Source organism: Betta splendens, chromosome 19 (genome assembly GCF_900634795.4).
Source record: "Betta splendens chromosome 19, fBetSpl5.4, whole genome shotgun sequence".
NCBI lineage: Eukaryota > Metazoa > Chordata > Actinopteri > Anabantiformes > Osphronemidae > Betta > Betta splendens.
This window is the reverse complement of record NC_040898.2, coordinates 268,068-338,856: the sequence shown is the minus strand read 5'-3', so window position 1 is coordinate 338,856 and position 70,789 is coordinate 268,068. Positions and strand designations below refer to the sequence as shown.

The 70,789-nt window shown below is 42.8% G+C and overlaps 4 protein-coding genes across 14 annotated transcripts in view; 2 read left to right on the top strand and 2 right to left on the bottom strand.

Annotated features, from left to right (window-relative positions):
- The window catches only part of tm2d2 (TM2 domain containing 2), a 3,187-nt gene extending 875 nt beyond the window's left edge, over positions 1–2,312 (top strand). The window contains exon 4 of the mRNA XM_029134889.3: positions 871–2,312. Coding sequence (XP_028990722.1) covers positions 871–1,084 — 214 coding nt within the window. The 3' untranslated portion in view covers positions 1,085–2,312. The remainder of the gene's footprint in view (positions 1–870) is intronic.
- A 16,595-nt stretch (positions 2,313–18,907) lies between these two features.
- Positions 18,908–31,599, top strand: LOC114845428 (3-hydroxy-3-methylglutaryl-coenzyme A reductase-like). 3 transcript variants are annotated; one of them, XM_055504387.1, is made up of 20 exons: positions 18,908–19,222; positions 19,627–20,554; positions 20,932–21,108; positions 21,269–21,380; positions 23,022–23,109; positions 23,190–23,274; positions 23,357–23,462; positions 24,152–24,258; positions 24,344–24,463; positions 24,544–24,704; positions 25,088–25,323; positions 25,414–25,574; positions 26,023–26,217; positions 26,294–26,452; positions 26,726–26,883; positions 28,910–29,015; positions 29,098–29,268; positions 29,517–29,657; positions 29,740–29,898; positions 31,188–31,346. In XM_055504387.1, the coding sequence occupies exons 3-20, from the start codon at positions 20,944–20,946 to the stop codon at positions 31,344–31,346; spliced, it is 2,589 nt and encodes an 862-aa protein (XP_055360362.1). In that variant the 5' UTR covers positions 18,908–19,222; positions 19,627–20,554; positions 20,932–20,943. The 3 variants fall into 3 exon arrangements, with proteins under 3 accessions (XP_055360362.1, XP_040924318.1, XP_055360363.1); XM_041068384.2 differs by lacking the exon at positions 18,908–19,222 and adding an exon at positions 31,463–31,599 and having other exon boundaries at positions 20,259–20,554; positions 31,188–31,342; XM_055504388.1 differs by lacking the exons at positions 18,908–19,222; positions 19,627–20,554; positions 21,269–21,380 and adding an exon at positions 31,463–31,599 and having other exon boundaries at positions 20,977–21,108; positions 31,188–31,342.
- Positions 25,684–44,334, bottom strand: noxa1 (NADPH oxidase activator 1). Of its 8 annotated transcripts, none has more exons than XM_055504390.1 (18): positions 42,587–42,971; positions 42,064–42,317; positions 39,896–39,978; positions 39,596–39,704; positions 38,797–38,919; positions 38,370–38,477; positions 38,027–38,086; positions 37,746–37,783; positions 37,515–37,653; positions 36,841–36,909; positions 36,566–36,653; positions 36,283–36,383; positions 35,682–35,857; positions 35,462–35,570; positions 34,465–34,588; positions 31,129–34,188; positions 26,714–26,823; positions 25,684–26,450 (listed from the first exon to the last, which is right to left on the bottom strand). In XM_055504390.1, the coding sequence occupies exons 2-16, from the start codon at positions 42,235–42,237 to the stop codon at positions 34,097–34,099; spliced, it is 1,593 nt and encodes a 530-aa protein (XP_055360365.1). In that variant the 5' UTR covers positions 42,238–42,317; positions 42,587–42,971; the 3' UTR covers positions 25,684–26,450; positions 26,714–26,823; positions 31,129–34,096. The 8 variants fall into 8 exon arrangements, with proteins under 8 accessions (XP_055360365.1, XP_055360364.1, XP_055360366.1 ...); XM_055504389.1 differs by having other exon boundaries at positions 26,714–31,313; positions 31,421–34,188; XM_055504391.1 differs by having other exon boundaries at positions 31,878–34,188.
- On the bottom strand, positions 43,642–56,902 carry dpp7 (dipeptidyl-peptidase 7). 2 transcript variants are annotated; one of them, XM_029133419.3, is made up of 14 exons: positions 56,771–56,894; positions 56,631–56,687; positions 50,963–51,068; positions 50,741–50,880; positions 50,226–50,389; positions 48,880–49,015; positions 48,673–48,754; positions 48,362–48,528; positions 46,117–46,177; positions 45,886–46,004; positions 45,360–45,516; positions 44,492–44,556; positions 44,343–44,413; positions 43,642–44,262 (listed from the first exon to the last, which is right to left on the bottom strand). In XM_029133419.3, exons 1-14 carry the CDS (start codon positions 56,822–56,824, stop codon positions 44,151–44,153), a joined length of 1,491 nt encoding a protein of 496 aa, XP_028989252.1. In that variant the 5' UTR covers positions 56,825–56,894; the 3' UTR covers positions 43,642–44,150. The 2 variants fall into 2 exon arrangements, with proteins under 2 accessions (XP_028989252.1, XP_028989253.1); XM_029133420.3 differs by lacking the exon at positions 56,631–56,687 and having other exon boundaries at positions 56,741–56,902.
- Between the last annotated feature and the right edge of the window lie 13,887 nt (positions 56,903–70,789).

Here is a 70,789-nt window from a genome sequence, read left to right as displayed (position 1 = left end):
ACGTCATCTCAGATCTTTGACAAAACACTGACTTCTCAATTTGATTTACCTGAAAACATTAATAACGCAACAAATAATCATGGCCTGGACTGTCAGCATCCATACATTTTTTTAAGCTGTATTTTTACAGCTGTTTGTAATCAAGGCCTGTAGTTTGCATTACATCTGCTTCCGCAATAAACATGGACCGGAAAAGCCAAAGTTTTAATTACTGTCTTAGGTGAATTGGACACTTCGTTCAGCTGCTGAAGCTGCAGCATTAATGACTATCAGCACACGTTTTCTACAAACCTTCTAACTAATGTTTCCTACATGACGGAGATGTGACAGCTGAGGGGGAATGCAGCCTTTTTACCATCCCTGCTGTTCCAGCTTAGTGACAGCTTTGCAGCAACTGTCTCTGGTTTGACCGGAGGCGTCTGTGAGCTTCTCCTAGTGCTGGCGAATGACTGTGCGACATTAAACACTAACAAAAACAAAGTGACTGTTATACATGGTTGTACAGTATGTAGACACACACTTGCAACGCTACGCTTTATCTGAGTCAGTGCAAACATGAGAGAATATCAGTGTAAATAACTTTTAGATCATGACACATGTTTTCATGACACAGCATGTTTAGTAAAAAATGTTCAGAAATGTACCACTGATCCAGATCATCCAGGTGACTTCTGTGCTGTGCTATTCCACCACTAGATGGCGATGTTCTATACAAGTGTATGTGTACAGAGCTGGATGCAGTAAGAGCACACTATCCGTATGTTTGGTGGTGTGTTTCATGCTATCCACACTCATCAGAACTGCAAGTGTGTATGTTTAAATTGAGTATACAGGCTTTATAAATGTTATCCCTGTTTTGGTTTTGCACAGATATACCGGACACTACTTCATCACCACGCTGCTGTACTCCTTTTTCCTGGGCTGCTTTGGGGTCGACCGATTCTGCCTGGGCCACACCGGCACTGCTGTGGGGAAGTTGCTCACACTGGGAGGCCTCGGGATCTGGTGGTTCGTGGACCTGATTCTCCTCATCACTGGAGGCCTGATGCCCAGTGATTACAGCAACTGGTGCACCTACTACTGACACCATAGTGACTGTACGATAAGGCTTCACAACAGGCACCAGTTTATCACAAATAGATCAAGTATAAGCGTAAGCCACGAGAACTGACAGGTAATTGGATGTGTATCCTGCACAGTCAGCACTAAGTGGACTCACATGGCAAAGTCGCTATGTTTCACTCCTCATCCTCTACAACAGGAAAGAAAGCCAGTGTGCTCGTTACCATAGTAACTAAATGATGAATGGAATAGTAACTGATAAATTTATAAGAACACATTATTGTTACTATGAAATATGAAACCACAAATTAACTCCACCAATTTGCTTGGAGGCCACCACTGTACATCCCCTGGTAATATTGCAGCATGTCTGACTTTACTTGCTGACCAAGAAACTTGGAGCACTCGCTTTTAAAAAAAAAACTGCCTCTAGCTGACCCTGCTGCTCTCTGTGTTTTAGATGTGAACCTGCTGTGGTGATGATTTACTCCTTTTTACTCAGCTTCTGCTTTTCTTCCTAAAGCCCCATATTTAAAAAGTCACATTTACTTTGTTGTGTTGTTCAGGCTGAGCAAGATTCATTAGCTGACGGTCCATTAACCCACCTGTCAATCAGCTACAGCAGTACTTTCAGCAGTCTATGCCTTTTTAGGTGGCAAGACATTTTTCTATTTAATTCCTACTATGACAGTGTCAGTGATAGACACCAGAGTGTTTATTCTTCTTAAGTTTAATGTAATTTTTTTCTTTCAAATCTGTTTTTTAATAATTTCTTCTCATTATAATAAATCAGGGGTCTCAAATCGATTCTGTTGAGGGCCACTATCCCTGCTGGTTTTCCAGCTCTCTTTGCTGATTACTTTAAACAGGTGTGTCAGTTGTCCTTTCCAGCTTGTCATTGACTGAACACACCTGGTCAAGGTAATCAGTAGGCGCCGGGGTAGGGAAAGTTGGAAACAGCGGCCCACGACGGAATTGGTTTGAGACCCTTGGTGTAAATTATTCTCCGTCTTTCAGAACTTTAATGTTTGCGAGTCTCTTGTACATAGCTTAATATTCAACTGCTTGGTTATGGTGAAATCCATTAAACTATTTATTTTTGTGTTGAATTTAAGGGAGTCCTGTACTACTGGATGTGACATCTCAGCTGATGCCGTTCTTTATCCTGATTGTCCTGCTGTGTCTTTTTGAAGGTTTTCTATCTTGTATTTAGCACATCTGACAGTCCGTAATAAAAATGTTTTTCTTTATTCCTTCTACGTAAACTGAGCTGAATGTTAGACAGGAAACAAGGTGTCAGTGTTTGTCTGTCTTCTTTAACCATTTTTATTATGCTTTTATCTTGTTTACATCCCAAAATGCTATAAAGGAATTATATATTCCTCTTTGCCAAACTCTATAAATTTATGGTCATTAAACCAATTTCATCACATGCCTTTCAGCAATTTGCGCAATCTTTTTTTAAAAATCCATTTCTACTATGAATTACTGCTTTTACCCTACATTAAACAAAGCCCACACAGCTGCTGTTAGTCATCTATTGGTGACCTTGTAAAGACATTCTGTGTAACAACTCCATCTTCTCCATCTTTCCTGGACCAAACCCTTCCACCTCAGGAGCATTCATGTGTATTTTGCTAAGGCCTCTGAGACCAGATAATGATGGAGGGTGGAGTAAATTGATATTAAAGAGAAGAAATTTTTGTCCTTAGTCTGTCTCTTCAGGAATGATGTTTAGTGTGACATCCCTGTCCTCCTGTCGCACCACCACTGACAGCTCTGCGCCGCTCTGGACAGCTTCGCTCACTTGCTGTGTGGAGCTAATGGGCCTCCCATTGATGCCAGTGATAACGTTGTGACTCATCATGCCAGCTCTGCAGAGAAAGGACAAACGTCTTAGTCCCCCACTAACAGAAGGCTAATAGTTCCAGAGAAGGAGCATCCATAATGCTCAATACTGATTTATCACTTAATGTTACACACCCGCTGCTCAGAGATTCTGTCAGAGCTTTTCTGTCTAATGAGCCACTGGACCACAGTTCAATTTGTACCTGTGGCGTTTACATGCCAACTGATTTCTCACACTGAGGTCTTGGCTCATAGCAAAGTCCAAAATTTATGCTTACTTTACACTGTATGTGAATATCTATACAACACATATCTAAACAGTATTATTACGGTTATTATTCTTCATGGCCAATGCAACGGTTCAGTGTTCAGGCATGAAAGGCCTCCCTAGATTATCACCGTCCCACCCCCATGCTCCACTGTTGGTGTCATACACACATCAGTCATACAGTATAGTCATAAGCACTGAACTGTATGCTCATCCTCCCAGGTTGAGCATGATAACAGAACTCTCATGTTAATGGTTCCAGATGGTTAAGATGCTAACAATGCAACAACTTTTCTGCGCAACATTTGTGCAAACCGGTGCAAGATTTATATTTACACACTGTGCAATAACCCTTCCAATGACCTCATACTCACTGTTATGGGAAAAATTGTGTCTTCCTTACTTCTATGCAGTTATTATATGATTTATGACTTATGTTCTGCAATTAATATCTTATGTTTTGTCTTACTGTATGCATTTGACATTTCACATAGATTGTTCAATGGTTGTCTCTGCCTGATGGACTCTCAACTCTAGCTCCCAAACCCAAGGTCGGGGAGTTGTGTCTCTGTCTGTTGAGACTTGGTGCTCCTTTCTCACAGATAGTTGGACGTCAGCAATGCAGGTGTGAGAATGTAAATATCTTCACACACACTGCGACAGGGAGGAGATGGTGCATGTAATTTGATTGGGTTAGAAAGACATTCCACCCTAGTCGGACAGAGAAGCTAAAAGGCAGAAGCAACTTTAGGATCGTGGGTTCTTTGCATCACACCTTCGTAGTGTGTGCACTGATCTCCCCAGCTGGTTTTTGGTTTGTTGATGTGCACGATCAACATCCATGCTTTTGATTTGCTTTCCCCATTATTTTTATTTTCTTTATTATTTCAATAAATCGCACAAAAGGACAACTCTCTCATCTGCTTCTTTATGGAAAATTTCCACCACACTCACTCTACCGCTGTACTGTACTGCGTTGCACTGTGCCAACACAAACTGCCTTCTATTCTGTTGCTGTATGCTCTGTACTTTGCTGTTGTGTGAAGCAAAGTTTTTTCTTATCTCATCTTATCTTATCTAAACTTAAAAGCAGCAGCAACAGTGTTTGGACAGAACCACTAAACCAGTTGTGGTTTTGATACTGTATGCGACTACCAAGCAGGTTTTCAGATCCTCTAATACATTTTAACACACAGCCTCACAGCACTGCTACCACGGACGCCTTCCTAAAATTCACACCTAGACAGTGAACACTTACGGTGGTAGGAGCTGCAGCATCCGGACACCTGACTTTCTTTTTTTGTTTAGTATTTCCTATAAACAAATCAATGATTAATAGATTACTTATTATTAAATAATAATGAATAATAATCAAATTACGGTAGTAGCAGCAGCAAAATAATCTGACCATTGATATGTCTGTTGAAGGATTCGGCAAGAAACTGGCTTATCCTGTCCACAGGAATGGCAAACTAAATTCCTGCAGCCGCTTTAACAGTGTTTATACCTATGACATCTCCATCCTGTTAAACACAAAATGGGAGAATATGCAGTATAAATAAATATGGCTGAGATGCTTCATGTCAACAGTACGACACCATAAAAAGGCATTAGAACAAATGTCAGGGAGAGCTTATACGGTGGTACAGTATACATGTAGTAATGTATGTGTTTAGTAGGGGATGATACTGTAAGATAAAACAATGCTACTGTAAAATAAAACAGTTTTAGTGTCAAATAAAACAATGCCACTGAAAAATAAAACAATGCTATGATATAATAAACAATGCTATGGCATGACAATACCGGCGACTCTGACTAATGAATGGTGCCACAGCAACATCTCTGGTCCTGTTGTATTAATCTTTCAGCAGACTGCAGACTTTGGGTCATCGTACAAAGAACAAATGTCTACATGTCTTGGTACATTGTTCTATATATAATATTGTGAATCCTCTTACCAAATTGACAAGTGGTCCACCAGTGTTGCCGTACTGTTTATCACAGGGACAACAGCTTCAGTCATTTATCGATGAGTTTGTCGCTTTTTTAAGACCTTTTTTACTCACATTGAAGATGGCATCAGTTTGGATGTAATCTATGCTGGAGTCCTTGAAGCCCAGCTCCAGGCTGCTGCGCTTTGCAGTGCTGATGATGCCAACAGTGACGGTGTTCTGCAGAGAAAAGGGGCTTCCCACGGCCAACACAAACTCCCCAGTACGCTGGTCTGAAGACTGGCCGAGGTGCAGCACAGGCAGGGGGGTCTGCAGCAATACACAGCCAAGAGGGCCAATTCTGAGAAAAGGAGAGATCTTTGGTTGTGTTATCTTAACACTGGGACATGATCCAGTGGTGGTGGTGGAGGTGATTAACACAGATCACACCAGGTTTATGGCTTCTTGGGTTTAGGCATCAGGTGTTGTGGGATTAGGGTTTTTGAAAAGAGGCATTTGAAAAGAGGCATTTGACTGAATGATTTTGGTCTTTTATTCATCTTTCACATCTAAGGTTTTATAACAGAAAGGCTGGTTGATGCAATTCAAAGAAAATGTTTGCGTTTTACAACTGAAGCGTTCAGGTTTTAGAAACATTCCAGCATAGGCAGATCTTGTCTTTATCTAACAGTGGGGTTTCTCATATGTGTGCAACTGATGAATACGTTCCTTTGATGGTGGTGTATAGAGAAGCTTAAAGACTCCACAGCTATGATTGACTTTCCTTTAGTGTCTATCTGTCCTTTTACTATCATAATCATAGTTTCGTAGCAGAAAACCTGGTATTAGGCTCAGTCTGGACTCCAGCGGACAACAGTAGGTCATCATCATAGAGGACTTGAAGGATCCCCCCCCATGGGTGGATGCTCTACTCCGACAGAGACTACTATGCAGACCTGATTCAGAATAATTAAACGGCTAAAGGGAAGAAGCAGCTAACCCAGGTATTTTAGCAGTCTTTCATTCTTTGACAAAAGCATTGCAGTGTCCACAGCCAGAGATAGAAATATTGTAACAATGAAGGAGAGTCAAACCACTGTAGTCAGTCAACAAAGCATTATTTGAATTGAACATTTATATACTTGGATATTAATTCAGATCTCAAAATAACCACAGCATTAAAAAGAGGTAGTATAGTATTTAGTATTTCACTGGTTTGTTAAATAACAAATACTAAGTTGTGAAAAAGAGCAAACTGATTGCACTTAGAACAACAAGGGGACAATATGGGGATGCATATGCAGACTTATTAAGCAGAACTACGTCACCGGCTAATGTCTGCATCACGGAAACTAATACGCTGTTTGAAAATACAGCTAAACGAGGAAACAGATGATTGGCAGTGGATCCTACCTGTACATTCCATAGACCCTAAGGTTTCCCTCCGAGCTCAATTGCACAGTAAACAAAGAAAGGCTCACGACAACGTGACTTGGACAGACAATTCATTAACCTGACTGAACTGACTGGACAAGTTAACACTGACCATTAGGTGATCATGGGGAGGGACAAACAAGCTGCTGTAGTTGCTGCTCTGTCATGAGTCATGGCGTGATGTGAACTTACTGACATTTTGGGGAATTATAAGCTGATCTATATGGTGTTTTTGTTCATGCATAAACAATGATATTATCGCTTATCTGGGCAGAAAATCTGCTTGAAATCCTAATATCACCAAACTGCCCCTCTACCAGTCAACCCACATAGGGAATGGATGGAGTTGCTTTATTAAAGCGGTTGGTTCAAGTCTACTTGGAAACACAATTGAACAGATGCAGCTCTAACATGAATTATTGTTGAACATGAAGCGCTCATCTTTGAACACTTACATCTGCATTGATTTTGATGAGTGGGCGGCACGGTGGTGCGGTGGGTAGCACTGTCGCCTCACAGCAAGAAGGTTCTGGGTTCGATTCCCGGAGGCGGCCCTGGTGCCTTTCTGTGTGGAGTTTGCACGTTCTCCCCGTGTCTGCGTGGGTTCTCTCCGGGTTCTCCGGCTTCCTCCCACAGTCCAAAGACGTGCATTTGGTTGATTGGCTTCTCTCCATTGCCCGTAGGTGTGAATGGTTGTCTGTCTATGTGTTGCCCTGTGATGGACTGGCGACCCACTAGGGAGTAAGCGGTTAAGAAGATGGATGGATGGATGGATTTTGATGAGAGCAATATCTATCATCTCATCTGTGTCCTTTTTTGTAGCGTCATACTGCAAATTGCTTCTCAGCGCCACTTTGATCCGGTGCTTGTTGATGAGTAAATGTGCATTACTGATAATCCTACCATCTTCTGACACTACAAACCCAGAGCCACTCGAAACAGAGACCTTATGTTGGAAAATGACACTCTACAACAGGAAATAACAGAAGATGACTGTGTAGCAGTATTGTTAGTGTTGATCTTTTCCACTACGTCAGCAATAAAATTAAACTTGAAGCGCATACTTTCTGGACAGAGTTTTCCTTAAAAGATACAAGACACTAAAATTAGAAAAAAAAACACACTTCCAAAAGATGGAAATCAGACATACTATCAAAAGTATATTGACAACCCTCCAAATGTTTAATCCAAGTGTTCAAATGCCTCCATGCCATCGGGCATCCAGGCTTGCAATCTGCTTCTACAAACATTTGGGGCAGACCATGTTGCCTGGTGTCACTGGAGGAGATTTCAGTTGGCATTTGGAGCGGAGCACATTTAAGGACGGAAGAGCACAGAATCCCAGACCAAGGGCACAGACCCAATCTGTGATTTTGTGCAAATCTCCTTCCTCCTGAGTTAACCCATCCATCCATCATCTACCGCTTGTTCCCATGAGGGGTGGTTAAACCTATCCCAGCTGTCTTTGGGCGAGAGGCAGGATACACCCTGGACAGGTCGCCAGTCTATTGCAGGGCAACACATAGACAGACAACCCTTCACGCACGCACGCACGCACGCACGCACGCACGCACACACACACACACACACACACACACGGGTAATTTAGAGTGACCAATTAACCAAATGCATGTCTTTGGAACGAGAGACGGTGGGGTTTTCCACTTTGCCTTCCAGCAGCCAGGTGGCACTTTTTCGTCCAGTCTTTTGCCCTGTTGCTGATTTCCATGTTTGTTTCTTATTCTTTAGTTTGGTGGTAGAACAATTCCGGGTTCAAACCCCCACCAGAGCTTCCACTGCTCCTTCAGGGGAGTTTACGGAAGGTTACTTACCTGAGTTATCTGTGGATGAAGCGCTTGGTTTATATTACATAACCCTAACCCTCTAACAGGTAGGTAGGTTTAACTTGTGTTTTGTGTTGTGCTTTTTGTGAACAATCAGCGTCTTGTCCACTACTGACTAGAGGGTTGCCTGCCGGCAGGCGCTATCTTAGGTAAACTGTGGGAGAAGCAAAGCGCTGTTAGACCGGTGCAGGTCTGCAGCAACACTGGGCGTCTGTCTCCTTGTAGACTGGTGTTGTTCAGTGGGAAGCACCGTGATTCTGCTCTGAAATCCAAGCCTGTCTTACAACTGCATTACACATCAGGCTGTTTAAAAGCATTGTTAAAGTAGTTAAAGTAAACCTGTTCACCTAAAGCTAACGTGTTTATTGTGGTGACAGAGTCACAACGGTAGCATTACTGAAACATATCCACCTGAACTATAGCTGCATTATAACATAGCATGGCATTGCTAATAGCCTGTTGGCTAACATGCTACATTACCGCATGATAGAAACACCAGTTTAATGTTCGCACAACTGCATCAACTTCGCATATCACGAGAGTAACGTCAAACTTCATACACATGAACATGAGATCAATATAATTAAAAGTCATCAGTCACTGGATTAGCTTGTTGCTGCATACTGCTGGTGGAGCTTTCAGGATACGCTGTGCCATGTTAAAGGACTGCGGTAACTTCCTTGTTCATTAGCCAATCAGAGCGTGGAGGCAAATTATGGTCACGTTATTTTACTTGTACATTTAGCCACAATTTGTGCGGAATTTTAACGCCCCAAATTATAAATGTGAGCATAATATAGCCCCACTAAGTCAACAAGTACAAATCTGGTTACGCATGCACAGATCGGTTTACGCACGCACAAATCTAATCTGACCCTAATTTGACTCCATACAGAAGACCAATTTCGTTGTTACATTGTATGTTATAATGACCAATGAAGGCTTTCTTCTTTTTCTTTCTTATTGTCAGTTTCAATGTCAATTTTATTTATTTACTTGTTCAATTTTCAATAACAGTTGACCGAAATGACCTTTGGTAATATTTAAGAATGAAGAGCTCAAAAACTAAAACTACTGTAGTGCTTCCTGGTTTCCTCTGTTCCTGCCCCAGCAACGGTCAGACTTAGAGAGGGTGGAGCCAGGCTGAGAGGGGGCGGGGTAAGTCTGCTGGAACGCAACTGCTCAGTCTGCCATTGTTTTTCATGCATACGCCTACAGCACTAATATTCAATGGCTGGACAACCTGCTTTGGAATATTTAGAAGACAGTGAGTTCTATAGTGTTATAACAGTCTGGTATTCAGGGTTACTTGTATGATTCAGAGTGCAGCCCAGACGAGTTACTCAGAGTAGACAAAGCTGTCCCAGCCAAAAAGGAGCAATGAGTTGACAGCGAAGCACCCGACAGCAGGGAAAGCTGACCAAGTGGCAGCGTACAGAAGCTATGTGCAGTTGCTAGCTGGTGGTCTGCACAACATGCCGATGTGAACAACTGAATATCCCTGTGCTGAACTTCACCGCTGCTAATTTTTGCGGATTCTACTACTGATGACACACCATCTGTTTTGGGCTAAGCTGGAAACTAGAAGAAACTGGAAAAGCAGCCGGGACAGAGCGGTTAAATGAGCACAGAGTTAGTAATATATTCAACCGTTTATTGCTTTAGCTTGCACTGTGAATTTTGAGTAAAGTTGTCAGCTGCTGCTTGTTTTAGACTGTCAAGAGTAATGTTAGCTTATGTTGTTAATGCTAGCTTGTGTATTAGCTCTGAGTGTCTGAACTTTTCTCTTTAACTCGTCACTACAGCCACAGTTTTCACAGACGGACAGGCATTTCTAAATTGCGAATGTAGCCACAATTTTCACTCCTCAAGCATAAAATTCATACCAGTTGCTCATTTAAGCCTTGGCATTCATAAAGTGAAGTTATTTTTGTCATAATCCTTATGGTTTTGCTGTAACAACCCATTTAAGCTGGGATGGAAATCAGCTTCACTACAGCTCATGGAGCTAATCTGTGGAAGTTCATGCTTTTGGAGCATGACAACGGCGCAGCTGCAATAGATCAGTGATTGAGCTCAGCAACAGTTTGACTGACAGGTCAAACTCTTAATGGTTGGCCCAGGTTTCTTTTCAGCACTGTAGCCAGGCTGACGAAGAGTCATAGCTGTGTTAAGTCTACTATCCCCTTAAATCTCAGCAGCAATGACTTTATGAACTACTTTACTAATAAAATTATCATCATTAGAAAAAACATTCAGCAGCGACTTCTTCCAAACGACAGAAATCACTGTCTAGATCCATCAACGTTAAATATACCAAATCATCTGTTTTACCTAGACAGCTTCTTCCCCATAACTCATAACTATGGAGTTAACCTCAATAATCATCTCTTCCAAGTCGTCCACTTGTCTTTTAGACCCAATCCCAGACAGATTACTCAAAGAGGTTCTACCTTTAATCAGCTCGTCCATATTAAATCAAATCAACCAATCTTTACAACTAGGCTATGTACCACAGGCTTTTAAGGTGGCTGTGGTCAAACCTCTATTAAAAAAACCAACCCTGGACCCTGGACAACTAGCCAACTATTGGCCCATTTCAAATTTACCCTTTATTTCCAAGATTCTGGAAAAAATCGTGGCTAAACAATTATCTGACCGCCTGAGTGGGAATAACCTGTACGAAGATTTTCAGTCAGGATTTAGAAAACATCATAGCACAGAAACAGCTCTGGTTAGAGTCACTAATGATCTTCTATTAGCTTCGAACAATGGTCTAGTTTCTGTCCTTGTCCTGTTAGATATTAGTGCTGCATTTGATACAATTGATCATAACATGCTATTACAGACACTAGAAACTAGAATTGGGATTAAAGGAACAACATTGGGATGGTTTAAATCCTATTTGTTGAACAGATTCCAGTTTGTTCACGTTAATGAGGAATTCTCCACATACACAAGGATTAGCTATGGAGTACCACAGGGTTCTGTGCTTGGTCCAATTCTGTTTAGTCTATACATGTCTCCTCTAGGTGAGATTATTAGGAAGCATTCTATTAATTTTCATTGTTGTGCAGATGATACTCAGCTATATATGTCCTTGGAACCAAATGAAACAGATCAACTAGTCAAAATTCAGGGTTGTTTAAAAGACATCAAATCCTGGATGTCCCAAAACTTCCTTCAACTAAATTCAGATAAAACTGAAATTCTTATTGTTGGGCCTAAAATTCTGAGAGAGACACTATTGAGTCAGATAGCCACCCTGGATGGCATAACATTAGCTTCAGATTCTACTGTGAGGAACCTTGGTGTCATCGTTGACCAGGATCTCTCTTTTACATCATACATTAAACAAATCTCCAGAACCGCCTACTTCCATCTTAGAAATATAGCTAAAATCAGAAGCATCCTCTCTCAGAGTGATGCAGAGAAACTGATCGATGCATTTGTTACCTCTAGAGAGGACTACAGTAACTGCTTGCTCATAGGATGTCCTAACAGCTCTTTAAAAAGCCTACAGCTTATTCAAAATTCTGCAGCCAGAGTCCTGACAGGACTTAGAAAGAGAGATCACATTTCTCCTACATTAGCTTCTCTGCACTGGCTGCCTGTAAAATGTAGGATAGAATTTAAAATTCTCCTACTCACCTACAAAGTACTCAATGATAAAGCTCCTTCTTATCTTAAAGACCTCATAGTTCCTTATGCTCCCAGCAGAACACTTCGTTCTCGGAGCGCTGGGCTACTTGTGGTTCTTAGAGTCTTTTAGCTACCAAGCTCCTCTCCTCTGGAACCAGCTCCCTCTTCAGGTTCGAGAAGCTGACACACTCTCCACCTTTAAGATTAGGCTTAAAACCTTCCTTTTTGATAAAGCTTATAGTTAGAGATGGTTCAGGTCACTGGCAATGACTGTTGGTCACAGGAGCTGTGCTCTGTTGTTGCTTTATGTTGTTGCTGTGCTTTTCTCTCTCTCTATTCCCTCACCCCAACCGGTCGAGGCAGAAGGCCGCCCACATCCAGTCTGGTTCTGCTGGAGGTTTCTTCATCGTTAGAGAGGGAGTTTTTTCTCTCCTCTGTTGTTGTCAAATTAAATGCTTGCTGTATGTGGGATTTGTTGGGTTTAGTTGGGTGAGGTTTTAAACCTTACTTTGTAAAGTGCCTTGAGATAACTTTGTTGTCATTTGGCGCTATATAAATAAAATTGAATTGAATTGAATTGAATTAACGCTCAGCGTTCACAGCAGCTCTATGCATGTTACTGATGAGTTCATTACATCACATTCCCCATAAGAGCAGGTGTAGAAATTCAGCTATATTTCAACTACCTGCTTTTTCATATATACTGTAGGTATACTTAGTTATACTTGTATTGTATCAACCACTTTCAGCTATTTAAAAAAAAATGTAGGAATGAATTCAAAATTACATCATTCAGCAATATATGCAAATTTGTGGCACAATGCATTGTGGGTGATGAACCATAACAGAAACTGTTGTAAATAGGAGTAACGCTTGCAATGATTAGTGAATGATTATTATTATTATTATTAAATTGGATTTGCATCTTATGATGTTAAATAACAATTTTTAAAGTATGTTAAAATTATTAAGATTTTACTTAAATTATTTTTTAATCACAGAAGGCTCTTCAGCTTTGTCCTTACCTATACAGTAGATATAATGATTGATGGCTGATTTTCTATTAAAATATTCACATTTGCCTAAAGTTTACACCTTTGTAACTATGCAACACTCAAGTCTTCGTTTAATAAAATCAATATTGTAGCTGCCCTTCTAGACACGTCACACACAGGTAAGGAACAAGAGGCCAGATAACTGACTGTGTATTTAATTTCTATGCTAAACTATAGGTGATAATAGCTGTGTTCTACACACTGCACAATCACAGATATTTATGTGCAGACAAACAGAGAGCATCTCTTATTCTGGGTGCTCTTTTAGGAGATTACAAACCCCATTTATTTTTCACACATCCAACATATCACTGCACCCTTAGCATCACTCCCATGCACACTCTCCTCGCTCAGGGTCCAGCACACAAAACAGCAAGAATACATTACAAACACACATGAAAAAAAGCTAAATGAATTTCACCAAAGTTTTAACATTACTTAAATCCTAACTTTAACTATAACACTACAAACATAAGAACAGTTACTCTACCCATAAGCCATGATGATGCATTGATGATGCAATGATTGATGCATGATTTTTTATTAAAATATTCTCATTTACTTAGGTTTACACCTTTGAGACTGTTGCAACTTTCAAGTCTTTGTTTCAATCAATAAATATGTTAAATTCAGTAAGCATTTCTCTCCATGTGCAGAAAGCTCTTCAGCTACATCCCTTTTGTCAGGTTTTGGTTTCGTTTCCAGTTTTAGTTTGAAAGACTATGACCTACCCGTGTACCGACCTCTGCCTGTCTGACCAAGAGACACAATAAATCCTCTAAAGCCTCACGTCGTGTCTGCGCTGTGCATTTGGGTCCTCCTCCGTGTGGTCTTGACAGAACGATCAGGCCAGACTTGGACCCAGCCAGTGCTCAGCCTCCGTACAGGTCAGTGACTGGTTTTGTTTTACTTTTTTTTCCCTGTCTGTTCGGCTGCAAGTACTAATCGCTCGCGGGGAGAATGGAGTTTTCATGCCTGAGTTTACCGGAGGATATCCGCGGGGACCTCCAAAGACTAGCCAAGAAATATGCCGAAGCCGCTCTAGTTCCCGTCGGCTCTAGTCAGGACACCGCCCTAGTTTCTGTCGGCTCCGGTCAGGACGCCGTCCCTGATCCAAATCCAGCTTTTAGCTAAACTAGTTTTCAACTAGTTTATTATGAGTCTTTAATATAACTATTTTACTGTTTAGCAAATACCTGCACTTGCTTCCTCCAATGCTCCAAATTAAAGTATTTCCTCTGCAGCTACTCTGAGCTGTTTTAAATGTTTCCACAACTTTCAGCTATTCTTTCCAGTGTTGGACTATTTAGCCGCTTTAAAACATTGAGCTACATTTTATCAAATTAAGCAAACCTTTTCATTTCAGAATTTCAGCAAATATTTTCAACCTTCCTCAATTTGAAATTCAACTGCTTCATCTTCAGCAGGTATACAATTCTATTCATCTCCTAATACTTTTCAAACACATTCATCCATGCCTCAAATAATTCAGCTACTTTCAACCATGATATAAATGTTTCTGCTACTCTTAGCAATTCTTAAGCAATACATTGCTTTATCGAGTTTAATAATACTACTTCATTTTGTAGGCAATATCGGCTTCATCACTGCGGAATTATCTTGGATGAAGTTGGCGATTCTGCTGCTGACAGGGGAACGTGTGTTATGGATCATTGGTTGTGTACTGCTTGTAAACAAAGCAGCAGTTGAAACTAGCTTCAGAAGGCCAAGGACAAACCAGAAAAAACAGCCGGGACAGAATGGTGGAATGAGCACAGAGTAACTCAAATATTCGGCCGTTTATTGTTTTAGCTGGTGCTGTGAAGTTTGAGCACTGTTACAGCTGCTGCTTCTCCTATCGGTGATAGCATTAGCTTACGTTGCTAATGTTAGCCTGAAGATTCAAGCCGTTTTTATTAATAAGTGGTGCCATCCTGGACATGTGACGGTCAAAGTGCAGATCTGCAGCCCTGACATCGAGCTGCTGGACGTGGGCCTCTGTCCATATTATTTACCCAGAGAGTTTCCACACATTATCTGCATCGCTGTTTACAACCCCCCCTCTGTGAACACTGTCGCGGTGTGTGACATCATGCAGACTGCCATCTGCAACCTGCAGTACCGAAATCCTGACGCTTTCTTTATGATCTCTGGTGGCTTTAATCACACCAGCCTTGACAACTCACTTCCTACATTCACCCAGTTTGTGAGCTGTACCACCAAAGGTGAGAAGACACTGGATCTGGATGTCCCTTCCACTGCCTTCCCCCCTCTGGGAAAGTCGAAACACAATTTGATTCAACTGCTGCCACAATACACACCTCAGGTTCACAGGCAGCCGCCACCATTAAAACTATTAAAAGTTGGACAGATGAGGATCACGTTGCACTGCAGAGCCGCTTTGAAAACACTGACTGGGAGACTCTCTGTAAACCTCATGGGGAAGACATTGATGGATTGACAGACTGCATCACAGATTATATTAATTTCTGTGTGAACACCCATGTACCTGATAACTTTTCACTGCTTTCCTAAAAACAAATTATGGGTCACTCGTGACATCAAAGCCACCCTGTATGAAAAGAAGAAAGCATTCAGGTCCGGGGACAGGGAGGCAGCTAGGATAGTCCAAAGAGAGCTTTCAGTCAAACCCAGGGAGGGGAAGGGGGCTTACAAGAGAAAACTAGAACACAGACTTCAAAACAACACCAGGGAAGTGTGGAGTGGCATGAGGACCATCAGCCAGGTGACCCACGGGTCTGTGGACAGGGCCAACGAACTTGCCTATGATAGGCCCCCCTTCACATCACCCACAGGGCTCATCCACCCCTACCTCACACATAATCACAGCAGATCAGGTGAGAAAGAAGCTGAACAAGCTTAATCCAACAAAGGCTGCAGGACCTGAAGGATTCAGCCCAAAGGTGCTGAATGTCTGTGCTCCCCAGCTGTGTGGTGTCATCCAACACATCTTCAACCTAAGCCTGCAGCTGGAGAGAGTTCCTCTTGGGTGCAAAAAGTCATGCATTGTTCCAGTAAATAACATGCCACGTCCCAGAGCCCTCAATGACTACAGACACATGGCTCTAACCTCTCACATCATGAAGGCTTTTGAAAGGTTGATCCTGGACGTTCTGTGGTCAAACCCTCAGTCAAACCCCTCCAGTTTGCATATCAACCCCATCTAGGAGTGGATGACACCATCATGCATCTGCTCCATCGCACCTTCAACCACCTGGACAAGCCTGGCGCCTTAGTAAGGATCGTGTTCTTTGATTTCTCCAGTGCATTCAACACCATCCAGCCTACGCTGCTGGGAATGAAACTGAAGGACATGCAGGTGGAGCCCCCCCTGATCTCATGGATCATGGACAGCTTTGTGGACAGGTGTAGACAGAACCACCCCCAACTGAACATCAGTTGAACTAAGGAGCTGGTGATAGACTTTAGGAAATCTGGGAGTTCTGTCACTCCTCTCACTATTAAAAATGAAGAGGTGGAGGTGGTGATCGGGTACAAATACCTTGGAGTGTACTTGGACAATAAACTGGAGTGGAAAAAGAACTCCTCAGCTGAACCCCCTACATGTACATGCTGTAGCTGAGATATAATGCAACATTGAAATAACGTTGACCCATCAACGATGATTAACCTCTAAATATAATCCAATGGTTATTCAACCTTAATTATAATGTTGCCTCAACGTTGTCTCATCGTTGAAACGTATTAGTCAGTAACTAATACATACACAAACACACATATACATATACATATAAATATACATATACATATTCATATTCATATTCATATTCATATTCATATAAATATAAATATAAATATAAATATACATATAAATATACATATACATACACACACATGCATACATACACATACACAATCATTGTAGTGCTGCCCGTCTGAACCTTATTGTAACTTGGTCACACTGGCCCCTTTGGATGAAAATGACTGGAGGAGTTCCGCTGGGTTGGGTTCTCCTGTTCTCAGCTCTGAGGTGGCAGCTGCTGGCGTAAGTCTTTCCATCGCTGCCACACACCGGGTTAGAGGAGGTGCACACGCAGGCATTATATAGACCTCCATCAGTCCCTTCGACAGAGTCGCACTGCAGCCCATCACCACAGGACTCGGCGTCTCTGCTTGCCATCCCTGCAGACTTGCCCCTCACCTGCTGCACACACCAAACAGCAACCACATCCATCCTTCACCTGGCCATAGTAACAGGCCTGAGCCAGGTCAGGACACTGAGAAACATCACAGACCAGTGGACACACTTGTCTTTTCCTCAACAGACCCGCATGAACCACACTCGAGGGGGGGGGGGGGGGGGGGGGGGTAAGCTGCAAACTTCATCGAAGACGCTTCGAGCTGAAGCCAGGTATAAACTGGAAGTATCATAGTCTCAGTGCTGCTGCTCATACCACAGGACTGGCTGTACGCCAGGGGTTAGGCCTCTTCCAGTAGCAGCATGCTGGTCCTGGATCATCTTCATGTTGCTGTGGTTGGTGTCATCTCTGGAATTGCTGCTGAATTAGCATTTATGAGGTGCTTTGCATGAGAAATCCCAAAGGCCTGTTACAATATACACTACACTACTTTATATATTGGTAATTAAAAGGTTTAGATACAAAAGTGAAGCAAAGTGTGTTGATTTTATTACAGTTGTATCGGTTGGTTTGACCTGTTTTGCATAACTAGGTTCTACTTATTTTCATCATCACTATTCCAACAGAGCATTAGACACGTGTAGCAAATGTGTAAACCTGTTATCATTGGATTGACACATGTTCTCCTTCCATTTGCACAATAGTAAACACTGACATCATTCAAACAGTGCAAACTGTTTTAGCTTTGGTGACCAACGAGAAACCATCTGTTCCTAACTATTAGAAACCAGTAAGAACAGTATGAACTCAGCATAGCACCTGTTTGACACTCCTCCACAAAAATCTTCAATTTTCTATCAGTCTTTAGGCCTTAAAAGTGGTACCAGGTCTGTGTTGGTCATGAGGCATGAATTGTATGGGGTGCCAAATGTAAAAGGAGCACCTATAACTAGTTTTCTCACATTTAACTAAATGACACAACATGTTTTCTCACATTTAGTTAAATGTGCAAAAGTCTAAATGTAAATGTTAAATGTAAATGTTAAATGTTAAATGTAAATGTTAAATGTAAATGTTAAATGTAAATGTTAAATGTGAATGTTAAATGTAAATGTTAAATGCTAAATGCTAAATGCTAAATGCTAAATGCTAAATGTTAAATGTTAAATTTAAATGTTAAATGTAAATGTTAAATGTTTGCCGAGTGTGAAACTGAATATTCATGAATGGGCAAGTAGACTCCATCCCTACCCTCAAACAGCGCTGGTCTCAGATCAGAGACGCGAACTCAATCACCTCAAACAGTGCGCGCAAACCCCGCCCACATCTGATCTGGAAACTTGTTTTTAGCCTGGACGTAACTTCGGCTAGCTAGTATAGTTAGCCAACTAATTCTCCACCGGCGCCACAGAAATATTCTTTTTAAACCTACTTGACTCCTCATTAATGGTGTTTACGACAGAACGGCAGTTTGAAGCGGAGCCTCAGCCCGCACACCTGCCGTTACAGCCCGTTCAATCTCCCCAACGGGAGGGGAGTCGGAGCTGGCGGCCATGATGGCTTCGACTTCAGGCTTCTCTCCAGTATTTTCGTGCACCGAACCAGAGTCAGATGTGGGCGGAAAGAAAGAAAGAAAGAAAGAAGAAAGAAAGAAAGAAAGAGAGAGAGAGAGAGAGAGAGAGAGAGAGAGAGAGAGAGAAAGAAAGAAAGAAAGAAAGAAAGAAAGAAAGAAAGAAAGAAAGAAAGAAAGAAAGAAAGAAAGAGACAGCAAAAGACGGGCTGGCACAACACAAACTATATAAGATAAGATACTTGTGAATGCAAAATGTGGACAGGTCCTACGGTGGATCATGGTCAGAGAGTCATGGTCCAGGATAGATGTCTGGACACAGGTGGGGGTGGTGGAGATCAAACCAGGGCTGCTGGTTTGGGCTTCCCTGGCCTACAGTACCTACTGTACTACCTAAAGAGCGACCAGACCACAATGTTTACAATGTTACAGGACAATGTACAGGTGTGTGCTATGACACATTATGGTGTGGTTTTGTTAGTTCTTCTGGTATTTTTAGTTATTGGTTCTTGTACTTATGTGTTATATTATTTGTATTCACTTTTGCCTCTGTGCCCTAGTTTGTTCATGTGCACATGTTACTTTTTGTATTTTTTTGTTTGTTTGTGTGATTTTTAACAAACATGTTAGTTTGTTAAAAGTAGTTTGTGTTAGTAGTGCCTCCTCTTCCTGTTATTCTGTCAGGTCTCGGTTACTTGATAGCTCTCTTCCTTTCAGTCAGTCTGGGTGTCTCAGAAATGTTATTATACATGACGTTGTGAAAACATTAGAAGGCACAAATTTCAAGTTTTGACCCTTTATATGTAGATTGTAAATAAGAATTAAAATATGTTTTTTTCATGGTTTAGGGCTGGAGACTGGAATTCTGCTGCTCCTTCTGGGGTTTAGAAACTGGGACTCTGATTCTCCTCCTGGGGTTTGGACGCTGTTCCAAATTTGACATGTGCATTCATCATGGTGATGTGCTGTATTTGCTTATTCCTGGTTTCATTCAACATGCACAATGTACAAAAAGGTGTAAATATATTAAACTATTCTAATAAATATTAGTTTATTGTTAAACTAGATTCAAATTAATAATTACACTAGAGGAGGAGCTCATCCAAAGCACACCACTAAATCACTAAAACCAGCTTGACACCCTGAAAAGAAAACAAAGAGAAATTTGCAAAAAGAGGCAATGACTGAAGAGTGTGGTATTTAGTAAATTGAGGTGTTCATGAAACTGAAAAGCTCACATTCAAACAGAATAGTGGTCTCAAATCTTAAAATAAACCCAAATGAAATAAATCATTGTGTAATCTCATGGTTTTAGTGTCTTAAATGCAAACTGCAAGAGAAAAGCAGAAGAAGCAGCTGAGTCCATTTTTAGTTTTTTAATAAATTAAATCGCAGTATTAGTCTGGAACCAGGCAGATGTTTACACAAAGTTATGTTAGTGAGGTGATGTTACTGTGGTCAGATATGACCGTGAACAACCCGCCCACTTTCCAGTCCGCGTGTCCCTGAGTCTCTGTGTTCAGGCCACCGGTAAGTGGCGAGATTAGGCGGCCTCGCTGTAGCCACGCCCTGTTACTACTGTCGCCGTGGAAACGGGGCGTGGGTAAAGGCCTCATGAGGCAGGTGACTGAAGTGATTGGCTGAAATCTCGGATGACACATTAGCGTGCCATCGCTCCACGGCTAGTAGAGGCACCAGGGACAGCGCTCGGAGAGTCAGCGGGTCTGTGGCGGACACGTCGAACTTCACTCACGGCTTTGGTTTCGCTCAGTGACGGTAAGACGCCTTTACCCTGTATTAAGTGTCATGTAACGTCACGTTTGAGGACCGTAGCATATGTTGGCTTTGAAATTGCGACAGTCCAGCAGAAACAGGGCTTAGGGCAGCATAAGCCGCTTTAGAGTCGGACGTGAGCTACACAACCCTGCGTGTAGTGATCTTCTCAGCAGACACACGTAGCGAGTTCCAGTCACATGCGCTTAACGCTGGACCTTCTCAGTTTGCGCTGGAGGCGCCTCTGACCAGTTGAAAGACATAGAAGCTGCCACCAAGCTGCGACTCACTGATAAGCTGACGAAGAACAACAGTAAGTCTTCATCAGTTGGTTGGATGGATGGAGGGAACTCACGCGCTGTTCTTGTTCTGTTCGTCAGCTGTGTGGCATCATGCTGACCCATCTGTTCCGGATGCATGGCCTCCTGGTGGCTTCTCATCCGTGGGAGGTGATTGTCGGCACAGTGACTCTAACTATCTGTATGATGTCAATGAACATGTTCACGGGCAACGACCAAATCTGTGGCTGGAACTTTGACTGTCCCAAGATAGAAGAGGTTAGTCACTGAGTGTACTGTACAGCATGTGGTTATGCAGTTTAAAGCTCAGCTAAGCATATTTTTCACATTACTGCTGGCATTTAATTCTAGACGAATTTTTTCCAACCTGTAACTCAAACTAAGGTTTGTTTGTTTGTTTGTTTGTTTGTCATTTTAGCAAATTCTGAGCAGTGATATCATCATCCTGACCATCACACGTTGCATTGCTATCATCTATATTTACTTCCAGTTCCAGAACCTGAGACAATTGGGATCCAAATATATTTTAGGTAAATAAGTAAAGCTCCTGAAGTTTGTAGGTACACATGTAATGTACCTGTTATGTAACAGTGACCTGTAAGTATAGTATAATTGTTTTTGCAATAATAATTCATGTACGTCATTGTGTGAACAAAAACCTACAAGTTCACATCAGTCATCATCTAAATATAACTCAGCATCTCCCTGTTTATAAAGACTTAAAAGAAAAGAATATAATGAACTAAAAAGACTATAAAGGTTAGTATATATGTTATGGAGCAGCTCCACATGTGCACACATGACTACACATGCAAATCCAATCATCACTGCTTATGTACAGTACAAAGCAGCCTTTTCTGATTTTTTAGAACCTCTGGACTCTTTATGCTTAGTGTGATAGATTGCATTATGCACTGTGTCTTATTTATTAAATATAATTCCTGAAATATATAATAAAACTAAAAAATAACATAATTTTTCTAGTTAGAGGGGTTCGCCAGATGTGATCTCGTCACAATCTCCCCACAATGAGCACATACTTTATGTAATCATCGTGAGATTTAGGCATGCAAGACTGTGATCTTGTCTTCTTCAACATCTGTGAATGTCTGATACTTTTCCATCACCTGCTCCCACACTCATCACGCTTGGCTCCCGCCTTACATCTGGCAGCGCTCATGCTCGTAGGCATTGCCATGGTCACACCCCTCTTTCCCACATCCACCAAAACATATTTTCCAGCACACAATCTTAGGAATAATGAATTGATAATATATATACTGCTATTGTTTGAAGTTGAAACAGTGTTATAATATATAATAATTAACACTCAGTTGGTTAATAAAGCTTGTTATAGTATAACTGACTGTTCTTGGTCAGTGGTGCAACACGGGAAGATTTTATATGGGTGGCACAAAATTCATTCAGCTGATTCCTTCAGACTCATCTAGACTTTTAGAATATTTTACAATGTTGTTATTAACTTAGTTAGTTTGTGTTTTATAGTTTAGTTATTGCTCCTGGTAAAATTTTATGTCAGTGATAATAAATTTAATGTGGTTACATGAGGCAATATTTTTTATTCTTCTTTGTCCCCAACACATATTTATAATGTAAACATTTGGAAGGTTGCTGTGAAAATAGATCTAAAGCCCTAGAGATACTAGAAACCCATCCCTTGGGGGAGCTAATGCAAAATCTCTTACTCAAGGAGACACCTGGAGCCCTGGGGGGTTGCTCTTACAACTGAGCTACCAGGCCACCCCTCTAACTAGAAAAATGATGTTATGCAAAGCTGGTAAATAAGGTAGTCCTTCAAAATAAGATCACATGTAATGTCAAAATATTTTTTAAAGCTTTTATCAATATTACATTGTTCTCCAATTGTTTTTTACTTCAATAACTTCCTCTTGATAACTTAGTCTTTATTCAGCTATAGTTAAAAGCAATAAAAGCACCAACAGCAAAGGAAATGCAAGTTTCAGTTATGCCAGATGAAGAACCTTTCACTTTATTATGTTTCTTTCATAATATGTCAGGTTATCTGCATTTTCTTACCACGTTGATACTGTTGTTAAAACCCTCAAAGATATCGATTAATATTTAGTTTTTATAATGCCTAGATGAGCATTCTATTTTTACTATCTAATAATCTGATTCCTTGTGTGCAGGCATCGCTGGCCTTTTCACCATATTCTCCAGCTTCGTATTCAGCACAGTGGTCATACATTTTCTAGATAAAGAGCTCACAGGCCTCAAGTAAGGACACAGTCCCTGTTCTGTCAGGATCTGGGTACGTGACTGTACTGTAGGTTCCAATTAATTGTTGTGTCTTTCAGCGAGGCGCTTCCCTTCTTCCTGCTTCTCATTGACCTCTCCAAGGCTTGTGCTCTTGCAAAGTTTGCATTAAGCTCCGGTTCTCAGGTATAAAAATATAATGACATATACATTTCACATAGAGTTGAACGGCCATCAGGCCTGACGTGTCATACTCTGGTCTTTCCAGGATGAAGTGAGGGACAACATCGCTCGGGGCATGGCAGTCCTGGGACCTACCTTTACTTTGGATGCCCTGGTGGAGTGTTTGGTGATCGGAGTAGGAACCATGTCAGGTATAGTCTTCAGTCAATCAACATTTTAGAGTTACTATCATTATTACTAATGAGCAGGTTTCCATTTTAAATAATACAACACGTCTCCTGAACAATTATAGACCATCTGCCTTCAAAAGTATTATTATACAAGAAACTGATTGTATAACACATCTCAATGATAAACCACAGTTGGTTTGAAGAGAGTAACTGCTGTGGTTTTGAGTTGTGAGTTGATCTTGAGGGTTTTAAAGACTAAGATACCTTGCTTTACACCCGCATGGATGAACTGAAGGCTGACTTCAGTCTTGAGCTACAGTACTGTACCTAGCTACTGGCCTTCTGTCCATAGAGACACTGCTCTATGCTGACACTGAATGAATCTGTACAAGCACCACAGACAAATACAACACAACCTGATAGGGACTGATTTGTTGCTGAGCAGTTTCATAGCTTCAGTCCTGCACATGGTCCAGTAGACAGAAAACAGGAACCTGAACTATAGTTCCTGTAGCTGGAGCAGCTAATATTAGTTGTGTTAATGATACATATATCAATAAGTTCTTCTGTGTATTACTACCACTCAACAGTTTCTGAAACCGTCAACCTTTTGAGTTGAAATTAGAAGGCAGTCAGATGTGTTGAATATATTCATGAGTGATAGAGTGATTGTGACGTAGTGTCTGTTTGTACCTGGTCTTGTCTTTCAGGTGTGCGACAGTTGGAAATCATGTGCTGTTTTGGCTGTATGTCTGTCTTGGCCAACTACTTTGTGTTCATGACGTTCTTTCCTGCTTGTGTCTCACTAGTGCTGGAGGTAATTGAGGCATATGCTATTGTTTGTATGTGTGCATGACATTTCTACTGATAAGCTAACCTAAAATCCACTGTTTTTCCTGTAGGTGTCCCTTGAAAGTCAGGAAGGACATCCTATCTGGCAATTGAGCCATTTCTCCAGAGTGATTGAGGAGGAGGAGGACAACAAACCCAACCCTGTAACGCAGAGAGTTAAAATGATTATGGTAAAAAGCCTTATGCTTTATTTGTGGATTAGTTTTAGTTTGATTGTCGGTGTGAGCTTGTCTTTCTGATCTGTGTCTAGTCTCTGGGTCTGGTGATGGTTCATGCCCACAGCCGCTGGATCGCTGAGCCTATTTCTGTGAACACCACAGTGGGCATCCCACAGGATGGCACAGGATTCCATCAGCTGTCACCCAGGAGAATCGAGCCAGAGAAGCCTCTTTGGCACTTTTACCTCACCAGGTTAGATGTTTTTTTATTCTGCCATAGGTCTGAACTCTCTAAACATCAAAGGTTAACTGTTAGGAAAGGAAACTCTAAACAAGATTTGAACCCCCAAACAACCACAGATACCCCCATGATGTTAAGCAGGAGGCAGTCCATAAGTTTATTAGCAGTCTGCAGCATTTGAATAAAACACCCCCCTCCCCACACACACACACACACACACACACACACACACACACACACACACACACACACACACACACACACACACACACACGATTGATTTATATCCTGTGTTTCTGGTTTAGTTTCATATTTCTATATTCATCATTTAACATTTAAATTTTTAAATCAATCAATTTGATTAAATGAATCAAATGAACTCATCCTCCCCTCAGAATGATCACCATGGATATCGAGCAGGTGATCTGTCTGCTATTGGCCCTGCTGTTGGCTATCAAGTACATCTTCTTTGAGCCGGCTGAAGCAGAGTCTACGCTGTCTCTGAAAAACCCAGTGTCGACGTCTGGCCTCGTCCCACGACGCTCTGCTGAAAGCTGCTGCAGAAAAGAACCCGTAGCGCAACCCCTCACTGCCGCCCAGGCTGTAGCACAGGCCAACAGGGCAGAGACAGGTGAGTCTGTACGCATTCAGACCATTCACATAGGGGTTGCTGTATAGTTTTTGTTGGTCTGTATTAAATAACTCGGTCTTGTTTGTTTAGATGAGGTCATTCGACCAACCATCGCTGCTGATTTACAGGAAAATAACTTCTTCGTTGGTGGCGAGGACGATGAGGAGCAGAAATCTGAGGCCGCTCCACCAAGTCTGCCCTCAAATCCTAGAAGCCTGGACCAATGTGTGGCAACTCTTAACAACCCTACAGTAAGGACCTCACGCCGACCCACCCAACCAACCGCCTGGCCCACACACACCCAGCTACTGTATCAATCAATCAATCAACAAATTATATGATGAACACAGTTTAATCCAATCCAGTCAATCTTCATTTATTCAGAAGGCAAAGTGCAACAATCACACAGGTTTGATTAATTTGCTGTTCAGTAAGAGGGGTTTCATGAAACAAGAATGAATTAATAACTTAATGAAAAACCTACAGAAAGATCACTTGTGGTGCTAACACAATAATTAATAGATTCTTGACTAAATACATGAAACCTTATGTAACAGTCTACAATTGTTTATCTCCACGATTATAAGTATGGTTACCAATTCAAGTTGCAGTGTGGTACAGTGAGGATCCACATGACCCTGGACTGGCTAAAAGCCTCTGAGTCTCTGCTGCATCTGTAACTATATTCTTCATTTGCAGCTGGGCCCTTCGTTTCTGAGTGATGCTGAGGTGATGCTGTTGGTCAATTCTAAACATATCCCTGCATACAAACTGGAGGCCATGATGGAGAGGCCTGAGAGAGGAGTGGCCATACGAAGAAAAATTATATCTGCCAAGCTCCCTTCTCCCACTGCGCTGTCCTTCCTCCCATATACAGACTATGACTACTCCAGTGTAAGAGGCTGCAGGATGCATCAGTGTGTGAGGTCCCTTGGTTAAGCTGTGTCTGACGTTTGAATATCTCTTCCAGGTTATGGGCACCTGCTGTGAGAATGTGATTGGTTATATGCCCATACCAGTTGGAGTGGCTGGACCACTGCACCTGGATGGTAGGCAGTTCCAGGTTCCTATGGCAACGACAGAGGGCTGCTTGGTTGCAAGCACCAATCGTGGTTGTCGAGCAATTGCTGTAAGTGTCAGATGAACAAAATAACAACAAAACAAAATGAGGTAAATCTTTAGTCCGTGGCAGTGTTCATTCATTCATAACATGCTTATATTCTCTGAAGTCAGATATCGTTCATTAAACATGGTGCTTCAAAATGTAAATAAGCAACCATATAATTACAGCTTATGGCAGTTTATAATTTCTGGAACAAGGATTTACAGTACAGCCTTCATCATGTTGTCTTTCAGTAACAGAACTAAGGCTTTTGTTAATTTACTGTACTTTGATCTGTAGTTGGGAGGTGGAGCCAACAGTCGCATTCTGGCTGACAGCATGACTCGAGGACCCGTCGTAAGGCTGCCCTCTGCCTGTCAGGCTGCTGAGGTCAAGGCCTGGTTGGAGAGCACAGACGGCTTTCAGGCCATTAAGGACGCTTTTGACAACACCAGCAGGTAAAACATAAGGTTAAGATACTGCAACTAGAAAAAGTTTGAGGAACATACACTGTAAATGCTGAATGTATGGGAATTGAAAACTAAAGGTTTGGGAGTTAAACATTTGCAGAAAATGATGAGAAAGAAGAGTCTAAAATTGGATAATGTGTAAAATGGTCCAGTGAAGATTAGCTGAACACCAATTGGAATTTATTTAAGAAACTGACTCTTGAAGGAGTGATGAAAGGATAATGAATAAGAACAACAGTTTTAACTAAATTAACATAATTATCCAGTATTTATTTTAAGAATCAGTTTTTTTAATTTGTGCTTTTACTTTTGAATTTTGGCTGTAAGTATGTGCTGATAATATACGGCGTGAGATTGCTATCTTTAATGAAGAGCATAATTTTTCAATTCACGAGCGCACTTTAACAATTTAATGATCATATTTTGTCATGCTTGTTTTTAAAACCCTTCCCTCGCTTTCAAAATGTCTATGCTTGCATTTAGATTTACTCTGCTCGCGTTCAAATCTGTATTTGTGCCCTCAGATTTTGCGTTCAAATCCTCCTCCTCGCTCTCAATTCATCTCACGCTTGCTCTCTTGTCTACAACCCGAGATAGTCCAAAATAATATAATCACCAGCCAATAGGAGGCCAGGGCTGCTGACGCTTACTTTTCCCAAGAAGCAAAGAGAACGTAAAAGGAACTGACTTTATTTTGGTTAACACATGTCAAACAAATGTTTCATTCAATTCCCCACACTAGCCACAGAAAGAGGTGAGACGAAACACGGAGAAATAAAGAAATCACTGGAGGATCTCCACAGAGAATCTGCTGTTGTTGCCGTTCCTCTGCTGGTGTCTGTCTTGACCCACCGCACCTGATGAGCTCCAAGAGCAATTGATTACTTATCAGTCTGACTGGTTTAATCAGTTTAATAATCTAAACCTGATGCTGTTATTGTTGGGCGCGACCTACTTTATAGGGTGACAGGTTTATTTCAACAAAATATATTATGTAGTTCCATTTCTATGTCAGACATCAACAACTCGGCAGTCAACTGATCTCAGATGAATTTATTTATTTTCTCTTTACTAAGTTAAAATTAAAGTACGCATGTACTAGTAGTCCACTTTCTGCTGTCTTATTTTTTGGTGGGGGGTTGGATTTGTGGTTGGGTCTGTGTTCTGTGTACTTTCATTGTTTTATACCGGGGGTTTGAGAGTGCAATTCTCTATAGGTCTAAAACATATAGTAGAAATTGACAATAAAGTTGACTTTGACTTTTGATACACGGACCTTGTAAGACTTGTTCTAAAGTCACGTTGCTTCTCTTTCGCATAGGAAAAATAAGCGATAATGTCATTGGTCAGCAGTCCTGGCCTCCTATTGACTTGTGATTTTTGATAGGCTTATCAGACATCGTTTGAAGCGAGAGAGAGTATGAGAGGTTTAAGAGAAAGCAGAAACGAGAGCGAGAAGGAGGATTTGAGCAAGAGCCAGAGCAAATCTGAGTGTGAGCAGAGACATTTTTAAAAGGGTTTTAAGAGCAAGCATGACAAAATCTGAACAAAAATCTTCGCTCTTGATTAAAGATAGCGATCTCACCCCATAATAAAAACCTCAGTTTAAACATTCTCATCATCTTAGAATTTTCACTATTTAGTACACTTATCAGAAGGATGATCTGCTTCTCCTCCCAAATATCAGAACAAATCACATTATGGTTAACAGGGAAAATGGTACCTCTCTACAGACTATTGTGTAGGTCTTGTGTAGCTGTCCTACCACTTAGGGAAAACAATGGATGGTGACAGAGAAAAAATATCCAACGGTCTATTGATAATGAATGAGACTGATTTAAAGTGTGAAGGTGTTTGTGTGACTCCAAAAATGTCTGAATGAAGCCAGAGAACATGCACTCTTGATTAGCCAGAGAACATGCAAACTCCAAACAGTCCGCCCTGGAAATGGAACCTAGGCCCTTCTTGCTGTGAGGCGACAGTGTTTTTACTGAATGTATGATTGATTGGGCAGGTTTGCTCGACTCCAGAAGCTGTTGGTTGGTCTGGCTGGGAGAAACCTCTACATCCGCTTCCATTCTAAGACTGGGGATGCCATGGGGATGAATATGATTTCGAAGGTAGCCTTTTATGATGCACAGGCAGGTATGATCATGATGATTATGTGTACAATTTGAAGAATCAAGTGTCTCTTTCTTGCAGGGAACAGAACAGGCTCTAAGCAAACTGCAGCAGCACTTTCCAGAGCTGCAGTTGTTGGCTGTGAGTGGAAACTACTGCACCGACAAGAAGCCAGCTGCCATTAACTGGATTGAAGGCAGAGGGAAGTCTGCTGTATGTGAAGCCACCATTCCTGCTAAAGTGGTCAGAGAGGTAGGAAAACACAGTTTGGAAGCTCCAGGGATGTTGGCGTCTGGTACAGATGCAGTAACAGCAATAGAAAAACATATAGGTTTGGGCCAAAGTACCTGTCGACAGATGCAACAGTTTCATTATACTTCTGTTTAAGCACTGTTTATATGGGATGTCTTGAATACTTTAATTAATTTATTTTTTAAACCTATGTTGTATTAAAACCATGTCAAGTTCTGTTGTGTGGGTTCCTTGTCACTGTGCTCCAGGTTTTGAAAACAACCACAGAAGCTCTGGTCGACGTGAACATTAATAAGAACTTAGTGGGCTCCGCTATGGCAGGAAGCATTGGTGGATTTAATGCACACTCAGCCAACCTGGTGGCTGCCATCTACATAGCCTGTGGACAGGTGATTTGATGCGTCTGTATCCATGTTGTTAGCCCTGACCTTTGTTTTCCTGTACCGAGGTGTGTGACTCTGTCTATTCCAGGACCCGGCCCAGTCAGTAGGAAGCAGTAATTGCATCACCCTTATGGAGGCCTCGGGACCAACAAGAGAGGACCTGTACATTAGCTGCTCCATGCCTTCTATTGAGCTAGGCACTGTGGGCGGGGGCACCAACCTGGCCCCCCAAAAAGCTTGTCTACAGGTAACGGCAGCATATTATATTTACTGTTAATATCAATGAGAACTCCCAGTCATCCAGATGAGGCCTGAAACTGGAGTCATGGAATTTCACACAAATATGAATGAGGTTAAAACACACTTCCACAGTGTTACCCTGTAGAGCCAACAATAATAATAAAAATAATAATTAAGTTTAGTTTGTGGTAATTACAGTATAGACATGTAAAGATTGTATTTTTCACTAAAAACAACATACTGTCATAAAGATAATTTCTTAAATCTTGTGTCTCCACTGTCCAAGGTAGATGTTTTTTACAGCTACATGCTCTAAAATGTAATTGCCTGTTCATGTTGAGTAAAACTTGTTGCACTTTAATGTGTAACTTATCAGTTGAAGAAGCTTGAGTTACATAAACGTAAGTAAAAAATTTGAATTTCTGATCTATGTATTTCCTGGTAGCAGCATAAAGGACTCTTACACCAGCAGATCCAGATTCTGGACCCAGGCCAGAAGCTTTTCAGATTATTTATAGTGATAATAATAATATATTGCAGTTTTGATAACGTACAGCATGGATGCAAACTACAGGTACATGGGTGGAGATTAATGGGTAACAAATGTAGTGCTGGGAGGTTGTTTCCTCTTTAGTACTGTCTCAAGCCAAAACAGCATTATGGGAAAATCCAAGCTGCTTGGTTCATAAAAGTTTCATTGAAGGGAGAGAGGATGAAAAGACTGAGCAGAAACACAATTTGGGATGTGAATTGTCACTAGACTATAAACAATTGAGTACCTGACATTAATATGTGGCATACAGTAGATGGTAATTATATTTAACAGTGGGAACAGAACGTTACGAACACCACATAAAGCACGGTTCCAACAAGTCTGTCTAGAAGAGGAACTAACAGACGTTTTGACTGGTGGTTGACTGATATGGTTAAACAAAGCTTTGAATTGATAATATATAAATATTTAATGGTTCAGATGACATAATTATTTACATCAAGTCATCATGATCTATGGGGAAGAAGAAGTCTAAGTACGTCAGAGGAGGAAAAATTTGGATGAAGCGAGAGTTACAGATATTAGTAATGACTGACCAACCTGTGTGGACCACACGCATTTGTTTGTTTTTCACAAATGTAATTACAATGGTTCAAATATGGAGCCCTGCATTGTAGAGCACTGGTCTTATCAGTCATTTGCCCTTTGGGCACAGTACATAACTGTACTGTATGAGCAGGCCACCTGTCTAATTTCGTTAGGTCTCTGTTGCTGAATCTTCATCTCTCTTGGGCTCTTTGCAGATGCTGGGTGTGCAGGGAGCCAGTCAGGACTGTCCAGGTGAGAATTCCCGGCAGCTTGCCAGAGTGGTGTGTGCCACTGTCCTGGCTGGAGAGCTCTCTCTGATGGCTGCTTTGGCAGCTGGACATCTTGTCAAGAGTCACATGACACACAACAGGTAATGGACATATGAAATGTATATACAAATGTACAAATGTATAACATGTTTAAGATCAGACTTTAGAGATGGACGAACCAGCGACCAAGGCTGCATCTAATCAGTGTGTTTTCTGTGCAGATCGAAGTTGAACCTCCAGGAATCTCCAGGAATGTGCAGCAAGAAAGCCTCCTAACACTCAGACTGAAGCAAGTCCGTCAGTGAATTCAAGGCATTAAGTGGAGGACAGGAAAATACGGGCAACTCAAAGGACAAATGACCTTCAACTACACAGTCCAAGTCCTTTCAAAAAGGCAAATGACTGGGGACCAACTGTAACCTATACTGAATGTGAATGATGAACTTAAATAGAGTTTGAGTTCAAATGAAACCAAATGTGCAATATGGGATCGATGCTATGTGAAAAAGAACGTCTTTAACTATTGAATGTGCAACTTTACATTCTACTTGATATAGATCCTGCATTATTTGACCATTTTCCTCATCAGGGCATCTTGGGAAGCTTTTTAACATACAGTATATCACTGACACTAACCTGTATGATGTTGAGCTTGGTTTCCTGACAACACATAAAGAAACTCAAATCTGCAAGGGAGTAGAATTATTGTTGGTTATAGTGAGAGGGCAGCAAACCTGCATCCAGCTCTGCTACACTGCAAGGTTAAATATCTAAGTTTAGTCTTCAATGGAACCTTGTAACATCTGTTTGACTGTTTGGTGACAAATGTTGTAACTACTACAAGATAATAGTGTTAAAGTTGCAGGCAGTAAGTTGTGCACTAAAAGCCAACATTTCCTCGTTTGGTACCAACATGGTGGTTGAAACAATATTTATAAAACAAAATGCAAACTGACGTCTGAGACTACAGCATTGTAAATGTGGCCTCCACCAACAGGACATGGCAGTGTAGTGGTGCAGTGGTTAGTCATCTGGCCTCAGCAAGAACTCTTTAATGTAACTCTAAGGTATAGCATATAACTCAACTCAGGCTTCTGTATAGGAGGTATGTCACTTTGTAATAAATATCTCTCACATTTATTATTTATGTTCATATTAAACACAAAACACTCTCAAAACACGCTTCTCTGCTGTTTGAAGTGTTCGTTGAAATACTAAAGCAAAATGAAGGCTTCCTCCGTGTATTTAAATATATTACATATTCCTCTAAGAAAATTCAGATTTCTAGTTTAATGACAAGTATTAAATTTGATGGAGCTGAGTAACTGAATTCTGAAGAGTAGGTCAAATAGGAACCAAAAAATATAAAATAATAGTAATAACAGTAATAATAATAATAATAATAATAATAATAATAATAATAATAATAATAATAATAATAATAATAATAAAACATGTCTAATTGGCTCATGGTTTTAGAAGTGGAAATATTGCGTCTCGTTTAGAAAGACTTATTCATTATGTCTGTTGAAGCAGACTAAAAAAATATAATGTAATGTAATCCTAATGTTATTTAATGTTTATATCTCAAATAATAATTTCCAAAAATGACATAGTGAAGACTCAATTTAAAGAGCAAGACATACTAGAAAAAACATTTCCAAAGCACCTGCTCAAAAATATAATTCCAAATATCTTTGGAAATCTATCTTTATCTAACATGAAAACGAGATCAAACCAAGAAATTTTTGATATTACAAAAGACTTGATTAGACAAGTTACTAGATAACAAATGGAAAAATCTGGAAATGGGACTTGACAGTGTCACAGCAGGGCCAACGTGAGTGAGGGGAAACAGGATGGATTCAATTAACTGAACAGTTGTAACTCCTACTGCTCTAGTGGTGATGAGTGAGTCAATGGCTGCTGAAAAAAGGAATCACTCAAACAATGTTTAACATGCAGTTCCTTCCGATCCAGTCCTGCATATTATTATTTCCTACCTTGAATTTGCTTTATCTGCGGTAACAACATTTAGAGCAGTGCTTTCAAAGGTTTCATCACTATTTTATTGGGGATTTAATTCAGATTACATTAGATAAAATTTGACATTATGTCATTACACATTTAATTTGTTGTGCTACAGAAGAAAAAACAACACTACGTTATATGTGTTGAGGTTTGGTATAGATAGTATGGATTCGTACAGTAAATGTTTATAAAGTAACTCTACCAATGCTAATGCTCTGATTTGGTGACTATCTTAGAAATAATTAATTAATTAATCATTGTCTGTTTTTGCTCAGTTTATCACGCTTGTTCTGTTTCTGTCCATGTAACGTTTTGGCTTTGACAGTAACCAACGCATAAAACAGCTGAGTGAAATGGGGGGCTAGTCCAAGTTTGACTTCATTCTTCTTTGAAGAGCTTTGAAAACACCCTCCAACACCCAGCACCCCTTTAGTGCCATTTATGGATAGGAACAAAGATAACAAGCTTGCATTTGTTACCACCTGGCTACACACAGACACACACACACACACACAGATGCACATACATAACCTCAGATATTTCAGATTCCCCGGCGCTTAGTAGCAACAGGACAGATTTAAACATATTTGCTTTTGAGTCTCTTACAGGTCTGTATCTGAATTCCTGGACATCTTTATCAAAAATGGTAACTTCAGTGCTAAAGTAAACAGAGCTGTTTTAAGGTTTTACGTATTGACTGCAAAGTAAGATCCATGGTGGCTTAATGTATAGCACTTATCTGGAATCCAGCCTTGACCAGCCAGTTCTCTCTGGGTCCTCTGACTTCCTTTCACAGTCTTTTAGACATGCGCAGTAAATTGCTTTTAAGACTCAGCGTTGTTCCCTCTATAGGCAAAGCAGCTGGGAAATATGCCGATATTCCCTGCACAGTGTCCCTCCAGCCACTCCTCATTAACTATGAGAGAAACATGAATACATGAACATCTGCCATATGACATCAACCTAAACATTTACACTAGTTACTGTATCAGATAATGATCCATGTGCTACAGTTCTTTCACTACTGCACATGTAGCATGACCAACATTTCTACCAGGTCACAATGGTGTTAAATTATTCATCTTACTGTAAAACATGAGGAATTATAAATATGTTCAAGTGAAATCTGTGGGAGAAGTAAATGTAGTAGTGATAGGACCAAGCTAAATTAGTTGAACTTGTGGGGCCTCACCTTTGCTCAGAACATCAATTGTGTCTCCTTCGCTGAATTCCAAGTCCTCAGGGCCCTGAGGAGCATAGTCGTACAGGGCTGCCATCTGATAGAGGATGGTACGATTGGCCAGAGGGTCTTCCTTCTAAACATCAAACGTTGAAATATAAGAAAAAGCAACATTACTACTTTGTACTGAATATATTTCAAACTCTTCCACACTTTAGATTTGTGTTTCTCTTCACCTTGTGCTGCTGTTTGTTTGTGAGCTGATGTGGGATCAATAAGGACTATCTAATCTATTTAATGAGGGGGTTGTGTATATGTAGTGGTCCGTAGTTCAGATGTGCACGTTTGAAGATGATGATAATGATGATGATGATGGGAGCGTCAATCGTTTATTTTGTTAGTGTATTTGATGATGGTAAATGGTAACTGCTGTGCACGTGTGTGGCGCTTTTCTACCTGGTGTTAGACTGGAGGAGCCAGAGACCATGATGTCTTAGTAGAGCTATGAGTGCTCCGTGTGCCACCTACAGGTCGGAATGCAGTAACACATGCTCTGTGTTGAGGAGCATTGTGGCCAATAAATGCGTCAGAGCAGGACACTGCTGAACAGGACTCTAGAAGATCTGCCTCAGACAACAAACGCCCCCCTTCCCTATGGAACTAAGAGACATATATGTGTTCTATGTACAATACACAACACAGCAAGGGATGTGTAACGGACACTAATCTATGCTTCCAGTAAAGCAAGCAGGGCTGGCCCTGGCCAAGTTGGTGCTCTAGGCGAGATCATGATTTTGTGCCCTCTACTCACTTCCCCCGGGACGCGATCACGAATGCTCATTGATTGTGATTTTGGGCTCTTCTCTGGCACGTTTATGCAAGTTTTTTTCTGATAGCTTGGAGCGGCGCCCCCCCAGCAGGTGGTGCCATAGGCAACCGCCTAGTTCGCCTATGCCCAGAGCTCCCTGCCAGCAAGTGATGCCAAGTGATTATGAAGTTACATTTCTACCTGACACCACAGGGTGATTCTGTTGGCCTCAGTCAGTTCTTGTATGGTGTCGCTTGGCTCCAGCAGCTGATCCAGAGGAATCAGTGTCTGAGAACCATGTGGCTTATGGCTGTTGTGAGACAAAGCAGAAACAGCATAACAGATGAGAAATTACGGGCAACTCCAAGGTAAAACCACATTGAGCATGATGAACTGAAGTGATTGAGAGGTGAGCAGTCACCGGAGGCGGAGGTGTGACGCAGGCTGTCCAAACCTCTGCGCTAATTCCTCTTTCAGTTCACTGTAAGGCTTATTCACAGAAACAGACAGCGCCACAGTGTAGACGTAGTGGACCTTCACCACTACAGATCCTGCCTCTGCCTCCTGGGCTGATCGGATGTTCTGAGGATAAGGAGTCTAGTATTGTAAAAAGGAACCATATATAAATATATACTGTACACTACTAAAAACATTACTAGCAATGCCTTGTAGAGCCAGTAAATCTCAATCAGAACATTTACATTTCCATCGCACGACCTTGACCCTACTGTAATTCAACTTGTCAATCATTGTCCACTGTCATTGTCCACAGGTTTATCAACATCGTTCTGGTTTGGTTTTTATTTAGTATCTAAGAGAGGCACAATGTTCTGTTGGAAGGATTGACACCATTTAATACAATTCATCATTTCAGATGTAGAAACACCAAAATGTTGGCAACCTCATCCTGCAGGACATCACAGGGACCTACTCAGAATCAGCTATCAGAAAGCAAACAGGAACAGAGGATGCACAAGGACGTGAGTGCTGAGTTTGAACAGACAAATCTACATGTACAGTACCTGTTCAGCGTCAGCAGTGCTTGTACCAGGCTCTGATGCTGACGGTAGGGTGCGGGTGGCGTTCTTGTAGGATGGAGGTGGCGTGTCTGACGTATAATGTACTGAAGGAAAAACAGGTCAGATACAAACTCAGCAATTGATCAGTCAGTCCATGTTAAAGCTATTCTTAGTCATTAGTGCTCCAGTCCCTTCACCTTTCACTCCTACATGGAAGCGACCACAGAGGTGTGTACTGTAGAACAAAGCTATGTGTTCTATGGAGGGGTGTGTGTTCCTGATTTACCCTGAGGAGGTGCTGCAGAACCAAGCTGAACCTTTGGACGGGCCGGTGGTTTGAGTTCTGGAGGGAGTGGAATTCCACTGGGTAATCTCTGCATGAGATGGATTAGATTCTATAGTTAAATTTTTTATTATGATCAACAGAAGAAGATGTAGGAATTTAACATTTTTAAGTGTTGTTTGACAGTTACACTGAATGCTTAGTATTGATATACCTGTGTAAGTGCTGCTACTTTATACGTTGTAAAACATGGCAGAAGACATAAATATATTACGTACATTTTCCTTTCTGCCTTTGCAGGTCTTTACATCTGCAGATTCAAGCAGAGACACTGGCAGAAGCCCTCTCTGTAAAAAAAACAAACGTTCACTTTATTCATATACGATCGTATCCTGGTTAAGAGTAGACAATATAGAACAGAATACCCGGACAATATTACAGAAATGGCACGAAAGCAGAAGACCCCCAGTCTTTTACCGGGCCCCCAGTGCCAACGTTGGTACCGAAGTACCAGTACTTGGTATTGATTAAAAACAGCACCAGATTTTCATTATGACGACGCTTAATTGATTTTGACTGACAGGCAGTGCGTTCAATCCCTTGTTGGTGGTGATCGGCCAATAGCATGGCAACAACTCCAGCTCCTAATGACACCTCCCTTTACATTGCCTAGATGGCTGTTGGGGGGAGGGGTAAATGACATATTTTAGCACATCAGTAACGCTTACACTAATTTTTACACCTCATATCACATCTTACAAGTGCCCCCATATTATAAAGATAATTTCATTCAAAAAGACATTGTGGTTAAGGGATAAACTCATTTGAATATACCAATACCCATTTTCTAGAAAATAGGCTTGGGGTACAAAAGGTTTTAACCTGTGAAATTATCTCAGTCTACTCAGTTTATTGTGCGAGTTCGACTCATTAACTGTCTCTTCCCTTTTACCTTTCCATCGTATATAACAGTTGCCATCCCATCTCTGTCCTCCTTTCCAAATAAAAACACCACCGCCCCTCCAGGCACAGTCAGCTGGTCTGGACCCCTCGCCATGTAAGGGACCTGTATGCGCATGTATCGGGAATCCCTGAAGGGATAAGTGATAAAAAGAAAAGATATGGTGATACTTTGAACCCGTTGGAATGGAATGGAATGTAATGGAATAGTGGTAATACTCACTGAGCTCCATCAACCTTGGGCTCATAGAAGCCGGGCTTCTGTATAGAGAAAGACAAGCTGTTCATTCATATATATATTGGCGATTAGATCAATGTGGTGTTACATATAAAGTAATACAATGTATAAACTCATTATTTCATCAATCATTTAAACAAAGCAAATAACTGTGTTCTGCATTTTATTTTTATCTGCATTAAGTAAAACAGTAAATGCCAGTGTTTATCTCAAACTATCCCAAAGTTTCTGTGATCTCTTCTACATAAATCTCTTCCCAGTCTTACCTGTAACCTCAGAGGTTCAAATCCTCCAAAATCATCATAAGGAATTGTGGAAGAAATAACCTGAAAGTACAACACATTTTTCTTAAACCTACAGTATAAATTATTTCTTCAATTCTCTATTTTAACGCTTCATTAAACCATACTATTTTAATCACATCCATTTCTGCTTAATTAATATTAGAACCTGTGAAGTATAACACACAGTCACTGACTGTGACTGTATCACAGTCCTTTCTTTTGTTCTATTTAAGTCAAAATCACAGTGTGCAATGTAACACTGCATCATATTTTATAAATTTATTATATACATGTATGAGTGTGCCACGACTCATTGCTTATCTACCTTCGCTTTGCCCAGGAAGTCTCTCTGCTGCAGCTGTTCCACATCCTGTTTCCTGGGACGAAATACCTTCCCCTCAGGAACAAGAAGAGGAGCCAGGACCTCCCTTTTCTGTGTCCCGATTTAAACACAGTAAGTTGTTATTAATGGGGTGTGATGCACTGACTTCCCCATTTGTCATTTTTATGCTAAAATTACTAATGAATAATAACAGAAATATTTCATTTTCATTTCTAGGCTTTTGATGTGAGTTGCTACTAAAGAATCCATCTGCATAAATAAAAGTGTGAATGAAAACCAAGCCTACAATAGAAAGACATGATGGTTGGATGTAGGGTTAATGTCTTCACCTTTCTAATGATAATAAAAAGGAAAAATACAAAAAACAATTCCCGTTCTGGAAAGATGCCACCAAATGTGTCGTCCTCACCAAGATGCTGTCCAGGGCCACTTTTATATTTACGCCTTTCTCCTGAGAAACTGACTGCAGAACTGCCCTTGCGTCGTCCCATTGGCCCATCCGACAGTACACAGCTGCTGCGTTATATAAAACCTAAGGGAGACATTGCAATAATGCATGGTCATTCATATTGTTTTACAGTGGTGCCATTTGTCCTTGAACTGCTGCGTAAGTGTTGCTCTGTCAGCCTCCACTCTCACTTCATAGCCACACCCACTTCTGCCATCTCATAAAGGCTTACTCCCAGCCATGCCGCTCCTGCTAGAGAGAGACTTTCTGAATAACTCATGCTGCAGTTGTTTTTTCAGATTTGGTACACTATGCTATACACTATGAGCCTTGTAATTTACTAGCCTTAGCCATGTCTTGTGGGAAACCAGTGTTTTCCATGTGCTTAGTGTCTTAGACCATAGTCAAACAATATTAATCACGCTTCGACACCCATATACTTAAAGTATAGCCATGTGTTAAACGAAAGTAAAGTCCTGTGGTTGTTAATAATAATTTCTTTAAAACTGTAGTGAATGTCAAGTCCTTTGTTTATTTATTTATTTTTTCTTTTGTTTTGTGTTGTACCTTACGTTCACTATACATTGTCAGATTTTTTTCTGGCTCTGACACTGCCCACAACACTCACAGTCTCAATTCACCATCTAAAATAGTGACTCATAACAGTAAATTGTTATTATTTGGCGTCTAACCTATCAGTGATTAGACAAGCTTTGACAGTGGAGAGGATGTTTCCTTTATCTGATTTCTAATGTCTGACCTGCCAGTTGTGTAGTTTGAAGTGCAGGCCCAGCTGTTTGTAGTCAATGACCATGTTTTCTCGCATATGCTTCTGTGCCCATATACAGTCTGAAAGAGCCTCCTCCAACCTGCACAGATTACAATTCACAGACATGTTTGAATGTAACACTCTGAGTAACAACTGTAAACCAGCCCTGACTCTGAGTTGAGGCTATCTAGGAGTTCTAAATATCCCCAAGCTTGTGAATCAAAGTTAAGATTAGAAAGTATGTAACGCTTTGATTTTGTGTAGAAAGTTGGAAGAGTAACTTCCTCTTACCTATTGATCTGCATCATAACTGCTGCTCTCTGAAAGAAGCCAACAGCAAGTCGTTCATCCTTTGCAATGGTGAGGTCTAAAGACTTTACACAAAAGACAAGACAAAAGACAGAGAATACAAACTTAGACTGGACACAAATTGAGAAGAATTGGGCCTATAGCCGAACCTCAGGAGAAACAATGTGGCTTTCGACCTAGTTGTAGACTGCTGGACAAGCTCTATACCCTCTCGTGGGGGGCTCGTGGTGGTTTGCCCAACCACTCTACATGTGTTTTGTGGGCTTAGAGAAGGCATTAGTCCGCGATCCTCGTAGCATTCGGTAGGGGGGTGCTCCGGAGTATGGAGTACAAGGCTCCTTGCTAAGGGCTATCCGGTCTCTGTATAACAGAAGCTTGGTTCGCACTGCCACCAGTAAGTCAGACCTGTTCCCGGTGCATGTTGGACTTCAGCAGGGCTGCCCTTTGTCACCGGTTCTGTTCATTATTTATTTTTATTTTTTTTTTTTTTGGACAGAATTTCTTGGTGTAGCCAGGCGCCGGTGGGGGTCTGGTTTAGGGACCACAGGATTGTCTCTGCTTCTTGCAGATGACATCCTGTTGGCTTCATCGAGCCAGGATCTCCAGCATGCGCTGTGGCGGTTTGCATCTGAGTGTGAAGTGCCTGGGATGAGAATCAGTTCTTCCAAGTCTGAAACCTTGGTTCTCAACCTGCCCCAAGTGGGGGAGTTAAAGTATCTTGTGGTCTGGTTAATGAGGGAAGGAAGAAGCAAGAGATTGACAGACAGATTGGTGGGGCGGCTGCAGTAATGCGGTTGGTGTACAGGTTGTGTTGAAAACAGAGTGGAGCCGAAAGGCGAAGCTCTCAATTTACTGGCCAATCTACGTTCCTACCCTCACCTACTGTATGGCCATGAGCTTTGGGTCATGACCGAAAGGGCAAGGTCACGGACACAAGTGGCCAAAATTATCTTCCTTCGCAGAGTGGCTGGGCGCTCCCCTAGAGACAGGGTGAGGAGCTCGTAGTAGAGTTCCTGCTCCTCCCCACAAGAGGGGCTAGCTGAGGTGGCTCAGACATCTGTTTCAGATGCCTTCTGGACGCCTCCCTGAGGAGGTGTTCAGGGCATGTCCCACCAGTAGGAGGCCCTGGGGAAGACCCAGAACACGCTGGAGGGACTACGTCTCTCAGCTGACCTGGGATCCCACTGGAGGAGCTGGAGGAAGTATCCGGGGAGAGGGAAGTCTGGAGCTCCATGCTCAGACTGCTGCTAGGAGACAGAGCATTCTCTTTGATTAGCCCAAAACTATGGAATGAGTTGCCATTATAAATTAAACATGCTGACTCTCTTCATGTTTTTAAGTCTTAAAACACTTTCTTTGACGTTTTAACTCAGTGTGATTTTGACATTTACCGTTTTTCCAGTTTATTGCTTTTATCTTTGCTTTACATTTGTCTACCTTTATTTCATTTGTATCTTACTGTGTCTGCTGTTTTAGATATTGTATATTTATTTTAAGTGTGCATAACTGCGTTTATTTTAAAGTGCTTTTATAGATAAAGTTAAATTGACTGGATGTAGTATGTACGAGTATGTATAGTTACTGTATATAGAAAATCTTCATTGTCCTGCAATGGGGAAATTACTAATGCACTAAAATTCTAATATATTTATATTTACATACACATAGTAATACTGCTCCTCTTTCTATTTAACTGTTGCACATACATGTATGTATCGGGTTAGAGAGAAACAAAATTTAATTACTTCTGTATGTCCTGCCCATACTATACTGTAGAGTGCTCCAGTATTAACAATCAGGCTGACTTTTGACCTTAAAACAGTCTTCAGTCATTATCTTACATACATACTTTAAGAGAGAATTATTTCTGAGACAGCTGGTAAATTAGACCTGCTAAAACAAGCAGAGCTTACTGGCCGCCTGGCATTTTGACCCAGCGCACGTTGCTAGCTTGACTGGAAGTCCAGTGAAACCCATGTAGGTCCACTGGTCTCTGTGTTAAAAGGTGCATTATGAAATACATAAGCCATTCTAAAAAAGAAATTATATGAGGATAAAGTAAAATAACACTTAGACGTTTATTTATTATATATGACAGCTAAATGTTTTTTTTCAAAGTCAGTTTTAAGCATAGTGCACGTGAAACCAACCTTGAGGGCTTGGTCCAGCTGCCCCAGGGCCACATTAACTGAGGCAGCATTAAACAGAATGCGAGATGTGGGTTCTCTTATCTGTTCCAGTTTGTTCAGGGCTTTGTGCCAGTCCTTGGCATCCACGGCCTGCACTGACTCATCCCACAGCTTCAATAGCTCTGTGTACAGCATACTGAAAGTCCCACAAGATAGAACACACAAAGTAGACTGTGCTTTGGCTTTTGGGGACTTGCTGCTTATTCTGATATTTGCTGTAAATAGAAGAAGAACAAAGGAGATTAAATGACATCTAATCTAAGACAATGTGAGGGTAAACATTCACGGTAAGTCAGTTACAAAGAACACACAAAGTACATACAAAACTAAAATTCACAACAGATATCTATAATTTACTATAATTTTAGCTTTGTTCAATAATAAAAAAAAAACATAGAAGCAGAAAAGAGAATCATGTTAACATGAATACCCAAGTTTTACTAGAACTGTGTTGTCTAGTTCATAAAACCAGCAGAATGCTTACTTTAGATACCGTTGAGCCAAAATATGCTGCTCGCTGTCTGATGCCAGGAGGAAAGTCAGAGTCTACTAACAGCCTCCTCCAGTATCTCCACCCATTGGCTATGAGGAAGTTTTCCATCCACATTCCTCCCCTGGGGAATCCACCTATCACAAAGCATCTCTGTCCCAATACCTTTATGAGGACCAATCATCATCTATTGACGGGACTTTGTACAGCATATGCTACGTGCAGGTATTTCATCATCAACTTCACAGTTACAGAAAAGTGGCCCAGTGAGTACGTTATTAAAGAGTTTCATCATCTCATGATAATGCTCTGTTATGACTGTAAAAACACAGCTGTTATAAACGGATGAAACATGGCCTGTAGTGCAGTGGTGGCGTGTCTGATGACTAAGTTGAATCATTGTCAGGGTTCGAAGGTGGTGTTTCACATTGACCTTTGTTACAAGTTTACAAGGAAGCATTTAAGGAAAGAAGTCAAGTAAAGTACACTGTTTCCAAGAAGTCACAGCTTTTACAGCAAAGCAACATTAGTGTTTGAATGGTCGTGTTTCAAAAACAAAACAATCTATGGGTGAAAGAATCTAGGTCAACCTGTTCTGCTGGTTCAGTCATTCTACAGCCGCTGCCCCACCTGCCACAGGCTGTGCTGACGTGGGCAGGGCCTCTGTGTGAGCTAGTCCCTGTAACACTGCTTTATTTAAAAAGAAGGGTCAGTTTAATCCTTATGTTAAGTTTTTATCTTTTTTGATGCAAAGATTTCTTTTACAAATTATCCGAAGAAGGCAAGAGTGTTAAACTCAACCCAATCCCTTGCTGTTTTTTCAACTCTTCCTGCCCCAGAGCTTACTCCTTACCTCAATCAGGTATCCTCGATCTGTTGTCAAACAACAGCTAATGTCCCCAGCAGGGACCCGGCCTACGAGGGCGACCCCTGCTCCAGGGGTTCCCGCCACGTCTTATATTGCTTCCCTATTTCCCCAGTTTTTCCTACCCAGACTGTTTAAGCCAGAACCCTGCTTGTACTGTACTGGACACCCACACAAACATTGATTTGGTTTCTGTGATTTGAGTCATGTATTCAATTCCGAATACAGTATCTGCCTTGACTGGTTGGAGTGAAATATACAGAAGAGAGAAAAGAACATCAATACTGTACACACACAGACAGGACGGTTGGACCACTAACTGAGTAGTATTAGTAGTAGTATTATTGTAACCTGAAGCATCTCTAAATATCGGTTCAAGTTTAAGGTTTTAAGCCTGGTCGTAAAGTATAGACAGTTTATGCTTCTACTCTACTACCAACCTGTCACCTGCTTCAAACTATGTTTCAATTCAACCCTTTTTACTAACTGCAAAAAAAATTACTTAATAATACTTTCAAATGATACAATTCACATTCTCTACATTTTTTCCCTTTTTTAATTGTTTCAAGCAGGTCTATAGGTTTGTTTTTGTTCAAATCAACATAGAACAACTACTGCCATTTATTTATAAATGATTATCTATGTTTTAAATCAGAACAGTCATTATACGAATTGATGTTCATTCACTGTCTGTTACAAGAGAACTGTTAACGCTGCCCTCTCCTTCTCCACCCAGTGTGATATGAGGTCTGCTTCTGTCCTCCTAGCGTTGATGACTGACGCTGGATCAGCTTCATTAGATCCTCTATGAAGACAGACCATATTATCAGGTTCTGGTCTGTCAGATAAAGGGACTTACTGTGTAGTGTCTACTGGTTGCTGTACCTCAGGTCCAGGTGATGAGCTCCCCCATGAATGTTGATAGCGACCAGCGAAGACGTCAGGGACTTGCGTACCTTGGCAGCAGAGAGCTGATTAGATCAGCACAGAGCATCACAGCTCAGGGACGTGTATTCATAATGGTTCATTTTTACCCCTCCATTTGCCCAAGGGTCCAGATCTCCATTAGAGAAAATTATGTTACTCGCTGTGGAGAGTTCTGTAAGAAATGAGAAAGGAACAAGGAAACCTTTGTTTCGTTCTTAGTTTAAATTTGTGCTGAAAGTGTACTTTTTAGAATTAAAGTTTCTCGCTATCCTTTCTTCTCTTCTTTTGCTACTGTACATCCACTGCATTTTTGCACCAAGTGGCATAAATCTTCTATATTTATTTGAGAGCTGCTCGTTATCAAAAGGACTGTGATGAATTGCTTGTTTAATAGATGGAGAAAACCACTGACAGCAAACCAGAATCTTCTAATCACTCTTAATTACCACATACTGTAGCAGTGAGAACAATTAAATTCTGTAAATAACAAGGCAGGTGTCAACTGGACAAAAGTAGCCATGATAAAGTCAAGAGGTAGTTTTTGATGCAGCTAGCTGACGCAAAAGCAGACTAAGGTCTCCTGGGAACGGGATTGCTAATGAAGCTTTTATGAAGCTCTTCTGTGACCCTGTGGGGGCCTCAACCATGTTTTATAGCATGACCTACTGCATCTCGACTGCAGACAGGAAGAGGCCGAATCAGTTTGAGGAGGCCCCTGGACTCAGCACACGAGGAAGGGGGTGCAATCGGCCAATCTGTCAACTTTGATCCCTCCCCCTGTACGATGCGTTCTATCCAAGGTGTTTCATTCCTGCCCAGAGCTGCTTCCAGTGAACCTTCGATCACTATTGCACACGTTAGCACTTACCTCATATTAACAAGGCCAAGATTCGACTACTGCCTTTTCTAGATGACACTGCTGCAGCAGGTAACGTGATATGTCAGGACACTATAGTGCACGTCTGATGTACTTACCATCACCCCAGAATTGGATTTTGAGCCAGTCCGGTCGTGGAATCACAGCCCAGCGCTTGGAGCAATACAGCTCACGATCCCTCTCAGTGAAAGGCATTGGAGGAAACATATCCGTTACATTGTTGCTCTCATAGCACAGATTGATTTCTGTGCATGCCTGAAACCACAAGTATGATAATCATAATGTGAAATGACCTAAATGAAGAACCGTTTATTAATCGTTTATTAACTAAACAATAGCAGATGGTGTAGTGACTTTTTTTTAATGGTATCTACTTATTTATTCAGTGGGTTGTGTATAGGCATCCATTTTGTGTATCAGTCCGTTAATCACTTCACCTCAGCCACTAGCTCTTTGGTAGAAGCCAGCCTGGGGATTAACTTGTCCACTGTCCAGTCAGTTCTGATCTACTTCTTGTCCTGACCTAATCTCAGTCCTTGCAACTTTTCTGAGATCTTTGGTCCTCGTTCTGTTGTGTTAAAATGTTAGAACCCAGTTTGTGCACATTGGAGAATGTTTAGGTACCTGGTAGTCCCAGGCCATGCTATTAAAGCCTAGTCCACATCCAGTGGGATCTGCACACTCCACGTAGAGACTGTACTGGTCAAAGCACTTCAGCTGCCCAGTTGCATTGTACACAATCCCTGCATGATGACAGACAGTCATTTATGTATCACAAGTTATTCAGAGTAAACATTTGTCCCTGGAATCGATCTTCAAACTGTCCATGAGTGTTTAATACCACTATTTCTTCACCTGCAGTCATCCTAAGGTTGGCGAGCAGGTTAAATCCATTCAGCATGGTTTTACAAGCCACCTGCAAAACAAGACAAGACAACAATATATATATATATATATATATATACACCACTCTATTCTCCCCCTCCACGGGTGGTCTCATCCACTTTCCAAACTCGGGTCCTCTACCAGAGGCCAGGGAGCTTGAGGGTTCTGCGCAGTATCCTTGTTGTTCCTAGGACTGCACTTTTCTGGACTGAGATGTCGGATGTTTTTCCAGGGATCTGTTGTAGCCACTCCTCCAGTTTGGGGGTCACAGCCCCCAGTGCTCCGATCACCACAGGCACCACTGTGGCCTTCACCTTCCAAGCCTTCTCCAGTTCTTCTCTGAGCCCTTGGTATTTCTCTAGTTTCTCATGTTCCTTTTTCCTGATGTTGCCATCGCTTGGTATTGCCACATCCACCACTACGGCTTTCCTCTGCTCTTTATCCACCACCACAATGTCTGGTTGGTTCGCCATTACCATTCTGTCAGTCTATATCTGGAAGTCCCACAGGATCTTGGCTCGCTCGTTCTCTACCACCTTGGGAGGTGTTTCCCATTTTGACCTTGGGGTTTCCAGTCCATACTCTGCGCAGATGTTCCTGTATACTATGCTAGCCACTTGGTTATGGCGTTCCATGTATGCTTTCCCTGCCAGCATCTTACACCCTGCAGTTATGTGCTGGACTGTCTCAGGGGCCTCTTTGCACAGTCTACACCTTGTGTCTTGTCTGGTGTGGTAGATCTGGGCCTCTATGGCTCTGGTGCTCAGGGCCTGCTCCTGTGCGGCCAGGATGAGTGCCTCTGTGGTGTCCTTCAGCCCAGCCCTTTCAAGCCATTGGTAGGATTTGTTGAGATCAGCCACTTCAGTTATGTTCCGGTGGTACATCCCGTGTAAGGGCTTGTCCTCCCATGATGGCCCCTCTTCCAGCATCTCATCCTCTGTTCTCCACTGCCTGAGACATTCACTCAGCACGTCATCTGTCGGGGCCTTATCCTTGATGTACTTATGGATCTTGCATGTTTCATCCCGGATAGTGGCTCTCACGCTCACTAGTCCTCGGCCTCCTTTCTTGCGGCTAGCGTACAGTCTCAGGGTGCTGGATTTGGGGTGGAACCCTCCATGCATGGTGAGGAGCTTTCGTGTCTTAACATCTGTGGTCTGTATCTCTTCCTTTGGCCACCTTATTATTCCCGCAGGGTATCTGATCACTGGCAGGGCGTAGCTGTTTATTGCCCGGGATTTGTTCTTGCCATTGAGCTGGCTTCTTAGGACTTGCCTTACTCGTTGGAGGTATTTGGCTGTTGCCGCATTCCTTGTTGCCTGTTCAAGGTTGCCGTTCGCCTGTGGTATTCCAAGGTACTTGTAATTGTCCTCAATGTCTGCTATTGTTCCTTCTGGGAGTGAGACCCCTTCTGTGTGGATTACCTTGCCTCTCTTTGTCACCATCCTCCCACATTTCGCGACCCTGAATGACATCCCGATGTCCGAGCTGTAGATCCTGGTGGTGTGGATCAGCGAGTCGATGTCTCGCTCATTCTTAGCGTACAGCTTGATGTCATCCATGTAGAGGAGGTGACTTATGGTGGCCCCGTTCCGGAGTCGGTATCCATAGCCAGTCTTGTTTATTATTTGGCTGAGGGGGTTCAGACCTATGCAGAACAGCAGTGGGGACAGTGCATCTCCTTGGTATATGCCACATTTGATGGATACTTGGGCAAGTGGCTTTCCATTGGCTTCAAGGGTGGTTCTCCACAACCTCATCGAGTTTGCAATGAAGGCCCTTAGAGTTCTGTTGATGTTGTACAGCTCCAAGCATTCAGTGATCCATGTGTGTGGCATTGAGTCGTAGGCTTTCTTGTAGTCGATCCAGGCTGTGCACAGGTTGGTGTGTCGCACTCTGCAGTCTTGGGCGACAATATATATCTATATATCTAGATATCTAGATATCTAGATAGATAGATAGATAGATAGATAGATAGATAGATAGATAGATAGATAGATATAGATACATCTCAATCGGTAATAGCGCTCTGGATAGCTCAATCGGTAATAGCGCTCTGGATAGCTCAATCGGTAAAGTCATTGAAGTCATATATTATATACACGGATTATCCTGCTGAAGATATATATATATGAAGACATAAGTAATGCATGTGGTCATGTGTTCAGAAAGGTGAGGGTTTTTAGACCGGCCTGTTTGGTTGTTACTTGCTTACTTTGACAGGGTTTGCTGGCATGCTGCCCATGAACTGGGTGCTGTAGGGGTAGTCCAGCATGGCCATTAGAGTGAAAGCATTCCTCAGCAGGCCATTCAGCTGACGGACATCCTGAGCAGAGGAAGGTGTCTGACAAAGAGCAAACACTGACTGGATGCGACTGTAATCTGGTGAGAACAGCAGTTAATTCCTTATTCAGCATCATTAAAGTCACTTTGTTTACGTTTCAACATTAACATCACAATATAATCTGATATTACTGTTGGACTTCATGAAATTTCATGAGTAAAATTATTTTTAGACAGATTTACCTTGGAGTACAGCTAATTCCTTTAGCTGATGGAAAGCTGCCATCACAGCACTTCTACATTTGGGGTTAATACTCTCAAAATCCTTTGAAAGACAATGATTATTACTTTAACTATCCTGTATTATTACTTTAAGATATTCAGAGCAGTCAGATATTCTGCCAAATAAATACAAATGTTACAAAGGATTGGCTGCATCAATGCACCTACAGCTGTAACATCTCTGAAAAACTGACTGGAGTCTCCAAGGCCAGCGGTGGACAGGATAGGGGCACTAGCAGCTAGAGCACCAGCCACAATACTGGGATACTTGAGTCTCATGTAGACAGACAGCATTCCACCATAACTGCAAAGATAAGGACACACTGACATCAACATGTGACGTAGAAATGTATATTTATTCAACTATTAATATTGATTTTTGGTATGGGTCAAAAAATATATATTTATGAACATATTTACATTATATTTTAATACAATTTATTTTATATTTGTTGTTGAAGTTTAACAGCTACACTATAACTATACTGTACATTTCTTACATTATTACATACTCGTACGTACTCAACAGGTACAGTAAAGTGATTATTAGTGTTTGAGTGTTTTTTATGTCAGATTTCTATTTGTATTTACTTTACTACTGTTATTTTGTGGAACTAACAATAAGTCACCAAAACAACAGTTTAGTATATTGTATGTGTCTGTTTTAAATGATCCAACTGTGTCTCAAATAATATGTGCATAACAAGACTGCAAACTAAAGGCAAAAAAACACAATGACACAGTTTGTGCTTTTGTGTATTGGGAAAGAAGAGGCACAGTTGATCTCCGCTATCAAATAAAGATGAAGCTCTTTAATGATTAAGGATAACAAAGCACCTACATTTCTGGAAACATCCCATCCAAAAGTCTTAATTGTTAGAAAAATACTGCATTTAATCATTGAAACATATTTTGCTGAAGCCTTGTTAGCTGTGCTATAGCCTTGAAGTTTTCTCCCTTCTGCTCTGCAAGAAATAGGGAGTACCGGTGTGTAGCATCCTTATCTGATGAGCCCAATGCTTGTTTTGTGCAGGAAATATTCTGTGTGACGATGCACCTCCCAGAATGCAATACATATTATGAGCTGAATCCTTGTCTTCTCTTCAGTGAGAGGAAGTTGCCTTTGCTGTAAACTGCTCACTCCTTGCAAGTAAAATCCTGAAGAAGGTCTCAACTGATTGTGTCTGCTTTATTTAAGATTTACAAAGGGAACTAACAATTTCCCTAACATTAATTGTTAAAAATAGGATTTCTGCCTGGTATCTTGGTATCTGAAATAATCTATTTCTGCTGTTAATTTTAGTTAAAGGTGATGTAATAGGAATAATCAGAGTGAGCCTGGGCTGGCGGGACCTAGTTGTACTACTGAACATAAACAACTATTATTTCTGGTTAATGATTTTTCTGAACACTTTGAATTGCAATGTCATGTCCTCCTCAGTTGTTTATTTATCTCAATAACCAGCTGCTGTTTGTGCAGAATGGGTAAACAAGGTTTATTAAGGGGCCCTTACCTGCCACCAAACACGATAACAGGACAGTCTGTGGCTATGAGCTGCTGCTTCAGCTCAGTGATCATCACACTGTAGTCAGCAAGAGCCTGCTCCACAGTCAGCAAGCTGATCTGAGGGATGCTGAAAGAGTCGTTGCCAAAGGGCAGAGATCTTCCATAGTACCGCTGTCAGACAAAAAAAGATGTAATCACCGAGCCAGGAGTTCAACCAGGCTTCAGTAATGTTAAGCTCCTGTTTTAGGAGGTAAGTCAAGCTATGCTAGTATTACTAGACCAAATAATGTACGCGAGTCAAGTTGTATTAAAACAATTTCTGCACAGCAACTGAATAAAAGCAAAAGAAGAGTTTTACAGTGGCAGCAGTATCACAGCACAGCATCAGTACTGACTAGGGGCCCAGGGACGTCTGACTGTTGTGGACCACAATATTTTGTACATAACTGTACCAAACAATTGTACAACAATTGATTAAATTAACACACATAACTGTACAAACGACTGTGTAAGTGTTCTTACATGTTCAGCAAATATAACGAGTGCTTGTTGCTGGGCAGCTAACTCAGTGATGAATCCAGAATTGAGAGCAAATTCCCAGATATCTCCCTCATTGCCTGTGTAGAAGAAAATAGGCCCGTAGCTTTTTTTCCAGTATTTATCTAGAGGAAATGAGAACAGAACATTGTCATTTACGCATTGCTTAAAAGGAAAATTTGTGTTGTTGATAAAAGTTTATGTTACCTGTGATCAGGTAACGCTGTTTAAACGTCCCATTTCCCATGCTGTTAAAGTTGAAGTGATCCAAAGTCTGGGTGAAATACTTCTCCATGTATCCATGGTTTCTTGACTGAAAATACAAAATGAAAAGCAGAACTCATATTACACAGAATATTTCTAAAATAAAGTTATGATTTCTTGTAATACTCCTGAAGACTGGTAAAAGAAGAGCACAATAATGCTTTCATCTCACTTTCTTTTGAGATTGTACTTTCTATAAAAAACAAAAATTTCTGATTCCAAAAAAGTTTAAAAGAATATAGGATTTGAATTTGCTAACTCTGTAGGTAATTAGGGAAACATTGTTACTGCATGGACTACTACTACTACTACTACTACTACTACTACTACTGAGTGATCAGCTGCTCTTGTGGTCAGCTTCATCAACAAAGAAATACTTACAATACATAAAACTGCTGTTCTTACTTAATAATTAATATCCAAAAAAAGAAAATTTGACTCTCCTCCTTGAACCGCCGCCTTATCGTGGTGGAGGAGTTTGTGTGCCCGAATGACCCCGGGAGCTATGCCTCCATGACCCGGCCCCGGATACGCGGGCGGATGGATGGATGGACACATGATGGATGGACACATGATGGATGGACACAGGACGGACGGACGGACGGACGGACGGACGGACGGACGGACGGACGGACGGATGGAAAATTTGACTACTGCAAAAATAAGGTTTTCATGCTCCTCATTTTGCAAGCTTTTTACTTTATACTTTACTGATTATTACATTAAATAATTAAACTATAGATTTCCACCGTGGTATAGCAGGATAAAACCCTGTTGTTCAATTCTAGTGACAATAAAGCATTAAAGTCCCAAGTTTATGCATGTTTATTACTGCTTTCTTACTGTTTATTATTGCAAACTCTGTGCATTATATAATATATATATAATATAATAGACTTGTATACGGGTGGTCCCCGGTTCGAATCCCCGTTAGGGCAAATAAGCATCCAGTGTGGGTCCTTGGGCAAGACCCTTCAAGCTACCGCCTTACCTCATATCATGAGAGACAATGAACCACATGAGATACCGGCTCAGACGTCGCCCGGTCTAACAAGGTCTGCGTCAGGTGTTGGGGAACCAGAGCACCTTGACGAGAAATGGGCTACTGGAACAAGAAAGAAATGGCTAAGATGCGAGAACAGAGAACTGTTGGAATGCTACTACTCAAGTAACCCTAGTCAGAGGGGTTACATGAAAAGAATGTGTGGCGAATGGGAACGGAGAAACCCACATTCAAGACTGACTGCGAAACAACTAGTAGCTCAGTGTTCCAACATCCACAAACGGCAACTGCTATCACAACTTGAGATTGACGAGATACAACACAAATGCTACGGCAAGGGGGAGCCAGGATGCCAGGTCAGAGGGGAGGTTTCACCATCTCCCCAACCGGAAATTGGGTACAAAGCCCCAATGAGCACAGATACGCTGAGCGAGGCAGCGACTGACCTGAAAGATAAGATCATGGCGAGATTAAACAGGCAACCCCGAACCCCACTACAACGGCTAAGTGAAGTACCATCAGAAACTCTCATGGAACATGTGAATGCAGCATTGAGAGTGATCCCTACCACAACAATCACAGAAACCAACGAGCTGATATACGCTTCAGCATCAGTGATCCTAGAGGTGCTTGGATATAAGAGCAACAGTGGGAGCCATGAGAAACAATACCCACCATGGAAACGAAGGTTGGAGGCAAAAATCAAGGCAGCTCGGAGGGAAGTGAGCCAAATGACAGAGGCCCAGAGAGGTGCAATGAAAAGACCGATGCCCAAGAGGTACAGCCAGATGACCATACCTGAAGCACTCGAAACTGCCAAGCAAAGGCTACAAGCCTTGGCCAGCCGCCTAAAGAGATACACCAGAGACAATGAAGCCAGACGAATAAACCGGCTGTTCGCAACACAACCTGCGAAAGTGTACTCTCAATGGCAGGGTAATAACAGCAGAGCAGACCCACCAAGGCTGGAAACTGAACAGTACTGGAAAGGCATATGGGAAAGGGAGGCATCACACAACAACGATGCACAGTGGCTGGTGGATCTGAGGGAAGACCACAGCAACCTCCCTGAACAGAACCCAGTGACTATCACAGTGGCAGACATCCAACAAAGAGTCTCAGGTATGAAAAACTGGACAGCACCTGGCCCTGACATGATCCACGCCTACTGGCTAAAGAAGCTCACTGCAATCCATGAGCGCCTGGCAGCACAAATGAACCAGCTGCTAAGAGATGGGACTCACCCTGAATGGCTAACCGAAGGGCGAACGATTCTGATAATGAAGGATCCCTCAAAGGGTGCAGTCCCATCCAACTACCGGCCAATAACCTGCCTCTCCACAACATGGAAGCTCATGTCAGGCATCATCGCAGCTAAGATAAGTGGACACATGGGTCAATACATGAGCGAAGCACAGAAGGGCATTAGTAAGGATACCAGAGGAGCCAAACACCATCTCCTGGTTGACAGAACAGTCGCCCAAGACTGCAGAGTGCGACACACCAACCTGTGCACAGCCTGGATCGACTACAAGAAAGCCTATGACTCAATGCCACACACATGGATCACTGAATGCTTGGAGCTGTACAACATCAACAGAACTCTAAGGGCCTTCATTGCAAACTCGATGAGGTTGTGGAGAACCACCCTTGAAGCCAATGGGAAGCCACTTGCCCAAGTATCCATCAAATGTGGCATATACCAAGGAGATGCACTGTCCCCACTGCTGTTCTGCATAGGTCTGAACCCCCTCAGCCAAATAATAAACAAGACTGGCTATGGATACCGACTCCGGAACGGGGCCACCATAAGTCACCTCCTCTACATGGATGACATCAAGCTGTACGCCAAGAGTGAGCGAGACATCGACTCACTGATCCACACCACCAGGATCTACAGCTCGGACATCGGGATGTCATTCGGGGTCGCGAAATGTGGGAGGATGGTGACAAAGAGAGGCAAGGTAATCCACACAGAAGGGGTCTCACTCCCAGAAGGAACAATAGCAGACATTGAGGACAATTACAAGTACCTTGGAATACCACAGGCAAACGGCAACCTTGAACAGGCAACAAGGAATGCGGCAACAGCCAAATACCTCCAACGAGTTAGGCAAGTCCTAAGGAGCCAGGTCAATGGCAAGAACAAATCCCAGGCAATAAACAGCTACGCCCTGCCAGTGATCAGATACCCTGCGGGAATAATAAGGTGGCCAAAGGAAGAGATACAGACCACAGATGTTAAGACATGAAAGTTCCTCACCATGCATGGAGGGTTCCACCCCAAATCCAGCACCCTGAGACTGTACGCTAGCCGCAAGGAAGGAGGCCGAGGACTAGTGAGCGTGAGAGCCACTATCCAGGATGAAACATCCAAGATCCATAAGTACATCAAGGATAAGGCCCCAACAGATGACGTGCTGAGTGAATGTCTCAGGCAGTGGAGAACGGAGGATGAGATGCTGGAAGAGGGACCATCATGGGAGGACAAGCCCTTACACGGGATGTACAACCGGAACATAACTGAAGTGGCTGATCTCAACAAATCCTACCAATTGGCTTGAAAGGGCTGGGCTGAAGGACAGCACAGAGGCACTCATCCTGGCCGCACAGGAGCAGGCCCTGAGCACCAGAGCCATAGAGGCCCAGATCTACCACACCAGACAAGACCCAAGGTGTAGACTGTGCAAAGAGGCCCCTGAGACGATCCAGCACATAACTGCAGGGTGTAAGATGCTGGCAGGGAAAGCATACAAGGAACGCCATAACCAAGTGGCTGGCATAGTATACAGGAACATCTGTGCAGAGTATGGACTGGAAACCCCAAGGTCAAAGTGGGAAACACCTCCCAAGGTGGTAGAGAACGAGCGAGCCAAGATCCTGTGGGACTTCCAGATACAGACAGACAGAATGGTAATGGCGAACCAACCAGACATTGTGGTGGTGGATAAAGAGCAGAGGAAAGCCGTAGTGGTGGATGTGGCAATACCAAGCGATGGCAACATCAGGAAAAAGGAACATGAGAAACTAGAGAAATACCAAGGGCTCAGAGAAGAACTGGAGAAGGCTTGGAAGGTGAAGGCCACAGTGGTGCCTGTGGTGATTGGAGCACTGGGGGCAGTGACCCCCAAATTGGAGGAATGGCTACAACAGATCCCTGGAATAACATCCGACATCTCAGTCCAGAAAAGTGCAGTCCTAGGAACAGCAAGGATACTGCGCAGAACCCTCAAGCTTCCTGGCCTCTGGTAGAGGACCCGAGCTTGGAAAGTGGATGAGACCACCCACGTGGGGTGAGAAGGGAGTTTTTTTATATATTATATATATATATATATATATATATATATATATATATATATATATATATATATGTGTGTGCGTGTGTGTGTGTGTGTGTGTGTGAAATAACCCTCCCAATGACCGCATACTCAATAATGCAGCTAATGTACTAAACATTAGCCCGCACTTTAACTACTGTATAGCGACGGCCAATTTGACCACGGAAACGCGAACAGCGAATGTCATCACAAGACATGACATCTTTTGTCTTTTAGTATAGTTTACAGTATATTAGTACTGTAAATGTTCCGTGCATGAAGTGCAACTCATTATTCATATGTAAAATGGAGACTGAATAACGTCTTTTTATGCTGTGTTGCTTCCGTAAGTCGGTAAAACACATTTAGGATATACTGATTTACTCCTTCTCCTTTTCTCCACTTTGAAAACGAAATAAGAATAAACGATTTGAAGCGTAACATCAACAAATGTTTGTGACTCTCCTTCAAAAGTCACAAATGTTTGTAACATCAACAAACGTTTGTGACTCTCCTTCAAGAGTCACAAATGTTTGTTGACGTTGCGCTTCAAATGCTCTTGGTGTTTTATTGTGAAAGTCGGGCGACTGGTCCCGCCCCCTGGTTTTCATTTTTCTTATATGTTTTTCCAAGTGGAGAAGCACGTCGCAAATGTGTTTTACCGACTTACTACAACGAAACATCGTATAAAAATACGTTATTCAATGTTAATTTTAGACATAAATAATGAATTGCACTTCATGCACGGACCGTAAATGACCTGATGCAAGTAAAAACGTCACTATTGTGATCGGTTTAGATTTTTGGAGACTAACCGGATCACAATAGTGACTTTTTACATATACTATAAATGTAGAATGTAATCATAATATAAAATAACATGACATTACATGGCAATTTTAGATTTTAGTAGCTAGTAACAGGTGCACTGTAAACGGTATTTACTAATCACAGAAAAAGCATTTTTTTATTAACCAAATTACGGAAAAATATGAGACTTTGAGTAATGAATTACTCCAAAGGCACAGTAAATACTGTAGTACCTTAGGTAATGCGTTTACATACGGGCCATACGGGCTATTTTTAGTACCATTGACGTTTAACGCTAACTTGAGTCCAATAGTTCCTCGCAATAGTTTCAGCAGTTACCGTAAAGTTTATAACAATCGCACAAAGTATAGCGATGGCTAGGTTTAAACAGAGCTCAGTGGGCGATTTCTAACAAGTGTCATTCTAATAAAATTAGAGTACTAGTAATGGTGAGGTTATCGCGGCGTTGATAGGCACTTACTCTGAAGTCACTGTTGATAAAGGACGGAGCACAAGCCAATGCTTGTTGACAGACTTTCTGAAAGTGAAATAAAAACTAGCTGAACACACTGAAAGTGATTTAAACGTCACCTGGAGCCTGTGTGGTGGAGCGCTCAGCACCTCGGCGCAAAACACGGCTAATGTTACCGTAACAAAGGCTGATATCCTCCTCATATTACCCAGGGAAAATAATCTACGCGTCGTTATAAAGCCCACTTGGAGTTTATGGCGACTTTCTTCCTCGGTGCATTATAATCCGGCGTGCACATCTTTAGACAGACTACCGCCCTCTTCAGGACATAATGCCCTGCTGTCGGGGCGAATCTCTCTTCTATATCCCTGTGCCCGTGCTGGAAAAGCGCTCACCTGAGCAAATGACAGATTGTGGTCTGGTAGCTCATTTGATAGAGTATAGGCTCGATGTGCCTACTAAATCAAGTAGAGCCTTTATCATCTTCATGAACTGTCGTAATCACACAATGGTGGTTGTGGGTTCATTTACATGCTGAATAAATCCAATTGTGTCTGTAAGAAATTCCCACCTCTCAGGTGACATAATGACATAATGATAGTTCCCACAATCACCTAGTCACTAATTAGACCGCCACTTCCTGTCTCTTTTGTTCGTGCATGGCTGCTGCTTACCTGGTTGCAGTGGAACTGTTTTTTGCAGGAAAACGTAAGTCATGTTTAAACATTGTTTGGTTTTATTTGAGCATTGCTGGCCGCAATACTCAGAAGACCTCCTTGTGTTCTTTTCACAATTTTCCAATGCTGTAGCGGTAGTCACAGCGCATGTACTGTAGATGTATTTTAGGTTTAAGGGGAAGAGTGTATTAGCATATTGTTTAGTCATATTTGTCAGCCTTGTTTATCACAGTGAATGCTGCAAAGCATTCACTGTATTGTTCTTCTAATCTTTATTATTATTAATAATTATTATTTTCCTTCCGTACGTTTTTCTGCATCTAACTAGTCCCGCATACTTTCAGCTACAGAAACGATTCCACTATCAAAATGTTCAGCTTTTTAAGAAGAAGTTGTCATAGATCCAGCATTTTGGTCATGTGTGTGCTTAGTTTCCAGTCTTATTTTGGTATTTCCTCTCTTGTTTCCTGTCTGCCTTTGTTTTTGTTTGCTTACCTAGTCATGTGTCACCACTTCCTGTTTTATTTTGGTATCACTTCCAGTTTTGTTCTGTTCTGCTCAACCAGTCATGTGATTTCACCACCTGCATTCCTTTAGTCATTAGTTGGTTATTTGTACCCCTGCACTTACGCCTTTGCTTTGCCAGATTGTTTGTTCATTCACCCGTTCAGCCTTCCAGTGTTTTGTGAGTCCTGTTGTGTAACAGTCCTTTGCCTGTATTGTTGTTTTCACCGTGTCGCCGTCTAGTCCTTGCCTGTACCTTGACTGAAGTGTTTTTGCCTACTTGTCTACCGACCTCTGCTTGTCCGACCAAGAGGATAAAACCCTCTGAAACCTCACGCCATGTCTGCGCTGTGCGTTTGGGTCCTTCACTGTGTGTTCCCTGACAGAAGTGTGCTATTACTTTTCTCATTCATATGTTTTATATTTTTCAAATTATTAAGATTTTTTCAACCTTTTTTTCCCATTTTCCCTTGAATGGAAACAACTTTTCAAATCCTCTTCAGCTTTGTCTACTTTCAGCTTTGACTATCCATCCATCCATTTTCTAAGCCGCTTATTCCCTAATGCGGGGTCACGGGGGTGCTGGAGCCTAACCCAGCTGGCTATGGGCGAGAGGCAGGGTACACCCTGGATGGGTCGCCAGTCCATCACAGGGCAACACAGAGACAGACAACCATTCACACACACACACACACACACACTCACACCTACGGGCAATGGAGAGAAGCCAATCAACCTAATGCACGTCTTTGGACCGTGGGAGGAAGCCGGAGAACGTGCAAGCTCCACACAGAAAGCACCACCGTGCCGCCCCAGCTTTAACCACTTTCGCATAATTTAAGCTACAGACACTATTTGAACTATAACTATTAATCTTCCAGAAATCTTTTTAATATCTTTAATAGTTTGATTTATAGCAGTTTAAATATTGGGTGGTTTTTGGTAAGTTCTCATCTTTTCCATTAGTTTGTATTGCGTTATCTAGAGTGCGTGATGTCACAGCTAGAGTGCGAGGGGACCTTTTTTTAAGATAGAAATCTGTCTTTAACTCGTCACTATAGACACAGCTTTTACTATACAAACATATTTTTTTCACTTGTTCGTATTCATACTTGTCTTCTTTCTAATGAGGTGTCTGCTTAAGACCTCAGACATGTACTTTAGCCTGTAACTGCTTCAAAGCTCAGAGTTCCAGAATTCTTCCCATACAGTCTAATGCATTCGTCTGTGAAACTTTTTAGGAGAAAGGCAGAAGTCCTACGTTTTAAAATTGTGACTGTGGCCACAATTTTTAGTCTTCAAGCATAAAACTGATACCAGTTGTTCATTAAAGCCTTGGCATTCATAGAGTAAAGTTAAGTTTTGATACCTATTATGGTTTTGCTGAAACAACCCTATTTAGCAGAGGTGCAACTCTGCTTTCAAAGAGCAGAGAGAATGGAGCTGATTTTCCCGCCTTTCATCTCCATGACAACAGCGCAGCTGCAGCTTTGACTGACAAACTCCTCATGCCCCTTGTAGCAGCTATGCATATTACTGATTAGTTCATTACACTGGTTGATTGTTTAGTAATTAATCAGACACTTCCTCTAAATCTTTCAAAATAAAAGCACCAATTCAACTTTTAGCTTAAATAGCACTATTTATGCTTTTGAAATGGATAATTGTGACTATTTAATGGGAGTATTATATATTTTAGCTATTACGCACACACAGCTCCTCTACATCCTTTCAAAATAAAAGCCCCAAACCTGATCTTTAGCTAAAGATAGCAATATTTCTGCTTTCAACAGTTTTATTATGACCTGTAAACCTGGATTGAAAACTGCAAACATTGTCACATAACAAAGCCGTCTCAGCAGATGAAGCTACTTATCACAACTCCTCTACCGGCTCGACCCTGGCGGAAAGTGGCAGCAGACATCTGTAAAGTCAACAAAAGACACTATCTTGTTGTAGTAGATTACTTCTCCAGGTACATTGAAATAGCTTACCTGTCAAGCATGATTGGAGAGGCTGTGGGTGCTCATCTCAGCACCCTTCTTTGCAAGATGGGGATGTCCAACCACCTTAGTCACTGTCAATGAACCACAGTTTTCAAGGCGTGAATTCCAACAGTTTGCTAAATCCTATGACTTTGAACATGTCACAACAAGCCCACATTCTCCCCAAGCCAATGGCGAAGATGAGAGGGCTGTGAGGATTGCAAAACACATCTTGAAACAAACAGATCCAATGATGGCTCTTCTCAGCTACAGAGCTGCACCCATTCAAGCCACTGGATTTAGTCCACCACATTTGATGTTAGGTCGCCAGATGCGCATCCCGTTTCCAGTGCTAGAGAATGTCTTACACCTCAGTGGCCAGATATCACCTTTGTGAAAGCAGCCAACTCGAGAACAAAAACTGTCTACAAACGCATTACTCAAGCTGAACATTACTACCACTGACAAGAGGCAACTTGGTTTCAGTTCAACTTGACAACCAGAAAGGATGGATTACAACTGCTACCGTTCTGAGCCAGTGTTCTACACCGAGATCCTACCTTAAAAGCACGAGCGGTGGAGTCCGGATATCACCTGCGTCTGATATGCCCAACTCTTCCTCAGCTCGAGCTTGAGGGGGGAGAGGACGTGGAAGGGACAGACACTGTATCCTACAAAATTGATGACAACTCACTAGACACACATTCACATACAGAGTCGCAACAGGACAGCGAAACAGCTCAAGGAAAGAAGCCTGCTGCAGCGAGGACACCGAGAGGCAGAGTGGTGAAAACATTGTCTCATCAGAAAAACTTTCTTACATAACTAGTTCCAGACAGATACTCATAGATTGCCAGTCAGACAGATTATCCGTCTATACAGGCAACTGGTAGTTCACCTGGAAGTTTTGTTTATTACAGAATTTTATGGTTGTTTAGTTGATGCCATTTTCTTTGCAAATGTACACGGTGTGTTACTCAAAAGGGGGGGGGGTGTAACGTAAGCAGTTCAGTTAAGGATGTAAAACTTAATGCAGCAGATTATTCAAGTGTCAACGGTATGTGTATATTGGCACTGCGTGGAGGCATACGCGTGTTGATCGTAAGCTGGAGAGTACCTGTGTTAGCAGCATTGATAACAAGTTCCTCGTTGTGATAAGCCAGGCGTGATTATTACAACATTACAGTGTTGGATAAGAAAAAGCACAAAGACACAATTTTTCCTTTTACACTCCCCTCCTTTTGATTACACATTAATCAAACACTAAAAGAATAAAAACCCTTAAACATAGCATTTTGTAATAATAATGGCCCTTGCAAATGAAACAATGAGTGTATTAACTCATCAAGATTCAAAATGCACCTTCACATAAAATGCAAGTAACTCAGGGATAAAAGGTTTGGAGCTGTTTTTGCTGTGGCCTTCATGCTATCATGTGTAACATTAATGAAACGCCAATAAAGACAATTGTAGCCTAGTGGAAAAGACCATCTGGGATAACATCACAGCACTAGAGGGAGCACAGTACACCTGTACTCTTTAATAAGGTGTTTAGAGGAAGATAGCTTTTTTCCCACTCGCACGGGCGCAGCGTGCAGACATAGAAATAAAATACATAGAAACATACATGTATGTCAACCATATGAGCGTATAAGCAAAGTAATAAAATGAAGTCTAACACAACAAGGTTACAATTGATGTCTCGTAACGATCCTCTTCGTCCTGTTGAACAGCAGCGTTAGATTGTTTCCAACCTGTGTGTTGACACATTGACAGCTCATTGGAGTTCTTTAGGTTGTGATCAGTTGATCACAGAGACACTTAGGATTTGTTATCACCACCAGTTTTCCCTTCCAATGTCACCTGAGTCAATGTCACTTCTGTGATATGAAGAGTCTACACGTCTTCCAGCATCGGCAACTCAAGGCTTTTCGTGTGTGTGTTTTCTCAGGAATGTGTGTAGCTGTAGATGTATGGTTTGAGAGTGTAATTCATTGGTGCAGCTTCAGGCGGGGCTTGGCTCACACCTTTAGCTGAACGGTCAACGCAGCCTCGCTTCAGTGCACGTGTGTACAGCGAGGGTCATCCTTCTTACGTCTCCTCACTTCTGGTGGGTTTTCCATGCGGTGTAGACAGAGGGTCATCTGTCGGATCCAGGATCTTCCTACAGTGTATGGAGTGGATCCCCTGCTGAACTCCTTTACGATCCCACAGTCCCCTGGTTGGATGGTGTGCAGTGGTCCTGTCGCCTGTTTTCACCTCTTGGGAAATCGGAATTGTGTTAAGCACGTCAAGAATTCCCCCTTTTTGACACGTGGTCCGACCCATGTGTCAACTGAGCAAAGTGAGGGAAAGGGTGTTTGGGCAGAGTCTTCTTCCCTTCAGAGGGTGTTGTTGTTTAAATCATCTGTGGTCAAATTTAGGTGTGATGACCACTGGTTCACATTCTCTGATACAACCTACATCATATCTGTGCGTTACGTCAGAGCATCCTCTGAAAAAAAACAAAACAAAACCCTGAAATGGAAAAATTTTGCCTTTGTGCTATTTCTTATCCAACACAGTCGTCATGTGCTGGTTAGGTGCAATACTGAACTGAACATTCTTACACAAACAACTAATCTCTTGTGCCCTGTCGTAATTTATGATATATGTTTGTCTTTTACACCCGGACTCTGGCTCCATCCTATCTGACTCCTCACCAGACCCAAGGCTGTTAAAGCGAATGCATCTTGTATGGAAGCTCGGTGTTCCTTCCTTTGGATAACAAGACATGATGATGCAGAAGTGAGAATGTTTGCATTCTCACTCACAGTGAGATAAAGTGGCGCAAACAATTCTATCGATTTCGTGGGCTCTTTGCATCACACCTTCCATCACTGATCTCCCCAGCTGGTTTTTGGTTTGTTGATGTGCATGATCAACATCCATGCTTTTTATTTGCTTTCCCCATTATTTTTAAACGATAGTCCTGAGGACTAGGTTCGCTCAGCCTCCAAACCTCGACAGCTGTTCTGAGTGGGAGGACTGCTCACCCGTCTGGATCGCCTCTGACGAGATCCAACGAACACCAAATTCAACCTCTACTCGGCCCGGTGAGAGAGATTTCGTTTTGTTGCGAATTGTTGAAGAAAAAAAAAAAAAAAAACGGGTTTGAAATTGGTTTCAGGTATTCAGGGTTTACTTGGCTCTGATCATTTGGTTTAGGGAAAATAAGGCAAATAACAATTAATTGTAAAACATCCCCTACTAGACTAAAACATACAACGACAAAAGAAAACATAATTAGGATTAGAGATAATAATATTTCTAAAACAACTATTTGGCCGAAAACATCCAAAATATAATAATTAGGACCAAAAAAATATAATTTTAAATTTAATATTCGGATAAAATAATTAGGTCAAAGTCTGCCTTGGTGGCTGAGACGGTGGTTGCTAAAGGTTGGCTCGTGGAACCGAGCTTTCGTCTGTACTGAGGATACAGACCAGTGTGCAGATCTGAGCGCAATACAAAGGGAGTGGACAAGAAATAAAAGACGGCTTCTGAAAGACGGAGCGCGTTTGCAGGGGGAAGTGTTTTCGAGTCGAGTTGGACGGCACCGAAGGAGGCATCGCCATCCAAACAGCAGGAGATGCCGAGAGAGAGGCGACCAGTCCGGCCGACGAACCAGAGATGAGGACAGACGTGGAGGCGAGGCCGGACCCAGAGACAAGGACAGACGTGGAGACGAGGCCGGAACCAGAGACAAGGACAGACGTGGAGACGAGGCTGGAACCAGAGATGAAGACAGACATGGAGCCAGAGTCGGGACCAGAGACGAAGACAGACGTGGAGCCAGAGTCGGGACCAGAGACGAAGCCGGAACCAGAGACGGGGACAGACGTGGAGACGTGGCTGGAGCCGGACCACCAGGAACTGATGCCGATGCGGCCGGAGCCGGACCAGCAGGAACCGATGCAGACGCGGCCGGAGCCGGACTACCAGGAACCGAGACGAGCGTGGCCGGGGTCGGACCACCAGGGGCCGATGCGCTGCAGGAACCTCCGGCAACTCCCCGAACGGCTCCTGTGCACAAAGGAACAATGGTAAAAGTCTCTGCAGGGCCACCAGGAACTGCAACAGGAACGACCCCTCCTGGAGGCCGACAGGAACTGCAGTGGGAGCTGCAGCAAGAACGACCCCCTCCTGGAGGCCGACAGGAACTGCAGTGGAAGCTGCAGCAGGAACAACCCCCCCCGGAGGCCGGCAGAAACTGCAGCGGGAGCTGCAACAGGAACGACCTCCTCCTGGAGGCCGGCTGGAACTGCAGCGGGAACTCCAGCTGGTGCGACCTCCTCCCGGAGGCTGGCGAGCAGTGCGGCAGGAACTCCAGCTGGTGCAACCTCCTCCTGAAGGTCGGTGGGGACTGCGGCAGGAACTCCAGCTGGCGCGACCTCCTCCTGGAGGGAGGAGTCCTCGCGGGAGCCGACAGGAATGGGAGCTAGAACGGCGTCCTCGCGGGAGCCGACAGGAACGGGAGCACGAACGGCGTCCTCGCGGGAGCCGACAGGAACAGGAACTGGAACGGCGTCCTCGCGGGAGCCGACAGAAACAGGGACTGGAACAACCTCTACAGGGCCGACGGGGACTGGAACGACCTCTACAGGGCCGACGGGGACTGGAACGACCTCTACAGGGTCGACGGGGACTGGAGCGACGTCCTCACTGGAGCCGGCAGTGCTGCTCTCGGACTCCTCACAGGAGCTGGCAGTGCTGCTCTCGGACTCCTCACTGGAGCCGGCAGTGCTGCTCACGAACTCCTCACTGGAGCCGGCAGTGCTGCTCACGGACTCCTCACCGGAGCCGGCAGGGACTGCAAGAAGGTTCTGGGTTCGATTCCCGGAGGCGGCCCTGGTGCCTTTCTGTGTGGAGTTTGCACGTTCTCCCCGTGTTTGCGTGGGTTCTCTCCGGGTTCTCTGGCTTCCTCCCACAGTCCAAAGACGTGCATTAGGTTGATTGGCTTCTCTCCATTGCCCGTAGGTGTGAGTGTGTGTCTGAATGGTTGTCTGTCTATGTGTTGCCCTGCGATGGACTGGCGACCTGTCCAGGGTGTACCCTGCCTCTCGCCCGTAGCCAGCTGGGATAGGCTCCAGCACCCCCGTGACCCCTCACCAGGGAGTAAGCGGTTAAGAAAATGGATGGATGGTGACTCGACTGGACTTTAACCTGAACGTAACTCGACTGGACTAGACTCTGGGCGCGACAGGGCTGAGCTGGAACCTGAGCAGAGCACGACTGAACTGGGGCTGGAGCCTGAGCAGAGCACTGTTGGGCTGGAAACTGAGCGTGACTCGACTGACCTGACTGAGAAGTAGGACCTGCTGGCTGCAGGCCTGGGAGTTGCAGGGCCTCATGCAGGGCAGGTTCCCTCAGGATGAGAGCAGCCACCTCCTCGAATAGTTGTTCCCTAGTGCCCTGGTCACACTAGAGGAACGCAGCCGGGGGAGAACAGTGGAGATGGATCCGCTGGGCGACGCTGTCGGGGATGCCTGCTATCAAAGGGACACAGTCAGTAGGGGAACCAAGGGTGTCCTCTGCCGGGGAAGAGAGCTGCTCGGTCACCACGACCGGGATCTCGGGACCCGGGGCTCTGCAACCGCGCCTTCGCCGACGTCGTCCGGAGCGCCTGCGACTGTTCGTCGTTTTAGGCGCTGGGAGCGGCGCAGGCTGGCTCTCTGTAACTGGGTCCGTGTGATGAACCGAGACTGCCGTGTCTGGAGCTTGGGCTGGAGCCGTCGGAGCTGCGGCAGGAATGGAGACATGAACCGCCGGGGCGGTGACCGGAACGGGAATCTGATCTGCTGGAGCGGTGACAGGAGTGGAGATATTAACCGCCGGAGTGGCGACAGGAACAGGAACGTGAACCGCCGGAGGAACGGCGGCAGGAGCAGCTGCGGCAGCACAGGCGGACGATGCGCGCAGAGCACGCGCTCTGCGCAGGAGCACCTGCTCCCGCCGCCAAACCCCTCTTCATCCGCCGGAGTCGGTCGTATAACGCCTGCGCTTCAGGATACTCAAGCCACCAACATTCGTCCTTCAATATCTCGAGAGCCAGCTTCACTAGACGGAGACGTGCATCCATGCCGGGCGCTTCCGCATATTCGTTCGCTAGTCTCTGGAAATCTCCGTGGATGTCTTCCGGTAAGCTTGGGGGAAAAAACTCCATCGCTCCGGTGCGTGGTTATGCACGGAGCCGAACAAACAGAGAAAAAAGGGGTGCAGCCTGGGCGCTGGCTGGCTCCAAATCTGGCCAGATTGTTCTGTCACAAACACACGGCTGAGGACCCAAATGCACAGCAAACTTGAGGAATTGGTGAATTAAACAGTGTTTATTTGTACAGCGTTGTCAGGCAGTCCGGGTCATACACAGCGTATCTCAGTTTTAAGTACTATGAGGAACAGGCAAGATTGGGTCCAAGAGACAGGCAGAGGTCGGTTCACGGATAGGCTCGGCCAAGGTACAGACAAGGGCTAGGCAAAACTCACGGGTCAGACGGTCAGACAAATACCACAATCCAGGGTGAAGGTACAGATGAGGGTCAGGCAGGAATCGGCGGTTGATGACAGGCAAGATCAGAAAAACGCGGTAACAAGGCAAGGCTGGATAGTGGTGCTAGGACTCAACAATCTGGCGAGGTACTGGTGTGAGAGGTGAAGACTAAATACTGGTGCTGATTTACTAATTGCAGACAGGTGTGGACAATGACCGCTGGAAACGGGGACAGCTGTGACATCTGGTAAACAGGAAATAAAGCAAGAACAGAAACAGAAACAGAAACCGGGGGTGCTACCAAAATAAAACAGGAAATGAAAACTGGAACCAAAACATAACATGGATGACAAACTGAGTCCTTACAAAATAAAAGCAGAACGGAACTGGACCGTGACAGCATGTGAGGATCCAGGAAAAGTCTGTCATCACATTGGTAGAACAACTGTCCCATCTACGTCAGGCTCCACCCACTGGCGCTCACATCAGACTGATGGTTGGGGAAGAAGGAAGGTGACGGTTCCTTTTCACGTGACACAGAAGACGGTACCGCAAACACACACAAATTTCCACGCACACAATGAAGAAACATGCTTACAGCTGATACACGCTCAAATTCATGCTCATCTGCTTGCAATGAAGAATCGCTCAAAACATCCCACAGAGTGATTTTAAAATTATGACAAACAGCTAAATGACAACTGCTGCATGAGTTTACAGTCTGATGGGTTTAAACTTTTTCAATTTGGAACAAATTCAGTAATAAAATCCTCCATGTTTCTAAAAATACTTGTGCACAATATAGGTTTGTCTGGCCAGACTATAGAAAAACCAAAACCAGACTATAGGAAGACTGAAACCGACTGAAACAGACTATTAATGACTATTAAAGGGAAGACGACTATTAGAGAGAAGTAATAATTACTGTACGTACCAGACTATTAAAGAAAAACTTATTCTTTCACTGTCTTGTGCAACATCCGACAGCAAGACACCTTAACATTCATTTTTGCTTTAAAACCAGTTAAATTTTTAGGAAGAAATCTCATGTGTAGTTTAGGTATTTGATTAACTTCCACTCCAGACGGAGTGCAGGTTACGTCTACAGACATTCTAAATAATCCCTCTTTTGATGCTGTTAACTTCAGCTCAGCTGTGCTCTTATCATTGGCTGCTGAGACTGGGCTGTAACTGAGGCCCTCACACAGGCTGCATCACAGCTTGTTTTCCCATGTGATACGACCTCCAGAGACCCATCTGACCTCTCCTGTACAGCACATGTGTCTTCTGGTCCTGATGAGAGCTTTGAGGAGTTATCATTTCACAAAAACACACTCAAACTGACCTCAACTTCCCTCTTTTGGGATGAACAGGTCTGCGCTTGCGTCCTGATGAGACGTTTGAAGAGTTATGATTTCTCACACACGCACGCACGCACGCACGCACGCACGCACGCACGCACACACGCACACACGCACACACGCACACACGCACACACGCACACACACACACACACACACACACACACACACACACACACACACACACACACACACACACACACACACACACACACACACACAAACTGACCTCAACTTCCCTCTTTTGGGATGAACACAGGTCTGCGCTTGCGATTTCTTTTACTAACGAATAAAAAGATTTTTGATGTTTATTCCACAGTTCCACACGTCCCTCTGTGAAAACACGATAGAGACAGATGACAGGACGTGGGTCCTTTCGTGAACAGATGTCAACGGGGTGGAGACTGGTGAACGACTTCCGACCCCATGTGACGTATTCACCTACTTTGCATACTTTTAGAAAACTTTTTGTATTCTGCCCGTCATGTGCAGCAAACACTGAACTTGGTACCTCCGCATTCTAATGACAAACTACATGCTTTTGTTTTTATTTTCATTTCAGAGGACGCTCTGACCCAACACTCAGCCTTACAGGAAGCCCCTGCTTCTCTGTGACTCACACACAGACATGATGTAGGTTTGATCAGAGGATGTGAACCAGTGGTCATCACACCTAAATCTGACCACAGACCATGTAAACAACAACACCCTCTGAAAGGAGCTATATATTGCGTTACTGCAGACACCACTAAGCTACTGAATCATTGGATGCTACAGGCCACAAAGAGAGCCTGTCTAAATTACAGTTTATTCAGACAAAGGTTATTTTTCTGGGTCATTGTAATTACAGCTGATGGCAAATCCATCTCACCCAAAAGAGTTGAAGCAATTTGAAACCTGCCTAAACCGTGCACGTATAAACAGCTGATGTCTTTTCTAAGTCTTTGTTCTTATTGTAGGACTTTCGTTCCTAACTTTACTGTCTTTGAGGCCCCACTCAGGGTTCTGATGCAGACGTCTTCTTGTCTCACGTGGACGTCTGAGGCTAAACAACGTTGACCGACCTCATGCTTGCCCTTCAGTCGGCTCCTACTTTGGGTTTCCCTGATCTGACCCTACGCTACCTTTCATTCAAACAGTGGATGAGAAATCAGGTTGTACGACTTTTGTGCTTTTGTCCTCATACGGTGTCTTTGATTCATTTGGAATAGAAAACATCACAACTTTCGACAGCCCGATGGCTTAGGCACAACACGGACAGCTGTGTTCTGCAGAGATTCTCTGATGACTCTGCGATTGTCGGACTGATCACCGATGATGACGATGCAAAGTACAGAGGACTCACTCAGAACTTTGTGGACTGGTGAACAATAAACTGGACTGGACTCATAACATGGATGCACTGTACAGGAAGGGTCAGAGCAGACTCTACCTGCTGAGGAGACGTCGGTCTTTTGGAGTGAGGGGCCACTCCTGAAGACCTTCTATGACTCTGTGGTGGCATCAGCCATCCTGTACGGTGTGGTCTGCTGGGGCAGCAGCATCACAGTGAGGGACAGGAAAAGACTGGACAGGATCATCAAGAAGTCCAGCTCTGTCCTGGGCTGCACTCTGGACACGGTGCAGGAGGTGGGTGAGAGAAGGGTCATGGCTAAACTGACATCCATCATGGACCAGGTCTCTCACCCACTGGAGGACTCACTGTCTGCTCTGGAGAGCAGCTTCAGTAGCAGACTGATCCACCCTCACTGTGTGAAGGAGAGATATCGTAGATCCTTCCTACCTGCTGCTGTCAGACTGTATAATCAGAACTGTTGACCACATCCCACCACAGGCACTCTCTCACTTTTATATAGCAACCTGCTCTGCACAATATTTGTGTAAATCTGTGAACAATCATGTATATTGTTACCGGCACAAATCTTATACCCATTACTGTGCAATAACCCTGCAATGACCTCATACTCACTCTAACTGTACTGTACTGCTTTGTACTGTGCCAACAGAAACTGTTCTGTACCTGTATTCTCGCTCATCTGTACTGCTGTTGTGAGAGGTAATTTCCCCACTGCGTGACTATTAAAAGATTTCTTATTCTTATTCTTATTCTTATTCTTATTCTTATTCTTATTCTTAATAGTCATGACATACAACACCACAATTTTTATATTCACACAGTATTGATCTTGGTAGTGATGAGTATCAGTAATACTTACAGTTGGGTTTGGAGTGTAAAGTGTGTAAAGATTTACTTCATTTGTTGAAATATAGCCAATTGTATCAAAATGGCTAAATATTGAAATTAAATAGTTTTAATTTCAAGAGCTGAATGAGTAGCTCAACGTTTTGGAAATATTTAATATGGCTGAAATTTGCTTCAGAACAAGTATTTGAATTTAAATTGATAAAAGTTGAAGCTTTGAAGGAAGTGTGTGCAGGTAATTGCTGAACAGTAAAATAGTTTCATTAACTAGTCATAATTATAATTAACTAGTAAAATGTCAAAGAGTAGAGCCCGAGGACCCACGGTCCGTAGGGAGCCTGCCAGGAGATGCCCCCAGTCCACCACCCCTACACGAGCGGAGCGGGGCCTACCCCATCGGCCCGACCTTATCCGCTGGCACCACACCGGCCTGAAGTACAAGGCCAGCAATTGGTGGGGGTCAGCAGAAAAGAGACCACCCAGGCAGACGATCATCGTACCCCGGGCGGAAAACCGGACCCCCCACACTTCAACCGCACCACACGCATACCAACTCACACAAACACAGACGCATACACCCACCCACATGTGCAACACACATCATCACATCAACACACACACACACCATAGACTCTCTCACAACAAACTAGTCAATCATACGTGAACCAATGCACTCTCAGATACATTCTCGCACCCACACCATTCGCTTGATCACATTCGTGGGGAGGGTAGGTCTCCGGCCTGCCGTCCATGTGGCCCCAGGCAGGGACCGCAGCTCCTCCCGAGCCCCGCCCAACCCCCCCAACCCGGGGGAGGCAGAGGGCAGCAGAAAAAGGTACCCCAGAACCCTGCAACCCAGCTTGGACGTGAGTGTGTGGAACTAAAGTGCACTGAAGTGGGGTGACA

Excerpts from the sequence above, each read along its gene's own strand:
- LOC114845428 (XM_041068384.2), top strand. The coding sequence starts at position 20,944 with ATGCTGACCCATCTGTTCCGGATGCATGGCCTCCTGGTGGCTTCTCAT. Across the intron at positions 23,463-24,151 it reads CGGAGTAGGAACCATGTCAG|GTGTGCGACAGTTGGAAATC; the intron begins GTATAGTCTTCA and ends CTTGTCTTTCAG. Across the intron at positions 29,016-29,097 it reads GGATGAATATGATTTCGAAG|GGAACAGAACAGGCTCTAAG; the intron begins GTAGCCTTTTAT and ends TCTTTCTTGCAG.
- noxa1 (XM_029133416.3), bottom strand. The coding sequence starts at position 42,237 with ATGCTGTACACAGAGCTATTGAAGCTGTGGGATGAGTCAGTGCAGGCC. Across the intron at positions 38,087-38,369 it reads ACTTCCTGGGCAAAGCGAAG|GTTATTTCTTCCACAATTCC; the intron begins GTAGATAAGCAA and ends TTGTACTTTCAG. Across the intron at positions 37,654-37,745 it reads CCCAAGGTTGATGGAGCTCA|GGATTCCCGATACATGCGCA; the intron begins GTGAGTATTACC and ends TTATCCCTTCAG.
- dpp7 (XM_029133419.3), bottom strand. The coding sequence starts at position 56,824 with ATGAGGAGGATATCAGCCTTTGTTACGGTAACATTAGCCGTGTTTTGC. Across the intron at positions 50,390-50,740 it reads TCGTTATATTTGCTGAACAT|CGGTACTATGGAAGATCTCT; the intron begins GTAAGAACACTT and ends TTTGTCTGACAG. Across the intron at positions 46,178-48,361 it reads TGCCAGCAAACCCTGTCAAA|GTGGCTTGTAAAACCATGCT; the intron begins GTAAGCAAGTAA and ends CTTGTTTTGCAG.